The following is a 55,497-nucleotide window of genomic DNA, read 5'->3' on the forward strand; positions in this document are numbered from 1 at the left end:
ACCTCAAGAAGCTTGGCACAGAATAGCAATTCCATTTCCTACAGAAAACTGTAAAACATAGCTCTATATCTCTCCATGGTTTTGCTGTTTCTTAACCTAAGCAAGATACATCAGGTTTGTATTAAAACCCTGCGTTTGCCAAATGAGGAGGAAAAGGGTAACATTTAATTAAAGGTTAGCCTGTTTCAGAGAGGGCCAACTTTAAATATCAAGAAATTTAAATATACCAAGTCATTTGTGCATAGAGCAATTCAGGAACGTGTACGTAGAAACTGAGGTGAACACCTTGGCATGATGAAATCCTGATGTACATTTAAATAAGGTAAACTCTGACAGCCATGTCATTAATCTAATTGTGACAGCCATGCTAACCATCTCTTAAGACGGAGCTACATACACATAGAGACAGCCAACAAAAAGCAAGTCTGTCAGCATGGAACTCACATACAAGACATTAAAACCAAAGTTTCACGATTCCAGTTTTAAGAAAAACAACAGTGACCAAAATAAAATGTTTAAGTACAGTGTGGAGAAAGATCTGCAAAGGTTTTGATACTCCCTACACAGGTCCATTGTTTATCTGTGCTTTGGGAGTGTTTTCCATAACTGTGGCAGAAGAGGTGGTGCAAGCATTCCTTCGCTCGCAGCCCCGTCCTCGCCCCATGTCCTGCCCTATGCTAGCACTGGGTAGCTGGAATATCACTTTGTCCAGCTGAGAGTACAGATTTTCTTTTCTGGTCCTAGCTGCATTGCCACAGAAGCGCTACTGCTGGCACAAGAAGGGCAGTGGAAACAGACGTGTAGCAATAGTTCAGTCTTGATATAAATTGACCATGAAACTACATCCTGAGTTCATAAACAATTTAAAAAAATTCAGTAGGAAGTCTATGCTACCTCAGTGTAACAAGATGAGATTCCTAGCAGGGAATGAATTGCAGTGAAAACCGTTCCCCAATTTGGTTAAATCACCCTGACGATTCCAATTCTTGAACTAAGCAACATGGCTCAGATCTAACCTATACAGTTGAGACAGTATCAGTTTTGTGACAGTTTAATTGACATTCAAGTCAGCATCGTAAGTAGGTGTTAAAATGATTAGCTTTGGCACCTGCGTGAACTGTCAAGGTCAGTGCTACCATTACTCATCTGCTGTTTAATATTCTTCAGGCATCTTGCTAGTAGGAGACAACCTAGGATTACCCCAATCCAGCACAGTTTCATGACAAGTAGATGGAATTTCTCTCTCCGATTCTCACTTCTGATGGAAGATTAAAACAAGTGACGGCCACGCATCAAGGCCTGTACCACCTGCTGACCAGGCAAGAGCAGCTACCAGAAAGGCCCCGGCTCCACGACTCACCACATGCACCAGGACTCTGCCGATACAACGGGTTTACAAGGCCTTGCAAGTCTAGGACCCCGCTTAACGTAATTCAGTTTAGCTAATCCAACGTTGGTTCTAGGACATTTTAGAAAGCCTCTGTCTTGAGCACATTTCAATGCTGAATTAGTGAGAATTGTTTGAAAGGTCTATAAAGCAGAACAGGTAATTTTCCCAGAATGATCAGTGAAACATTTAATCTGACTGTAACAAAACTCACAGAAACTGAAGCCAGTGAAGCCGTCAAATGTAGAAGGAAAACAAAATTGCATGGCATACGAAGTGAAGTAGCTTTACAAATATCATTTCCTTTTAAAAAAACAAGCAAATTGGGACCATCCTAGTTGAACATGTATTTAAAAATACATCTTTTAACATCACAGAATTTTCATTTTTGTCACACAGGAATAGTTTTCCATGAGGGAAATAAATAGCACACAATACTTCAAAAAAAAAATTGCTGCCTTGCCCCTGAGGTGCTAATGTTTTTAGCAATTAACAAAAAGTTTCTGGTGCAAGAAGGAGATGCACAAAGGTGCAAAAGTGCCTTTTCCTTTTTCTTTTCAGAGCAGTGAAAAGTACAGCTTGCCTCTTTTCTAGGATGCATTATATACTTAATATTTTGTAATCAAACTCTGTATCTAAAATGGCAGTGTTTATGCATTCATAATAGATTCAGTGCTCTGACCTCATCAAAATGCTGCACATAGGTGGTAGGGAGAAAGGCCTGAAACGGGCTTTCTTTTGCTACCCTCAAACCTAGTTACAGCACCTGCAGCAATAGCAGAATTATTTTCTTCCTAACCTTTAGGAGACTTCATAGGAAGAGGCTTCAAAATACATCATTTGTCACTGAGACACTTTAAGTGATTATGGTTTGAAGTATGGCTTTTCACACCACAGTTTTGCTTCTGATTCTCAAAGTTTAAAACTCAAAGTTTCCACAGTCCAGTTCAACGTTTTGCTGTTTCCAAAACTAAACTTTAGTCTCTATGAAAAAGGACAGAACTTTATCTGCCTAGTCCTAAACTGAGTTTAGCTTTTTGCACTAATACGCCATGTATTAAATACGCTTGTTAATTAGGTGCCTGTGAAGCTATAACTTAACATTATTATAGTTTTGCACTCTACAACAAAATTAGACATTTTAAGCATTTATTCATAGGTAGGTAAGGAACTGGTTCTTTAAGCAAAAATTGCTATAAATTTATAAATACAAATAGTGCTTATGTTTTCTTCATTCATGCTTGAACAGATTACAAACTGAATACAATGAAGTTACGTTTTAAGCACCCCACATAGACAAGAGGGATAAAAGAAAAGTTTGCTGGTATATACTATACTTAGTTCCAAGACACTATAAGTTACTTTTTCACTGTTCAGTGTTCCCTAACTCTGCATTAGTTTTAAGGCTATATATACAAATATGTATATTTCAAAGTTAGGGAAAGACAAATATAGCAAAATGCATTGTACTACATTTTCCTATCAAAAAGTAATTATACACCACGTCTTGATTCTGTTTAACCGCAGTAAATGTTACAATCTACTTGTTTTACTGATTTTCCTTTTGGGGAATCTGCCTACTAAATGAGTAAACTACATATTTAATACAATATTCTCAACCAAAAAGACAATACAAGGTGCACAAAACAGCAGTTTTGCAAACACGACTGACTTGAAAACTTAATTTTGCATGTTCAATGGGAGAAAGCTAGGCTTAAATCAAATTAGTTTATTATCTTATAAAATTTTAAATTAGAATTTTAAACAACGAACAGTTAAATATTGTCAACATGCTATATCTCAAATCACAAGTACTGTTTAACCACTAGTCTCTCATTCTAAGTAAGTGGGTCAATTAAAAACACACACCATAAAATGTTAAAGATTGTCAGGCTTTGACAAATGTATTTTTATCAAACAGTAGGCAAATTCAAACCAATGCACATCTTCAGTGGGGAGAAAAAAAGCCTGAAAAAACCCACACGTAAAAAATAGGGTAACGTTAATCCCACTTCATCCTCTAGCATATGGCTATGTCTTGGGCAGTAATTAAAATTCTTCCCATTTTAAAAATGGGCTACCAATTAATAAAAATATTCTTCCACATGTAAAATATCATTTACAATGGCACTGACATTTCAAAAGGCAGGAAAAAAGGAATTACACATTTATGGATAAATTTCTTGTTTGTTAAACCAAGCTTTATTGATAAAATGGAATTCAGAGTATTTTACTTGGAACAGCAGCAGACCCAGCCAATCAGTATTGTAAAAATGCTGCAGACTCCTACTGTATGTAGAAAGCTGCCTGTTCGTGCTCAGTGATTAGTAGTTTCAGGTAAGGGTTAATGAAAAAAGAGGTGCAAAGAATCAAGGCATTCTAATCCCAAGGTTCATACGCGTATGAACACGATACTATTAATAGGGCATGATTCAACTCCCACTGAAGTCAAAATCGGAACTCCCTTTAACTCAATGTGAGAGCAGGAGTGCCTCCAAGAAAATGAGATATGTTTGTTGAAGAAAGTGCACTACTCTTTGCTGTTCTTCCTTTGCCGAGCAAATTCACACACTGATTCCTGGCAAGTTGCCCACAAGTTCAGCTTTCGTATAAAACGAGAAGTTATCTTTACAGTTTTGTGCACCTCTTGAGCACCTAGCTGGCTAGGCTGCTGCTCCTTGCAATCCAAAACCACAACATGAATTTAAAGGGTATATATATATTGTTGCATCACACAAGCCAAACATTTCTTCTAACCTTTATAGTGATTTAAAGCAATTCATAATTAAATATGAGCATTTTGTACAAAGACAATTGCACTTTACAAAAACAAAATCATACAACATAAATTGCTGGAGTCTGATTTACAACATGAATTATGGTTTGAAATCACGTTTACAGAAGTCTGTTTTACAAAAAAGATCAGTTCCTGGGCTAGATGTCGTACTGCTGTAGTTTTCTGCTGTAGTCACTCTCACCAACACATCATATTCCCTTCTTTAATTAATATTGAGGATGGATGTTAAGAAGGGTCACTGAGGTTGGGCTGCACTTTCATTTGAAGGATGAAACATGAACTCCACAGCTAGATGAGCAGTTTTACCACATATCATCAGTTGAGGCAGAATCCTTAAAGAAAAAAGAAGGAACCCTTTAAAGTCTGGAGTGCCCATAGTTACAGCAGTTTCTGGATAATCCAGACTGAAAAGGGAAAAAAAAACTTAAATCATTTTAGGAGCTTGTTTTCTCTCCCCTTTCAGAAACAGCAGAAATAACATTCACAAACATCTAAAAAACCATACATTTAATTAATGAAGCACTAAGGTAAAAAAAGGTTTCAAAATCTGACCAAATGTTTTCTAAAATGCTTACCAATCCTCATAACAACATCCCAGGAACAATATTTAAAAGCACTCCCAGAATAGTTAGAAGTAATACAAAAGGGATACACTTATTACACAGGTCTGTCAAAACAGCAGGATGTGCCTCATACTTTTTATCATTACCATCCTTTGTGAATTCAGTCCTTCCTCACTGCATAGGAAGACAGTCATCAACAGACACCTTATTATAATTCAGATGAATTCTACTACTTATAATTTAAGTTTAAACAGAGGAGTGTAGTTTTGGTAACTGCAGGAAACCCTGACTTTTGATTGTAATAAAGCTGCAAGAAGAAATCACAAAAATTCCCTAACATAAAACTTAAAATAGAAACATGTCATACTCTAAGTCATAACTGTATGGCTACACTGCGTGGCATTACATCCATGCATCCAATATCTGAGTATCCCTAAAATTTGGCCTATTTAGGTCCAAAGGCAATAATGGATCTTGTATAGCTGAAAAATGAAATCACACTGAAAGCTGTTTCACTGACTCCTGCTATCAGTTAAAAAAAATCCTAGTACAAATCAAATAGTTAAGTTCTAGTGGTTTTTAATCCATTTACCTTTGTGTCCATTTCTTGTTCTCTCACTTAGATAAAGCTGAATATAGAACAATCTAACAGCCTCATTTCCATCACGTTGGGTACGTACGTTAACACCACAGCTAAGAAGTGTGACCACAGCTCAGTAGCTGAAGCAGAAGTTAAGTCAGCAGCACAGGCAGCAGAGCAAGCTGCTACATACAGCAATCTGTGGTTGTTCCAGCATGACATGTTACCTTCCCCTAATAACTAAGAGACATGATGGGCTTTAACAACAGTCTCTGCTGGTGCTTCCATAACGACACTTCCCCATCGTTACTGAGACTGCAGGAGGTAGAAATATTACTCTTCTTTGGAAGCACTGCCTTACTGATTCCTTTCAAAGGAAAGAGGCTAATTAAGTCTCTAGCAATGCCACATATGACAATTTTTTAGCATTAACTTTCTGCACCCTTCATTCAAACTTGCACACAGAATTCATTACAAACCCAAAAGAACAGTTGGCATGGAGGTGTAGTAAAAAAGCCAAGATCACTAAAATTACTCTTTGCAAGAGTACCACCTCCAGATTTTCCTTCAAGACCAGAAGTAGCAAAGGAGAACCATTATATGAAAGACTAAAACGGCTATGTTTGTTCCAATTGCAAGGATGAAGAATAAAAACAGCAGTGAGCAAAAATGCAGGAGCTGCATGCCAGCTATTCACTATGCAAATTTCTGAATCCAACTTGACAACATCACCACAAAACAAAGTTTACTGTACATTCATAGAGCAGTAACTTACTACAGAATGTATTTTGAATATAAAGCATCCTCCTTCAGCCAGTATTAAGGAACTGTTATGCTAAAGGTATCGTGACGACGGCCAAACAAACAGAAGCACTCGGTTGTAAAGCCAGTGCACAACTTCACGTTTGGAGGCATTTTACTTTATGTCACATGTAAGCACATAAGTAATTTTTGCTGAAAGGTAAATCATGAAATAAATACTACTTTATGAAGTAAAGCACTTTCAGTGACTGAACGTTATTCCCAATAATCTAAATGCAACTGAGATCACTGTTCATATTTTAGAGTTGTTCCCTCCATCACCCTGACATTGGTTCCTAACTGATCACTGACATACAAGAACCTAAACCATATGCTTGCTATAAGTCTTAGTAAGAGAGTGCTTCCCACAGCATTTGGAAAACGTATATATCCTTAGAACAGAGAGTTATAAATCCAGGCAGGATTCACATCACAAAATTCCAGAAAACCAGCAAGTCAACTAGGCTGAAGTTCTGAGACTACCATCAGCAGAAACCATCAGAAAACAACCATAAAACAAAGCCCAAAGAGAAAGAGCACAAGAAGGTTATCACTTTTGGGGGGAAGGGGTTTTCTAACCAAGAAACAGCAAACTTAAAAAAAACAAACAAAACAACAAAAACCAGCTGAAATTACTGGGGTCAGAGGAAAGAATGCAGGGGAAAAGATACTTACAGTATCATCATTCCTGTAGGGGTTCAGTCTGTTATAAACAGCTTCAATCACACTCCGTCTAGAGGGAACAAGAAATTAAAGAAACAACAAGATTTTAAGGCTCTGCCTTTTTAAATCAAAATCCCCAAGCAAAACTGCAATTTCAAATGCAAACTTTTAAATGTTTCAAATTCTCAGGACCAAGTTTACTGCAAGTTACCGTTAAGCGTCATTAAACATAGCTATCATAGTCCTTTAAAGCCTTTATGAAAAACAAGGCTGGATAGCACTCTGCATTAAGCACAAGAAGAGCACAGACATTCAGATGAGGCCGCAGTGCTGTTTGGTGGTATGTCTCTGAGGCTTTGGAAGCGGGCATCTGAGTACGTGATAGGAGTTGAATGCCATGGCGTTTGTGTGCCCAATGAATACTGCAGTAGCACCTTCAGATATTATGACGCCTCCAGAGGGTTTCAAGAAGAGGATTTCTTGAAAACTGATACACAAAAAAATAAGGGAGGCTGATGGAAGACGAAGCCTCTGCCTTGCCCAGCACATAAGGAATAAATTTTGGAGGGGGAGCCGGAAAGAAAGAAGGGAGCAAAAGGGAAGAGTCACAGACGGGACTTGAAAAGCAATTTTCTTCCAGATAGCCTATTTGCAGAACCAAGTATGACAAAGCAGCAAACTACAACTGTGATAGAAAACAAACCTCAAAAACGCTTCTTAAATGCTCATGAATACATGCAGAGGAATCACAAAGGAATGTTTTAGAAGAAAAAAGCAGATGACAGGCTTTATAATCATCCTGCAACAATGAAAAGTCAAGAACTATCAGGCAGCAGTATAAACATCACAGTGAATCTAGTGAATGATTATACAGCACAGAAGAAGAGGTTGAATTTAAAGCAATAAAACAAGCAATTACACACAAAGTATATCGCACGTATGAACTGGAAAGCTGTTCTCATCTTTCAGCAACAGGTATCTTTGATCCTAAATAAAGCCAAGTTTTTGAAAAGCATTGTTTTCCTTCCAAATTGTCATTACTGCTTTGAGTTACGCTAACATCCAATTAAATCCATACTTTTGTCAATCTCTATTCAAGCTAGCATCACTAAAGCACATAATCACACGGAAGTCAATTGCTTCAGTGACCTCCGCACTTCCCCGCAACCATGATGCTAGAGCCAGCCAAAGGAGCTCGAGATAAACAATTTGAGTCAGTTATTCATGAAAGATGGCACACATCGATACTTCAAGATGACTGCAACACATCCTAAATAGGTGTTACTATTATATATAAAACAGCAATCTCTTTTACTAGTTAATATAAGAACAATTTTGTAGAAGTCATCCTTACAACTCAGTCATCATTTACTCACTTACGTGCCCACAGACCATGTTTTGGCGTAATAATACAAAATTATACTCTGAAGTATTAGAAATAGACTGTCCACAGCACATGTGCTCAATCTGCACGGTACAGGTTCATGAATAATCTTTTGAACCAAAAAGCACTTGGTGGGCAAACGAGCTAAGTACATCTCTCCCTTAAGTGCTGAACATCTATTTATGAGACACAGCACCAGCCCTGAACTCAAGGACAAAGCCAGCCTATTTAAAGTTTTAAATATAACACTCTACTTAACTTCAATAGACTTCTATAGAGTTTTTGTATTTGTCACAAGCAGAGAGATGCATAAGCAAACTTTCAAGCAATGACAATAGTGCCTCAGCTGCAAACAAGAAAAACTGCCAAGCAAAACATTATATGCATGTCTTCCTGAAGTGCAGAACCATATCTCCAAGTAGCTACTAAAGTCAGTGCATTATTTTTGCATCTTCAGACACACAACCTCCCTCCCAGAAAACCCAGTTAATTACAAAAAAACAAGAGACACTCAGGCCACCCTTAAAAAAGACCCATCCCCAAATTACATTTTTACTTTCAATTTTAGTAGTGATCAACAAGTTAACTCTGTTTTATACTGTCCCTTCTCATTCAGAGCAATTCAATAATCAGAATTGGAGAACAGATCATCTTTTGTACTGTATCCTTTCTTCCCTCCCCCCACTTTTAAGAGTGGCCTTAATGTTAAGTTTAAATTTAAATAAAATAAAATAAAAAACAACACATTTACATTGATGTGAACTCACTTGCTTGCCAATTCACCCCCTGGTGGGAGGTTTGGGATGCTCTCAGTTGCTAACGTACGCATCACATGGACTAAGTCTGGTACTCCTTCACCCTGCTTCTTTATGATCTCTGGGAATCAGAAGTACTTTTTTTGTAAGTGCAGTCCAAATTTAACTTAAAAAGATTGAAACACTCAGTTTTATAAAAAGGCAGCTTAACTTCTGTTAATATAAGAAATCATTGACAGACCAGACTCAACATGGTAAACGTTAACTTTGGTTCAGTGAGAAAAAGAACCTGTGATGGTTTTGAGACAAGATATCCTGCTGTTAACATGCATAATGGTTTTAGAAATACACAGCTACCTAATACACGTGGAAACAATTTCTTTAATGGCTTTCCTATTGTATCATTATTTTATCGTCCCAACAAAATGCAATGGGCATGAGGCAAATATTAACATCAGCTTTATCACTGCAATAGAAGGTAAAAGATTATCGCCATCATACAAAACACAGTATTTTCAAGAAACGAAAGTTCATACACATGAAAAATAACTCCCGTGGCTGTATGTGTATAAGCCAGTACTTGTACCTTACCGCATGACCACAACATGCAAACGTTAGGAACTATTATGTACAAATTAAAAGCCAGGGACATCAGAGTTAAGAGACAGCTCCATCCTTCACTCAACTTGGGGAATGTGTGACTACTGGGCAGTTATTTAAAGCTGATCCACTCCAACTTCTGGCTGAAAAGGCTCTGTTCTGTAGCCACAGTCACATTTGTTAGGGAATTAGTTCCTTAATTTTATTCTTAGACCTGTTTTTGTTTTTTGTTTTTAAAGCAGTAAGCACACAATTTTATTTGAACTCTCAAGAGATTTCACTGTACCACTCCTGGAAAGATTCTCTTTAAGTAGGGATTTTATGAAATTTTAAAATGTTTAAAAAAAAAAAAAATTAAGTTTTAAAAAATTTTTAAAAAATTTTAAAAAACTTTTAAAAAATGCATCTCATCAGGTCTTCTGTAAACAAGAGCTCAGAAATGAGATGAATTAAGACTTGGCACTGTTGATCTTCAAGTGAATACTGCAGCCCACATACAATGAGCACGTGTGCATATATACACGTGTATATACACACACATACAAATACACACACTATTCTTCATGTCAGAAAGTACTTATACAACTTGAAGTGGTTGGAACTCATCAGTACCACTTCTGAAATAAACACTTTAGCATTCAGTTTTTACCCTAAATGATAATTCCAGATAGCATACCAACTTTCCATTTTATAATTTAATTAATGAGGTATGGCAAATTGAATCTTTTAAAATGAACAGTTTTACTTTTTAGTAAAAAAAAAAAAAAGTGAATTTTTGTGCATGCAATTGCTTTTCATGGCTGTGTGTGTTTACAAAACCAATCAGGTCTATTTGCAGTCAGCTGTGTAAATTATTTGCAATGTACACTGGAAATACTGTCTAGTCCTCAACCAGCGTCAGACACTGCAACACAAAGCTTTAACCTGGTCAATTCAAAACCTACATTTTAAATGTTTAACACCACACACCACAGGTACCTTAAAAACTTGCAGTTCCCTCAAAAATCTATGGCCAAAATTCATTTTACCATCTAACATTTAGTAAATAATCTAACACTCATAAATCTGAATAAGAAGCAAGATCTCAGATTTGGTTTGCCAAGTTCCTTTATTGTGCAATTTTGAACATCTAGTATATTCTACATTGTGCTAGAGCTAGAGTTCTGCTGTACAAAAATAAGGATTTTATATTTTACCTATACTACACAGTTTCACAACCTGTAACTGCAGTACATTTAACATACAGTCTCCACTAAATGAATACATTTATATTTTGAGAAAACTAAAGATACAGACTGAATGAACACTGATGACACAACAAATGGAGTCGGTCTGCTAGCTGTGTTTAATTTATTGGAATACCTTCTTTCAGTACATCTTACAAGCCCCCCTCCCTCTTCAATTTAGTTTTAAACCTTCTACACATTTTCATGGCATCATGTACTGGAAAAATGTACTTACAACCCTAAAATAAAGGATTTTAAACATATCTGCTTACTTCATATTCTGAAATAGAATTCCACACAAAGTTTAAGAAAAAGCCAAAGTTTCAATGTTGTGTAAATATGGGAGGGAACACGTAACAGCTAACTGAAATTTATTTATCTCTACATAGATATAAATATTGCAAAGACTATCTATTACTGTATGCTTATATGTAGTAAACTGAGAACAGAAAAAGAACCGTAGACAAGTGTCTTTTTAGAGCCAACACGTCAATAACTCACATATTAGTGCAAATAATAGCAATTCATTTTGGAATGACTAATTAGGATGTAAACTACCAGGAAGTTTACATGACATTTTAGGAGAAACACTGATTTATCGCAAGTAATGGCACAATGATGCTTCTCCACACTTGCTTCTTCTTCTATTATTATCTGTTGTAGCTATCTGGACCACAAACACATCAAGAATTGATAAAAGGAGAGTCCAAGGTGACACAGTGAGTAGAAAGCTCTCATTTTTTTAAAAACTGAATCAACTCTCCTTGTTCAAAGAATGCTTTGGGCTGGAATGGACCTCAAAGATCATCTAGTTACAACACCCTCTTGTTCAAGAGGCCCACCAGTAATAAGCCCTGTTCAGTCTTAAAACTTGCACTACTACTTCACAGTATAAAGATATGTTCTAGGCCGAGGGAATAAAAGCACAACCAGGAAAAATGCACATTGGTAAGCATCAAATCTCATTACCTGTTAGGACTACACTGAGTACCAAAGTGCAGAAGAACACATTATATGCATTTTTCACCAGGTTTCTGCTTTAATGAATTTGAATTTTGATATTACAAATTAGTAAGAGAATTCTAAAAGTAGTCTTTGTATTTTCTAGATCCTTCAGCTACAGGTTAGGCTTTTAAAGTCAAGATGCTTTAAGTGTGGCAGTGCTTATGTTAAGAGGAAGAATATTTACTATAGTGTTGAAAACCTCAGAGGCTGTAGCAGTCTTCCCCTACTTGCCAATTCCACATAATCCATTTCCACCAAGAAACAATATAACTGCACAAGAATTATCAAGTTAAACATAACAAAATTAATCGACAACTATACTTGAAGTTCTGCTTTATTTCAGCCTCTCAACTTCCCTCACATGTAAGAGCTAAAATGACAAGTTCTGCCTACAGCTGATATAGATTACCGTGGGGTTGAGTAGTGTTTACTACATGTTCATTAATTTACATATCTTTGTGCAACAATAGACAAAAGACTGAGGACAACTCTAAAAAGAAGTAAAGACCCTTGAGGGGAAGTACAATGCATTTCCTCAAGTAGTTCAGATAACATGTCATTAAATTAGTTTTAAAGTGCTTTATAACTACATACAGAATCCTTCTGCCTCTATTCAAGTATGACACTTCACTCATTCCTGAAATGTTATATTTGTATAAATGGAAAGAATTGGCAATCAATTTCATTGTATGTACCATAATCACATGCAGTTCCAGTGTTAGGTTCTTCATTTACTGAGGAGTCTGTACAAAAGTGTTAACTTCCCCCACTGTTAATATTCTTAAGGGTACAATGGGGTCAGCTGAAATGCAGCCTAAACTTGAAGCTATCTTCATATTCCATGTCATGGGTTTGCCTGAAGTAAGACAAAATAGCTAAGGTATGAAGGTAATAAGGTAAGGTAATTAGGAGAGTTAACATGCTATAAATTAACAGGTGAATTTACAGCATACTTGCTCTTCACCAGTTCTGTGAGTGGGCCTATACAGTAAGCTCTTCAAATGTCTGCTGTTCACTGCTCTGAAATGGAGAAAGCCATCTGACACTCAACTCATGCAGTGCTACCATACGTGTGGATACTCCTGCTATGCTGTCAAAAAGATTCACACTATAGCTTACTGTGCACCAACTTTTCCTGTTAGGGAGAAGTTATATAAAACACAGAAATGCTCTGTCTGGACATTTATTCGGGGGCAGAATAGCTGTAGTTTGCCAAGACTCAGGAACAAGGCCCTCGAAAAAGGCAGTACTTCCTGAAGGAGCACCTACAAGGTAGCAAGTGCTTTAAACTGCACGTTAATTTGTCTGAACCCAGAATTCCCACATGAACAAGCCCTCTGTGAAACTTCGGAAGTTACACTTTGCATTACCTTCACACAAGTTAAGGAGGAAAAAAGTGCACAATATATTCCTGTGGCATACTAATCACTGATACCATGTTTTTAAGTACTCTGTGTATTGTGCCGCATGTGCTATTAAGGATTCTTACAGTATATGTACATAACTAGACTGGTAACATACAGGTCTAGAGGAGTCCACTTCAAAAATAGACTTAACCTATGCAAACAATGCATACGGTTGTGTCTTACATTTCAGAAACAAAATCCAAGCTGTGATCATCTTTAAATATCAAAAGGCACTGTAAATCCAGTTTTAATGAGAAATCTCTTAAATGAAACTGATTTTAAATGCCATTTTTAGTTAGGTGAGCCAAAACACCTAAGACTTGCAGTTTCAGCTGAAAGTTTAAGAACTCCAGAAATACATCTTTGATAATAATTTCAAAATTTTGTTTAAAGATGTGCTCCCAGACTGTGCTCATCAGGAATGCTTAAAGATTAGCTTTAACAAACTTCTGACATACTTTCAAGTAAGTATGCATGTTACCAGGTGCCTTTAAGATGACAGTAATTAAGCTGTAACCCTACCACAATTGTGTAATAAAATATTTTTCTGGCTAATTTGCAGACAGAGCTACACAGAAAAGTGGCACTCAAATTACCACCTTCGTAGACACTTTACAAGATATTCTGACTATTTCGTTTAACTCCATGTAACAGGACGAGGGATTTACTGGTCTGAAGTTAGTGCTGTCAATGGACTCATGAAGAACACTGAGCACAAATGAATCCTCTCTGACACCCTGAACAATTTTCATGGCTACAGTCTGCTGCACTTTCATAGCAGAATTTTGTCAGGATATACAGCAGGACTGTAAGAGTGCCTTTTTCAGAGATGTACACTAGATGGCCAATGGCACTTGAAAGTCTACTAAAAAGCCTGTATACAATTAGTTGTTGGAAAGGGAAAGGGGTCAGGGGGTCTGTTTAGAAACAAAGTTACTTATTTTTTTTTAAATGATCCACCTTCTACTCTGCTTTCCAGGTACTTGTCCAACTCTGCCTCCCTTTTCACCGCCTCTGGTGATACCTTTGGTGCATTCGGAAAACAGATCAATATCACACTCATGTTGTCTCGACTTCCCTGGTGGAAAAGAAAAAACGATTTGAGAATGCATACATACCAGACTAAATCCACATCAAAGCATTTTACACACAAGAATTCACCAATCGTGGTACTAGAATGCAATTTTTGCTCCCACAGATTATCATCACCATTATCCTTATTTTTTTTTCCCTCCCAGAATTCCAGAAATCTACTTTTTGTAGTTTGTTCAGTAAAAACTACCTTTTAAGTCATTATATTCTTTTCCACTTCTGGGTCTGAAGACTATCTGGAGCCAATTAGACAGCCTGTTGTCTTTTTAAAAATGACATTACTAGTAAGTGATGTGCAATTACAAGGCTGTGTTCCCTCTTGTTTTAAGGAAACACTGATCATTCTGAGAAAACAGTTGAAATATTAAATCAGTAAGCAAAACCTGTACTGCTTAAAAACAGTACATAAGAAGTTGTTGAATTCAGACAGTGCTTCCACCTAAAAACACTGCTATTGATTTTTTTTTTCCCTTTTCTAAAAAGACAAATTAGAGGTTAGAGTATCTGTTAAAAGACCAGCTGGAAGGGGCTCTGGCCTTTACAAAAGCATTCTTTGAAATGGAAATGTTTAAAAATTAAACGCAACTCTAATACTCAAATATATTAGAATACAGACACCTGCTTAGGAAAGTAACCGTTTAGTTTGCTTTCAGTATCCCTGAGTTCTTGTCTACAAACACGCATCTATACGCTTAGCAGTTAATGCAAATTAAATGCAAATAAGATCAAGAACAAGCAGAAATGTTTTAAAAAGTATATATGGGTGTATGAAGAGGTGCTGACAACTGGCTACTGCAAAGTCTACAGCACCCACAAGCCAGTGTTCATTCCCTTGTTTTCAAGGCTACCAGAAAAACTGTAAACAAAACTATATGCATTATTAATCTTCCAAAGTGTTGGAAAGTGATTCCTTTTTTCCAAATGGGAAACAATGACCTTTGTAGCCACGTGGCAAGAGCCGAGATGCTCTCTTGCTTCTTTAGTATCAAAAATGTTGGGCATATTACATTATGACTTACAGCGTGCCTTTGGAAAATTAAGTAATAAGCCATGAAACTAAGTATTTCAAATCTCTTAACTGCACCATCCTACAGCTTGTTAACACAAGGCGGAAGTCATTGTACACAAAATTGCATAGATTTGTTAAACAAAACAGTCCTATCTTTTCCTGCGTTAGCTTCACAGCTGTATGACACAACACTGAATGAGAAGTACAGTAATTAAACCAGAACAAAAGCTGACTTTGGAAGTCAGAACTTCATATAATTGAGAGAAAACTTTAAATTGTAAAATAAGAAGTCAGGGTTCAATCATTCTGCATTTACCTTGATGTAATTACGGCAGTAAAGTTACCATATGCCCATGAGAGGAAGGGAAAAGCAGGAAGAGAAAGAATATCTTCTAGTCTGATGAAAGAGTTAAGGTTTTGTAAGGTATGTTGTGAAATAGAAAAGGACAGTTATTGTCCTTGGCTTGCCCATACGCTCCCATTAGCTTCTCATTTCCCAGGTATCACAACATATCTGTACATGATTTTCAACTCTTCATCAAAGATGCCCCTACTGTTACTGTCGCATGCTTGTTTCCCCTCTATCACCATTTTTATAGGGATCATAGTAATTACTTTCAAGGTCATGTTAACATAGAACATACTTATCAACTGAAATCAAAACTTATTATTCTTAACTCATTCATAAACATCTAATAGTGAAAACACAAACTTTTCCTCTCAAGTCTTGCTACCTTGTACAAGCAGGTGTCAACTATCTCATTGCAAACTTTCTCAAGGTCATCAGTGACTTCAAGTCTGGATCTTACAAAGTCACACAGCTCTTCATTTCCCATAACATCCCAGATACCATCGCAAGCCAGGATGATGAATTGATCATCTTCTTCTGATCTCTCAATTTCATAAACTTCAGGCTCGGGTGAGACTAGCTGTTCTGTAGGACCTTTCCCATGGACACATTTGTAATCAAAGTCTCCAAGCGCCCTTGAAACAGCGAGGGAACCATTCACACGCTGAATCATTACAGAGCCACCTGCATTCTGTATACGCTCTTTCTCCAGTGGATTACTCGGTTTGTGATCCTGCGTGAAGAAGTGAACCTTCCTGTTTCTACAAAGTAAACCTCTCGAGTCTCCACAGTTGATGAAGTATGTGTGTTGGGGAGAAATCATGACACCCACAGCTGTTGACCCACTTCTGTCTGCACCATGTTTCTTCTCGGAGATGACTCTCATGTGTTCATCAATTTGCAGAAAACCTGTTCTGATGCCGCTCTTTACACTTTCCACAGACGGGGGCCCATCTGGCCCTTTAAAATCCTGGTTGCTTGTGATGTGATCTAATAAATGCTCACAGCAGTACTTGGCAACCTGGGATCCAGCGTGCCCATCATATACAGCAAAAAATGACCATCCATCAAGTCCATTTGGCAAACCAATCACAGCTGTATGTGCATCCTCCATTTCAACTCGCCAGCCTTGCATACTACTCAGACCGTAACGAAGCCCATTCCCTTGCCCTTGGGCATTATGCTTCTCCATCTTTGGCTTGTCTAAAAATGCTCCCATGATGACTTGCCTTCAGTTCTGAAAAGAAAGAAAAAAGGATTAAGGTATTATTGAACATAAGTAGTAAATAAACTAATGGAAACTATTAAATAATAGAAAGTGCAAGTAATGCTAAGATGGCAAAAACACAAAGCCTAATTTTCTCTACAGTCAAATTTGCATCGCTTTCATCTCATTTAAACAACGACATTGCTACAAGCTGAACTGTACTTTTTATTTTTTTTTAAAGTATTTTCAGCTGTTATACTTGAAGAACTTTATTCCACCATCATGCATTGTTTTGACAAAAGTCTCTAGTATCTGTATATAAAAAATGAGTTTGATATAAAATGAGATTGGCACACATCTGAATAGTAATGTTCCCTGCAATTACTGGGCCAAGGAAAGAGTTCAATGTTTCCGGGCCAGTGACATTCCCTAGACCCCTACTGCCCGGCCATGAAGTACTGCTCACCTTCTGCTTTTGTGATGGTGGTGGGTTAACAAAAGGAAAATGATTAGGTTTTCCTTTGGGGGTAGAGGGGGGAGATTTGTTTGTTTGTTTTTTAAGCAGGTAAAGCGATCTGGAGAGTCGAGATGAATGCCAGAGCCTGCATAAAAAAGTGACAAGACTGGATAACTAGGAGCAAGACACAGAAGGAACAGAGCAGCTGTCCCTTTAGGCAGCAGCAAGCCATTAGCATGGCTCAGCCATCTTGTGAAAGCTCATCCTTAGATTTTCAGTTAAATTACACAGCAAGCTTCTCAGATGTCTGTGCTGCAGATTTACTTAAAACCTTAATGTATTCATGCTTCAGTGAAAGACAACTACCCCTGACAAGTTTAAAGAAACCTGTTCAGAAATAAAAATCACACGTTGTAAATTCATGCTGCTTTTTTTTTTTTTTCAAGCCAGCCCAATATATTGCACACCCAATCCTTCTCCACCTCAAATCACTGGGATGTGATGCAGCAAATATTCATGCTTAAGAAATGAAGAATTACATTTGCAAACTGACTGGTTTATCCTCATGGCTCTCACACCCTACCCATCCAACCCACCCTTCTAATCCACATCAGTTTATTTGAGCATTCATTATTAAAAAAAAAAAAAGAATCACACAAAATAGGTCGCACATTTTACATACTTGCAAATTCAGCAGGCACAAAAGAATGTGCAAATCACTGTTATACAATACTACGTAAGGGAATAACACAAGCTTTTCTATTGGAAGACGGCAGACAAAAAACAACCGAGATGAATCTCAAAATAAGATTTTACCCGAGGCCCTAGCTAAGCTGGTGTACTAGGAAAGAAGTTAGTTTACCAGGGATTTTAGGAGGTTTTACCATCTATGTGGAATATGTTACATCAGCTCGCTAAGTGATAACATCACTTTTTGCTTGCATGTTACTCCAGCACATCCCCAGCTAGAAATGAAACCGTGTATGCAACAAAGCCTTCCAGCATGTCTCCTCCAATCCATTGTCACCCTTTCTGAAACATCTGTACGTGTTAAAATAAACAGGCAAGAAGTGTTTATATTTGATCTCACCATGACAGGGATCCAAATGCGAGGCACACGCGCTGGTTATACGCTTTTGCTCACATGCTTTGCTAACAAAAACAAAAGCCACGCATATTTCAGCTGCATGGAGAGAGATGTCAGCAGCAGTACACCTCTGCTTCCTCTCACGCCAGCCCCTGCTCTTCGGTTCTGGCTCTTCTCAAGGGGGCACGAAATAACCATGCCCATGCAAACTCAAACTAGGCAGCAAAGTATGGTGCACGCCGCTCTCGTATCCTAAGCACATGCATGAGGTTCACGTTACTGCAGTTGCTAGGAAAAAATACGACTTAGATGTTTTTATCTTGACATACAGCTCTAATGAAGTCAGAGTGATCAAAATAATTACAGAATGCTGCCATAGATCAAACGGGGAATTATTTCACGGAACAGACTTCTTATTCACCCCTCGTCAGCAGGAGAGTTTAAACTAATGTATAGCACTTTCTTATTGTTGAAGAGATCACAAAACAGAATTCAATTGTCTCACCTGAATTTAGAGCTCAAAAAGCAGAAAGAGCCCTGGCAAATGCCACATTTTGCAAAGTATTTTTTTTTACTACTGTGTTTAAAAAACAACCAACTAAAAGCACTAAGAAGAAGACATAGTTAAACCAACCACAAATTTGAGGCAGGAAAAGCAGTTTTCCTTCAAGTCTCTCACATTACTAGGTACCCAATACTCAGAGTTGTGCTCTGGAAGCTGTTCATCCCCCTCAGTAGTTCATCACCTAAGCCACGATTAAAAAAACTCAATGAATCTGCTCTCCATTTAAAATCAAGCTGCCTTATCCCTTCCCAGGAGGCAAAACGAAAGCTGTTGCTATTCTTCTAAATTAAGCCTCGGAGGTGAGATGTTGACACATGATTCTTCGAGGGTGTGAGCTACCCACCAGAGATGTGAATACAACCAGAGAGCAGGATAACCACAATGTGGTCACACATACCTTTTACTTAGGAAATTATTCAGAGCCCATGGCATGAAGTATTCACCTTCTGGAAACTGCAGCAACAGACCGCAGTCACCTTCCTCGCAATGCTCTAGCTAGTCGTACTTCCACCATAACACCACTCTACACCTGGAGGCGTGCAAGGCCAGGTTCTCAAAATCCTTTCTGTATCCAAAGGGAAAGCATAGTTTACTCGCAAGTAGGACGAATGTGCCAAGCCTTCGACTCTTCCACAATTTCGGTTCATGTTCAGAAAAGTGGGTTTTAGTAATGACCAGTTTGTGAATTCTTAGGAAACACAGGCTACCTGCTACTTCCCCCTTATGCAGTCTTAAAGTTACCTTTTTTTTCTTTAAGTTTTAAAGGAGCAGAAAAAACACACAGACTGACATAAGAAAGCTATGAGGCCTCCCTACTAAAAAAAAAAAATCTTAAACCTGCTCTCGAGTCCCTATCTAGAGGCATCTTTCACACATCACTGCCTACCTAACTCACCAGCACTTCATCCGTTCTTTCACGAGGAGCTGTGAGCGCTATGCTGCTTAAGCCAGGATGACACCTTTAGTTAAGCATATATAACCACATATGCAAATCAGGCTGACCTACAGCAGTGCAAGCAACCAAGTTACAGCAGGACTTCGTTAAGTAACACCACTAAAGACAGAGAAGTCAGGCCCAGAAGAGTCTGCATGCACCCAGACTCCAAGCACGGCTTGGCTCACCCCTCTTCTACAGTTCTTTAGTCACCTGCAGCCATCTGGTCATCTTTGGCACTGGGATACCCAACCTGGATGCCTCCACTGTCAAGATGCTCGAGCAATGTATGAACAACCAACAGAGGCAGACAGCATTCCTATCCCTACTAAAGCCGAAGTCAGAGAAAATGCCCTTGAATCTGGAAGCTTACCGGTGCATCTATTGGTGAATGTAAACCTCCCGTTGTTTTTTCCTTAGAGGAGGACGAATCTGTACAGTACGACAACAGCAGTGCCCTGTAGGAACATCGGAGGTGCAAGATTTTCTTCAGAAGGGTAACCAGAAGACCATCAGGCACTGCAACTGTCACAGCGACCAGTCAAACAAACTACAGTTTTAACCGAGGCTGACTCTTGGTTCACCATCTCAGTGCCTATGCCTTCCATTAGTTACTCCTGAAAGAAAGAGCTTTCTGCAGTCAAAGTTCCTGGGTTTTGGCTCCCAAGAATAAAAAATTAGAAGCCTCTCTAATTATTTTTTTTTATTTTATTAAATATTTTTTTAATTAAAAGAAGTGAGACTGAACATTCTGCATAAATATGCATACCCAGGGATGCATCTACGCATCTACGAGTGCATCTGAAGCATGACTTCAGAAACGCTGACTCCGTAGAGGTCAAGCTGAAGGAGAACCTCTACAGCAAGTGCATGAAAAACTCAAGTCGCAGTTTGCAGACAGAAAAGCGAGAGTACTGTACAGGCCTAGAAAAATCAACACAAGTAACAAGATCTGGGATAAAACACAAGGGTGCCAAAATTCAAAGGACTGCAGCATTAGAAACAAAACTGAAATAATGAATGGAGCATGCCAAAGAGTCAGTAGCTAAAACCCTTGAAAATAGATGCAATTGGAGAACTGAGTGGCAAAGAAAAGGAGGGTAATTAGTATACCAGACCATGGACAACCACGGACAACCGCAGATACACCAGTGGAATGCATGAAATCCCTTTGCCCCTTTATTTGTCCCTCAAATTATACTATCCAGCCAGTGCAACTGTATTAACTCCTGGTACACAAGAAAATAAATTTCTACGTATGCTTTTTCATTTGCTTGAAGGCTCATATGAACACGTCTTAAATTGTTCACAAAGGATAATCAACGTAAATCCATATACCCCTGCAAAAACCTTATGTATTTTTCCAAGATCTCAGACTATGAACCGAGCATTTTGTCCAAGAAAAGCCACCACCCCCCATCTGAAGCTCGTACTTTAACAATATATAATTTAATAATCCTTTTAAAACAATGCTCGAATTGTACTCATTCCGCTAGGATAAGCTGCTTATATGAGGCGCACTGCAGCCGTAGCTATTTGTCCAACCTAAGCTGAGAAGTGTCCCCATACTACAGTTTCCTGGAACAATTCTCCGAGTGACATTATGCCCTGTATGCTGTAATGAGCACGCATAAAGCAAGATTACAAGCTTTACTTGAACTACAGGACACAGAAGAAGTCAGCAGCAGTATGTATAATTTGGTGAACAGAAAAGGGGCATCCAAAGCCTTCAGCTCCAACCTGATCCATGGCACTTTCCCCCTCGTGCCTTGGATGCAGTAACCAGTCAGGATATAATTGTGCAGGCACGGAAACATTTCTCAAGTTAGCTCCTGCTGAATGAAAATCTGCGTCCATACTGGAAGCCCCAAATCAATTAACATTAACAAATAACATGTCAGAGATCGTCCCAGGGATCAGAAGAATGACTAAAATAAAACAGAACACGCGGACAAGGAGACATAATTACACCACAGTCATGGGCTGAATGAAGTCATGAAAAAGCTTCTTGCCAATGAAACTATTTCAAAACTATCGGAGGCTATATGACTGAGTCCTGGCATTCGTGGCTCAACATCAATAAAGTACTGAAAATTAGAGCTGACGTTTCTGAATGTGTACTTTCAAATGTAGGAATAGATGGCCAATAAAGAGACACGTGAATTGGCCCCAAAAAAGAAGTAGGACAAGAAATAAAATGCAGAAATTGGGCTATTTTAATAAACCATTTCACTGAGCTTTTATCTATTTAAAGATAGCTCCGCTTTGGGTTAAAATCCCCTGTTCTTGCTAGGGGCTGACAGCCTTTCTGAATGCCTCCTCATATTAAACAGCAAAATATTTTATCCCACTTGTTTTCCTACATCGATGTATTTGTTGTTTGCATTGGGCTGATGACAGGACTTCGCAGAGGATTGGTAAAGCCTCCAAAAGTTTTCTGGAACACAGAAGGCAACCATTCCCAAGCTAGCACCCTGCCTCCAGCAACACGTTTCACCTTTTTCTGCTGTTATCTACCTTTTCTCCAGACAACCAAACCTGTTCCAAGGTTAAACGAGGAGCTGTTATTCTGAGCATGCATGTACGCTGGCTGAGGTCCAAACTTTCTCGAAAGATGTTCGTAATCTGATTTTCCAAAAAAGAAAGTCCTGAACATGGAAAAAGATAACTCATCTAACAAATTGTTCCTGCAGAGATTTAGAAAGAGGGTGATATAGCTTCAATATTTCTTTATGGAGTTCTTTTGCTCTGTGGTCAGTTACTGAAGAAAATAACTTCTTCCCAGAATCACTAGGACCACTGTTGGGAATAGAAGAATCACTAAATTGATTTTGAGAGGAGATACAACTTGCATCCACAAGTACCAGTCGCTCATCAAGATCCTAACAAGACCGGTACCCTCAGAAAAAAAAAAAAAAAAAGGTAATATTTCTTGGCCCTGAGAAATTTCTTGATTATTTCTGAATATTTGTACTTCAAAGTAGAGGTGGGAGAGTGTAAGAAAAAAGCACTACGCAGCAGTATCAAAGTACAAGCAGCCCAATCACTAGGAAAAAAATCTCTGAAAATCAATGAGCTAGCTGCGCATAGTCATACGCTGCTGTGTGAGCAGTAGGAACAGAATGAAAACCCCAAGGTCCTTGCTTGAAAAAATTAATAATCAAAAAACATACCCGCGCTGGTGTTTAGCTGCAGCCCCTTTCTGGTTATATAACATTTTCCAAAGATTTCTTATTTAAAATGTGTTGGAAGATAAACAAAAGACACCCATTTTAGACACCAAGATTAAACAAACGCTTTGTTAAGAGTACACAAACTCCTGCAGACTCCAGCCAAAATTCAAAGCCCCATTGAGGAAAGCACTGTAGAAAGGAACTCTGAGATCCGAGGAAGCTACAGTCTTTGCAGACAGAAGTTGGGAGAAAGAAAGGCCTTGCTTCATTTTATGTTTCAATAAACGAGACGCAGTAAGATTCAAAATTTCTCAAAGATCAAGGCAAGCAAGTAAAAATAAGGGTTCCCATCAAATCACGCACATTTATCAGAAAGAGCATATAGTGATGTGCAGTTACTCCAACAGAACCAGGTACAACAATACAGTTTCACCAGAATAAAAAGACTTGTACAGGGAAAGGGGGAGAAAAAGACAGCATGCAGAAAATTGGAATTATGCTGTCATAGAAGTTGAACTGCAATTTTTCCCCTATTTGCAATACCAACAGAGTATTGCCACTAGCACTGTAATATTACCCCATTCCTAGACACAGTGGCCCTAATATCCAATTCTGGAGTACAAATAAGCCTCAAAAAGTCCAAGAACTGAACAGACCTGATCAAATGCTTCAAGCAACAGCTAAATAAAACTGTTCTTTAAACTTCATTCTTCTGACCTCTCATTCACAGCTTGAAGTCTCAGCATCTTTGTTCCCTGCTAGTATTACCAACCAAACACTATTTGCCATTTACAGAAAGATATTCTGAAGATTCATCGAGGAATGTTTTCTTTAGTGGAAGAACTGCACTATTTCACTGCTATTTCTGAGTCAGAAAGAAAAACAAAACAAAACGGCATTTGCTTTTTATCAACTTCAGCTAACCCCACTCAGAAGAATCAGGCAGAATTTGCGTCCAGCCCTTGCCACCGCTACCTTAAAGAGGAAAATGAAATTCTTGGTAACAGACCTCGAGCCCAGAATGGCTTATTAGGACCAGGACTGCTCAGGTTCTTCAAAGGCCACCGCAGTAAAGTCAAGCGACTGCAGATTCCCCCTCCCAGCACCCCACAGCGTTTTAGCTAAAGTGTTAAAATAAACGAGGAAAAATATGCTGCATGGAAAGAGGTCCTGATGGGATTAGTCGCTGAGACTACAAAAACAAAGTGAGGCTTGAATAACAGCAATTAAAAAAAACAACCGAACATCAAATGCATTAATTGAACCATTCCTGATATATAGGAGAAAAAAAAAAGAAACACTACAAAACTACACACACACACCTGTGATGAAACAGTTTCCTACTCAGGAAACTGCCACTTTTTTTTTTTTAAAACAGTTAATGTAATCGAGAATTGTCACCTGTGGTAATACAGATGTAGCTGTGGACAAGTCCTTACAGCACCATACCACCTTTCTGCAATCAATGCTCTTGCGGTGTTTAACTGATACCCTCAGCACAAAGGCTGTTGTGCTATTACTGTTCTATACAACCCAAAGAAAATCAAACATGTGGAATCATCACCCCATCTCCTTCCGAATTTTCAGTCTTTATGTCTCAAGCTGTACGCAGCCAGTACACGCCCAATGATTAGAAGATATTTCCATGAGGGTCACAAAATCTCCTGCTTAGCCAAGCATTATTATGAAATTATTTAATATAAGATACATAAGCAATTTTCCAGACTCTTCATTTTACGAGAAAATATTTGCGGTTCTCATCACAGCAACGTTACCACGATTCTGGTGAGGATATAGGAAAAGCAGCACTCGAGACTTCAAACCTGCTGACTACACATGAGAATCAAATGGGAATAAAATAGGAAATGTTCTGAAGCGCACAGCTGTAACCTGGCTTTGCTTGCAAGGAAATTACATCAAAACTATGCCAGAAGCACATTAAGACCTGGAAGTCAAATCCTCGAAGCTTAGGAAAAGCTGGAGTTTGTTCATTTGTACACGCCAAGAGCTTTTATTTACAAAGTCATGTTGCCCTCACATCCCCAGCATTCCTATCTTGTTAAAAAAAAAAAAAAAAGGATAGAGAATGACTGCTGGAGTAAAAGTAGATTTTTTTTCCCCCATCAAGACAATTTAAAAATAGACAAAAAGAATCCAAGAGGAAAAAATAAACCTGCTGTAGTCCTTGCAGAAGGCTTTGAGGGTCCAACCAACTACCAGGCTCACCTCTGGTACCACCAGCGCAGCCAGAGCTATGGAGTTGCCTTTGATGGACAAGACAGTGAGGTGATGCTCTTCTGAGTCCAAACCTGAGCTTGTTGCAACTCTAAATATCCTGGTCACCAAACTAGGATGTTGTGGAATTCACCTGTTTTTCAAAGTTTAAGCAGTGTGAAAACCAGCAGTTCCTGAGCTTAAGGGGTCTCACTTTGCAGCCCCAGAACGGTTCCCTACAGACAGAAGGAATACAAGATCTGTACGAAGGGTCTTCTGTCCAAATACTTAATATATTTGATTAGGGGAACCAGAAAATTATTTATTGATAGAAACTGATTCTTTCTTCATGAAATGTTCCTTCAGCCTAATACTTAACTGCTTACCTGCCCACATTTCTCTGCATTCTGCACCCCTTCCTAAAGACTGGGTTTATGTAACTTAGACAACTGGTGAATTCCTTATAATCATCTCCAAACACAAACAGCTTAGGCACAGATTACACGGTTCTCATGGCTACTGCATTTTAGGGTATTTCCTTAATCTAAAACCAGCAGAGGGTTGTGCACAAATAGCCACGATACGCGGCCAAGAAGGATACGGATTGGCATTCAAACTCCAGACCCAAAGTACAGACAGCAGTTAAAATGAATTGCACGCATAGCTACAGAAAATCCTTCAAGTCACAGTTGAGACCCAAACATGAAAGCACATTTCATCCTCTGGGTCACAATCCAGCAAGGCATGTAAGTATGAGGGTTACATCATGCATCTGCGTAGTCCCACATAATTCAGCTGCACATCGCCTATGCGCATAAGGACATTTAAGTGCTTTGCTTTATTTAAACTGTAGCTACCAGAGCACAAGGCACATTACACTTAAGTTTCTTGGCTTTACAAACTATTTTCTTGGAAGATTTAAGGTATTTTAATCAATTCAAATATTCTTACCTGAACTGAGAACTAAGGTGTTAGCAACAAAGAGATTAATGTACTTCTCTAGGTGTAAACTTGTAGCATTTCTCTAAATTTCAACACTGCAATCTGATTACTCAGCTTTGTTTTTCCTTTGCATCCCTCTGAGATGCTCTTCTGCTAGTATACTGCTCCAAAGTTTACACTCTAAACAGTGGAAGCGTACTTTGTTGGTATTATTTATAGATGAAGGAAGTGTTTATTCTGTTGGTTTGGTCACATACGAACACCTTTTTAGACGAGCTGTTAAAAAATCTGAGCAACTGTTTGATATATTTATAAACACGCTGTTCTGGAGACTCCAGCAGCAAGCTGAAATATCCATTAGTTAATTTTACTGGTATGTGAAAACAACAACAAAAAAAATTAAATGAGCACCCAGTAAAACAAAGGCCTGTTCAGTTTAAACACACAAAGAGAAATGCAAAAAGAAGAAACTTGACAGACATCTTTAACTTAGTAGGTGGTTTAACACGGAGCACAGTTTGGTAGGTAGAAATTCAGAAAAGCAGCCCTTATAGCATTGCCTTAACACCTACAGCACTCAGCTGGATCCTACCTCGATCCAGGAACAAGAATCAGTCTGTTCCCTCAGTATGGCATCTCGCTTTTTTTTCTTCTGCCCTGATTACAATTTCCTTGGACTAGATGTTCTTGCAAGCCTTAAGATTTAAATGATTTACTCTAGAAACATAATAAATCTAAAATTGTTCCTTCGCAGACAGATAGGAAAAAGAGCAATGTAAAAAAAAAAAAAAAACAGAGATAATGCTATCACCACTCTGATCCATGCTACATCATGGTTCAAATAGATGAAGCCTTCTGAAACAACTGTTTTATACACTGGCTCTTAAACTATATTTTATATATGTTCCCTGGATCTTAAGAACACTGCTTTTATTCAGGCATTACCTGTTTTTGATGTAAACTTTAGTTTGCAATTTGTCTTGCTTTCAACGAAGAGCATCACAGTTAACTCTATTTAAGTTTTAGAGAAGTTTATTTCTTATCCTGATAGTTTTAACTGAAATTTGGATCATTAGACTAAAGCTAAAGGTATCAGTTAAGATTTCAACAGCAAAGTACTATCCAGAAACAGCTGAATTTTCAAAAAGAATAAACGTGACTATAGGTTACATCATTTAAAAAGAGCTACAGATGATACAGATACACCAATGTTTAAAAAAAAAAGTAAAAGCGACCTATGGTTTAAGAGAAGAGAGGAGAACAATTACAACCACGTGCCACAGTATGAAGAAATGTTGCATGGCTCAGGTGTAGCTCTGCTAAAGCCACTACTGTCTTGACTTCAAACATCATTAAAGTCTTTAAAATGAGTTGAGGTCTGCAGAGACAAACTGAATAGTTATTTTACAGCACTTCCCATTCTAAAACTTGCTTATCTGTAAATAACTTGCAATTACGTAAAAATATTTTGACATTAGCATAGGCTTCAACAGGTGAAAATGAAGCCAATATTAATGTCAATATTTTAGTAAGAAATATACCGTTGATAAATGACTTATATGTAGGTCATCCCGTGACAGCAGCTGCTTTATATTCCCAGTTCCACTAAAAACGGAAAAGTGCAATAAGATCTTATTGACAGCTGCATTCAAAAACATACCAGTTACATAAGTTTGCAAATTATACTGTGCCAAAGTTAAATATCTGAGCTTTTTAACGATAGTTCTTAAAATGCTCTCTCAGCAAGAATGACTCAACTGCACCGTATAAGCTGCTCTCCAGATAAGAAGCAACCAGCTCGATTTTATAGAAAAGACTTTTTTGTGTTCTGCTTTAATTCAAATTGCACCAAGTGAGTTCTGCTTGTTTGGACCTGCAAGCTTCACCAGTCCCTTGGCATTTCCAGCCCTGCTCCTCAGCTCCAACAAAGTATCTCGAGCTCACCTAGACGCAGCGAAGCACTCGGAAAACAGGTATAGTTTTCTGCTGTACCTCAAGGGGAATATTTACCAGACAACCACCAACCGAAGGACTAAACCTTTTAACCAGAGCTAGGCCTTGACTAACACGCTAGAAAAACGTGGCTCTACCAGAAAAGAGTGAGAGTAGAGACCAGCTCTTTCCAGTACGAGCTACATTTATCAGGAGGTTTTATCAGATGAATATGGCTGAGGAAAACATTAATAACTGGCACAAGGCATCAGCAAGGCTTTTACTTTTACAGCAGTCCCCTACACGAGATGTAGGCCCAGAAATACGGGCCTGGAGGGGAAAGCTTTAGGAGCAGCTCTCCCTATCCCTGTGAGAAATGCTGCTGTACCTACCAAAATTGTTCTTCAAAACCTTTCCTTTGCTCAGACAGGGAAAATGTAAAACTTCCCTGACCCATGTTTTCCCCACCCCTTCCCTCTGTCTCTGATCTTATTCATAGAAAACCCACGAATAGTATTAAAAGCAAAGCTGTCAGAGAAGAAATGTGGGTAGAACTTGCTCAATTCCTGTTAATTTGGCAATTCGCATAGGGTCCTGAGTAACAGCGGTTGTCTTTAATTTCACTAGTGCCTCACTAATCCTTTGCCAGCCACCTAAGCAGCGAAGCAGTGCGTGTACAGGCTCACCAAAGCGTTACAGAGTTAGAACCAGGACTTCATGGAGTGACTCTACTTATTTTGACGTTATCCATTGCAATCCATGGAAAACGTGTCACCTACCACTGAGGAAGAGAGCCTTAAACCTACAGCTCTCAGGATCTCTTTTAAGTCTGCCTTCTGCCTGAAAGAATTAAAAATCAAAACTTCCTTCGTATGCCATGCACAGCCCTAAGGTTACCACGCAGGTCATCTGAACCACCAATGTTTTCTCCCTTGACAAAAGGTACAGCTCAACGACAAAGTAGTTCCTCACAAGCACTGGTTAGTTTTGCAACAACAGAGTTTTGCCGCACGCACGGCGCATCCCTGAAACGTTTTAATTGTATGAAATGAAAACAAATATATATCGAACGGATGTCTGTGAAATCTATCCTGAAACGACTGACCCGCAGCCAGCCCTAGAGCTGTGTGGCTACCACAACCCAAGCTAACGTAATAAAAGGGTTAGATGGGAACTACGACACGTAGCACGCGAGCCCAATTATCTCGTACATCGCCGGGCAACTTTTCCATCGAGGACACCGTCCTGTTACCTCCGCTTTTACCGCCGTGGCCGTGACAGATTACAGCTCACCAGCAACCTTTGCTCACGCCGTTCCCAAAGCCTCGCTCCAACTTTAACCGCCCCGAAAGGCGTCGGCGAGGCCGAGCTGCGGGGCAATGCCAGCGCTCGGGGCGTGCTGGGTGCTCCGACCCGCACGGGGTGGGTGCTTTATAAATAGATGCGCGGTGCTGGTGCTGCTGGTGTGGTGTGGGTGTTTTTTCCTCGCGCTCCCAGCGGCGTGCCCCACGGCTCGGGCGGCGATGGGCGAGGAAGCTGTTTATAACCTTCGGTAAATGAACTCTGGAGCAGGGAGGGGACGGAGGGGAGCTGCTGCTGCTACCTCAGCTCGCCTTCCTCCTCCTCCTCCTCATGTCCCCCCCCCGGGGACCCCCACAGCCCTGGGGACCCCTCACAGCCCTGGGGGGGTCCCCATACCCTCGGGGGTCCCCTCACAGCCCCGGAGCCCCCTCACAGCCCCTGTCTCTCACCACCCCCCCCCGTCACCACTTACCCCGCTCCGGGCCGCGGCGGAGACGGCACCGGCGGCTCCCCGAGGTGCGCGGCGGGGAGGCCGGGCGAGGAGGAGGAGGAGGAGGAGACGGAGAAGGAGGAGGAGGAGGAAGGGGCCCGGCCTCGCCTCACTTCATTCGCAGGCGGCGGCTGCCGAGGGCGGCTCGGTGCGCAGGGGGAGCGCAGCGCTCATGGCGGCCCCGCTGCCCCCGGCCCCTCCCGCTCGGCTCCCCCCCGGCCCCGGCCCCGTGCCCGCGCCCACCCGCCCCCCGCCGCTCTCGCGCACGCGCGCCGCCTCCCCCCTCCCCTCTGCGCATGCGCCGCCGCTGCGCCCGTTCACCCCCCCCCCCCACCTCCCCGCAACGGACGCCGCCGCTGCCGCCGCGCGCGCGCGCACGCTTCAGGGGAAAAGGGGGGGGAGGCGGGAGCGCGCACGCGGGGCGCCCGGATGTTCGGGGGGGGGGGGGGAGGTATTACATCACCCCGCGCCGGGCCCAGCGCGCATGTGCGAGCTCGGGGGGAAGACGTCATCAGAGCCCTGAGGGGAGTGGGGAGGAGCGGGCGGGAGGCGCTGCGTTGGGGGGCGGTGATGGCGGCCGCTGGGCTCCCTCAGGGAGCGGGCACCGGCTCCTAGAGGGGTTCCTTGAGGAGGAGACGGGCTGAGGGGGCAGCCCTGAGGAGATGAAAGCCCTCCTGAGGGGAGGGGAGGGGAGGGGAGGGGAGGGGAGGGGAGGCTGCCCTGGGGGAGGGAAGGCTGCCCTGAGGGAGGGAAGGCTGCCCTGAGGGAGGGAAGGCTGCCCTGAGGGAGGGAAGGCTGCCCTGAGGGAGGGAGGGGAGGCTGCCCCTCCTGAGGGGAGGGGAGGGGAGGGGAGGCTGCCCCCCCTGAGGGGAGCGGCCCTGAGGGGAGGCCGGGCCGCCCACCCTGAGGGAAGGGGAGGCCGCCCGCTCTGAGGGAAGCCCCCTTACCCGTTGCCCCCACCCGGCTAAACCGATCCCCTGCGCCTCCCCCCCGCTACAAGCCGGCAAAAAGAGCCCTGGATCCCCATTAGCAAGCGGCCGGCGCGTTTCATAACCCCGCGGTGTTCAGCTCCCCTCAGCACGCTGCGGGGCCGGCCCGCCCGCTCCCCCGGCCCTACCTCCTCCGCGGGCGCCTCTCCCCGGCCCTGTCCCATCTTCTGCCTCCGGCGAGGAGTCAGCCGTGGGCTCCCGGCGCCCGGGAGCAGCTGCCGGCCCTGCCGCCGTCCTAGCGAGCCATGCGGAGGAGAGGGGAGCTGGATGCGGCGGGGGGGGGCTGCTGGGATCCTGGCTGGCTCTGCGGGGAACGCCGTGTGCGGCTAATTCCAGCGAGCCGCGGTTAAACCCCGGGCTGAGGATTTTAAGAGGTGGAGTGGATGTGGGAAGGACTACTTGGAAGGGGAGGGTTAGGGATGCGGGCTGGTTTTTTGAGCCCGTGGAGAAGGAATGGCTGAAGTGGGCGCTTAGCTGAAGAGGGCGCTTAGCTGAAGAATCAGGAAGGTTGACTAGATGGTTTCCATATTTGACAGTAACCGGAGCGCACAGCCATATGTGAAGGTTTTTCTACACTGAATGTTTGGAAAGCCCTCAAATTGCCGGTTAGCTTCCTCTGGCCATTGTAGGTAACAATCAGTGTAGCTTCAACCAGCCTGTGCCAGCTACCGAGGGCAGTTAATTGAGGGCTCTTGGGCAGATAAGACCTACAAAAACAGAAAAGCCTCACCCAGAGAGGGCTGGAAAAGCTGTAACAACTGTAACAAAACCTCATGGTTGTAGGGTTTTCTGTAACAGATAAACTTACTGTGTCTCAGCGTGATACAAAATCTCCAGTTTCCATTGCTGACTGTGAGGGAATGGTACGTTTGGACCTGATCTTACTCTATTCATCCTAATCATGTTAGCACGAGCATGAATGCCGCTCGGCAGTGCTCAGTGTTGTTTGAACTATTTCAGGCCTTTAAGTTGCAGTAAAATGCACCATGAGTCGTTAAACAAACCTTTAGGGAAGCTTAACTGCAATATCCCAAAAATATATTGGAGGTGGGAGTAGAATATATGAAGCCTATTCCTCAAGGGGAGATTTTTGGAAGGTCACAGAGAAATTCCCATAACCTTCATCAATGCTATTTGGAATTTTCTGTTGGTATTCAAAGGCAATTAGTTATAAATTTTTGATGCAGTTCAGATTTGAAAAACTGCATTTTTCTTTTTTTTTTTTTTTCTCAACACTTCTACAATATAGTCAGGGTAAAGGTTACACAAAATTTTTCCAGAATATACGTGCTGATGTACATATACAGTCATGCTTCTTGAAGCTCTGCACTTAAACATAAATTTAATAATGTTCACCCTCGTTTTACACTTTAATAAATCTCTCCTAACACTTTGAATTATATGCAGTTGCAGATGTTATTGGATTCTATTTGGTGTTACCTGTACCTGCATTTTTGCATTAAAAAAAGTAAGTGAACAAAAACCTGGCCTAGCTTTTTAGTGATGCCCTAGATTTAAGGCACAGGAATGGAATGACAGCAGAGTTTGCTCCTGCCATCTTCTGTTTATGTTTTTCTTGGGAAATTGGATGGAGTCAAATTATGACAGTGTTTTCTTAAAGTGTAACTTTTACTTAGTTTGCTAGTTTTGCCTGGCCGGTTATACAAGCAATGGCAATCAATAGTTACAAGAAATTCAACCATCACATTTAAGTAAGATGAAACAGAGTTGTGTGTAACGTATTTCCATGCATATTTGTAGCTGATAAGACTACATCTCCCAGCATACAACTCTTCATTTTCCCTTTAGTAAGACTTCAAGACTGGGTACAGATGACTGGGACCTGTAGTCACTGAAAACATTGGATCCACAGTCAAGGAGACAGTAACAAGAATCGTTGTGAAACTCCTTCAGCACTGCATCATCGGGTATGCCTGGATTATTGAGAAGAATCACGTTTCATTGTTGGGAACAAGGAATTTTGATTAGCTTAGGAAAGCATATTTAAAATGACATGCTGCTCCAATGTATATTTTAGATAATATTTTTCTGCTTCAGGTTACAGCTTTTAAAAACTATTTAGATGGATGTTTTTACCAAGAATATTTTAAAATATCTCTCTAAATAATAGATATTATCCAACTATGCACACTTGATTACTGCAGGCAGGAAGATGATTTTGTCCAGTGTATTCCCTAAAACTGCCAACTGAGAAAATTCTACACTTTGATCAAGGAGGCTGTTCTCTGTGACGTCATTTCATAAAAACCAGAGTAGAGCACTGCAGTTGCTACTGGGACCATGTGCTGATGTAACGGCCTTTTGGGATCCATTCCCATTGTAATGGGCGTATTATGTAGGAGGCTGCCGTAGTCTGCAGGTTGGTATTGCCACTGTTCCTTTTAATTCTTTTAGTTTTAATGACAGTTGGAGTTCTGGTTAAACTTTTTGTATTACAAAAACATGAGTTATCAGAAGTTTTTACGTTCTTTAGAGAGGGGACAGCTAGTGCAAATATTTATTGTCGTGTTGCATGATTTCAATTTCTTGATCCCCCAAGTGAAAAAGCTGCACTTCTTTCGGTGTCTCACATTGTGGTTTGTCCAACGGGTTGGGAAAAGGAGAGAGCCTTATTTTTTCAGCTTCCCTTAATTATCTTCACTCTTTCTCCTTCTGTCTGCCACAAATATTTGGCATAGATGGGAGATAATATATCTGAAGTTACTTTGCAGCCTAAACAGCTGGTAGACTGTAGATTTATATTTTATTTAGAATAGGTTTTGTATCACTTAGTAATACTCATTTAAATAATAGAGGTGTAGTCAAGCTGTTGTCCAGGCTGCCTTGAATCAGCGGCAGGAGGCAGGCACCTTCAGACAGCTCTGCTGCTGTGCTTACACTGGTGTCTGCAGCCGGCTGAGCGAGCTGCCTGCTGGAGGTGACATTTCCTCTCCTGCAGTTTCTCTGACTACAGAAGAAGCTGAGATGACAACCTAGACTAAGTGCTTAACTTTTAGATGGCTCGAATGAATTAATTAGCCATGGTGCTCGGAGGTGATCTAATACAAATCTTCATGCTAATATGCCTAGCCTGTAATACTGTGATCTCGAACTTGCCGGATCTTCATACTTGGCTTGTGAAGTACCCATGCCCTGCCCCATCTCTTCTCCACTGGGCTCTACCTATTTTTAGAATCCGAAAGCCAGCTAGACGACTATGCTGCAGGCTTTACATCTTCTGAGAACTATTGCTGCAACACCCTGGCGTGATGACATCTGTAGGTATCTGTTCAGGCAGCTGTGCCATTGGGAACTCCATAAAATCCCAGTGCTGTAGCTATGATTAATAATCACATGATGTTTAAATCATCAAAAGCGCACACCTAGAGTGTATCCTGTATCCAGACTGAATTTATCTGAAAGATGTCAGAAAGACTTTGAACTTCTGAAGAACGTGGTATGCAAAAATCCTGCATTCTCAAAGTGCAGCAGTTCTGATATAATTTGCTTTCTGCTGGAGTCTTGAGAAGGGCTAAACAAACTGCCACACTTTGCCTGAAGATTTATGCTCTCTTGATAGTTTCTAAAAACGTTCAAAGAGCAAGGACGTTTTGTAAAGACAAATACTAGTACTTTGCAATCTACAAAATCATTAAGGCATCACAACGTTGTTTTCTGATTGTAGCTTAACAGGAAAAAAAAAACAATTCTCAGTGATGAGTTTTATTTTTCTGGTGGGCATTTACTGATGAAAGTAACGTGCAGTTCAGGAAAATCAGCAAAAGCAAAGCAGAGTAACTGTCAATAGAGGGAAAACGCTTTAATATTAAAAATTAATATAAAGTTTTATTCTAGAATATTGTTACTATTTTTGTCCCCCTTTTTCTCCAACTCTTCATATTCTATTTGTAAATTTCTTATTTGTCAGTATTCATTAGGCATCACCCTTACACTTACACTCCAAATTCAAATGAAAAAGCGTATTTTGAATCTTTCCTATTCCATTTCAGCCATCAGCCAGTGGCTCCCAGCCAGTAAGGCAGGCCTGGGCCACCAAGTCTTGTTGGACTGTGCTGGCTAGGGTTATTATTGTGCTGCTATGGGATGTGGTTGGCTTTCCCAAACAGAGCTTGGCTATGAAAGGCTTGGGAGCTATGGCCTTGTGCAGGAAACCTCTGCGATAGAGATTTGGTCTTCATAGATAGAGATTTTGGTCTTATTTGATTGCTCTATACAACAATTTCCAGATTTAATACTAGCATTGGACACTACAGTGGCAGCTGACTAAACACATGAGATTCAGAAGTTCAGTAACACTCCCTCTATTTTCCTTCGCTCAGAAGAAAATCTTGCTGGAGATGCCAGACTGACAGCTGTGACTCTGAATCTTTGTCCTTTGCTCTTACAAGTTCTCAATGTGCAACGCATTTTCTGTACTTCCTAAATAATGCATTTTTGTTATGTTATGTAAAGGCCAGTTTTAAGTGAAGAAACAAGTCATTTAATTAGGGAAGCAAGTTTCATTTTCAGTACAAGCAGCACTGTGCTCTGTTGTCAATAAGAAAGTCATTTCAGAAATGGATTTTTTTGTATGTGAAATACAGGAAAGGCATCACATGTCCCAGTTTCTCCCAAAGTCCAAAGCTTACACAAAAGAAGATGACAAAAAATCAGGCAGCTCAGGAGGATAAATGCAGTTAGTCAGGAAGGTTCTCAGAGCAAATCACCTTTGTTACACATGGCTCCGTCTACCTATAGCAAAATATCGCTGAAGAGCTGGTGGTAAGCAAAGCCTGCTTTTCATGTGAAATAGGGAAATTAGAAAATAATGTCAGTACAGTCTACAAATATTTTAAGAAAATGAAAAATTAGGAAAAAAAAACACATTTGTATATGGTTTTATTTTTCCCTCCCATTTCAACCTTATCTGCCTTGGTGGTTGAAGCGGAAAAATCTCAACAGAAAAGCAGTGTGTCATGAGCCTGCTCAACTAACAGTGACAAAAAAGATGTGTTTGGTGTCAGAAGAGGTGCTGGCATGGCAGACCAGCGTATGCCAATCCATTTTGTTGCCTGTGCTATCTACCAGATTCGTGATTGTATGATGGAAATGGTCTCACTGGGATCATCTGCATTACTCTTCAACACAGAAACTGTGAAACAACTTAAAGCAACAGTAGTCAAAACCTGAAGTTGATTTTAAGTGTCCTGAAAGCTTGGCCTAATTCACACATGACACGACTCCAACACAGACACCTTTCTCCAGTTCTTTCCAATCTGAAGGGGCTGCACTTTAGTGAATCTTCATCTGCCAGTGGTGAATATCTACAAAGTTTTGTCTTCAGTTGCTGAAAGTTTAATTTTCTTAATGTTTTTTTCTTTTTTTTTTTCCTGTAAGACAAGCTATGAAGTACAGAACAATCAGAATATTTTATCAACTTGGCTTTAGACTATTTCATTCAGTGGATAGTTTTTCTATTTTAAAAATGTGAGGGTGTATGTAAGTTGCTGTTTTCATTTTCCATTAGTAGTCCGTGCATGAAGGCCTGTATCTTCACTGAAGTCAGTGACAAAGCTTCCATTGACCTCAGTGTTGCAGGATCAAACCCTTCGTCATTAGCATGTTGTAAAAACGGCTGTTGTCCCAGCCAATTTTAGTGGGCTTCCTACAATTGTCAGTTGTTCAACCTAAAAATTAGCTTAGCAATCACAGCTGAAAGTGCATGTCAGACTGTTGATGTGGAAGAATACTTCATACTGAGTCATTGGAAATCTTACGATGCTCTTAGACTTTTCTAATTATTAACATTCAAGCATAGACTCTGAAAATCAATGAAGATGGGAACTTCCAGATGTGGAGGAGAATCGTATTCCATAAACTCCATTTTTTCTGCTACTCGTCCTTTTCTTCTTTCAGTAGCCATATCTAGTTGCCTTCTTTGTACAACCAAACACAGCTTGCTTTTTGCTACATTTATTCACACAAATCTGTTCATTCAGTTGTCTCCTTTAACAAGCCTGTTAGCTGAGACACAGTTGAGGAGATCAGTTTTTATGTGCATCAGTTAGTCACATTAAGCTGGAGATTATTTAAAACCAACATGTCAGAATCAAATAGCCAAGGTCTGGAGATATTGACATCTGAACGTTGCTTAGTATTTTGCAAAGTAGGTTTACGTAGTACCAAAGATTCTGCAGAATCCAAGATTGAAAGGAAAATATGCTTCTGAAGCTGGATTTTGCCACTTATGCCCTTTTTAGCTGACAGCATAACTAAGGTTTAAATTTAGTTCGATTACGTAGATGCTGATGTGGTACAATTGTACGAAGTAAGACACTGTTTCATGTTCGCTCGTATAAGGGACGTAATAAAAATGGATGTGAGATCAAAGCTAGATGTGACGGTTTTCTTAGGAAAGCCAAACAACTTCTAGTAATTTCAATTTTTAGCATTTTTAAGTCAACCCCTACCCCCGTCGTGTGTTTCTCCAGGGATGGAGCAGAAAAAAATATTAGCAAAGCAATAGGGGTGATTATTAAAAAAGCACCTCCATGTTGTACAGTTCAAGCTCAGTTTCAGGAGAAGGAACCTATCAGGGAAGGAAGATCTCATAAGGCAGGACACATTAGCTTATGTTCTTTTGTAAAAACATTTAATGTCTACTGCAAATAATGTGGTGCAGTTTCATATCAGAGTGTAACTCAAGACATGAATGACTAAACAGAATGGTATCCTTTCTTCTCAGGAGATTTCCGTTGGTCCAATGGTCTTGGCGTCCAACTGCTTCTTAAGAGATCTGGCAATGTGATTTCTTTTAGGTGTTTGAAATATGTTTGTTTTCTTGCTTGTCGTTCATTGTAGTGGATCATCTATGAATTTGTTTAGATAAATATCTGTTTGTACTATATTTGTGTGTGTGTAAAGTCCTACACTATATTTTTATAAACATATATATTATTAATCCTTTGTAGGAATAATCAAAATAATTGGCTAGTATCCGACATTTATCATGTTGCATTCTAATTCCTCCCTTGGGTTGTTTTACTCTGTCTTATGCTCAAAATAAATAATATAATCTCTTGTAAGAGATGAGATAAAGAAGATGAAAAAAGCTTGCCTTGCAAAGATGAGAAAAATGATGAGGTAAAAAGGGAAAGCATTGGTGATGCTAATTCATGGCAGTCAGCTGAATACTAGATGAGAGTCATTAGCTCACTCTACAGAGGTCACAAGTTTGCCCTTCTATGACATGAATTTCAATTAATATAGACGCTGTCTCAACGTGAAAGCAGCAGTCGACCTGAGCTGAACCCAACTTAGGTGAGAGGCTCATTACCAATAACAGTTAGCAAATAGGAATATTCCTGCAAGTGCAAACTGAAAAGCAGTGACATACCTTCAGAGCACTGAGCAAACACTTCAATCTGCTACTCATTCTCTAGGTAAAATCTGTGAACACTCAAAGATAGTGGTTGTGGAATGCTTCAAGCTCATCTAGCTGCTACTGAGTAACCCAAAGAAAAAAAACAAAAACAATACCCTGATGCTGTCTTCAAAAATAAAATTTAGGATCTTTTCTGAATGCAAATCTTCAAAGTGTTGAAGTTGATCCAGTGCCTTTCTAGTTAATATAGATTATTAATAAAGATTCCCACTAACTTCAGTGAGTCTGGATTGAATTTAAATTTCTTACTTGCTTGGGGAAGCATTAGTAGTGTCAAAATGATTTTCATCACTTTAAAATGGATTAACAATACAGTAGTCATCATAAAATCATAGAATAATATTGTCTGGAAGGGACTTCTGGAGGTCATCTAGTCCAACCTCTGGCTCAAAGCAGGTCCTACATGATGGGGTTGCTGAACTCTTTGTTCATCTGAGTTTAGAATATCTCTGAGGCTGGAAATTTCACCTCTCTGGGCATGTTTCAGTGTTTCCAATCAGAATTTCATGTGTTTTGAGTTGTGTCTATTGTCTCTTTGCTTATCACGAGGTACTCCTGAGAAGAGCCTGTCTCTGTCTTCTCTATATCCTGTCAGGCACTTGAAGACAGCAATAAAATCTGCCCTTATCTTTCTCTTCTTACAGCTGAACAAAGCCAGCTCTCTGAGTCTGTCTTCGTCATGGTGGCCATCCACTGCACTTTCTCCAGCATGATGAAGAATTACTTACCCAGGAAGGATATCAGGAGGCTGCTGACTTGACTTCTATTTAGGTTAGTATCTTGCTCATTGCTGTGACATCTAAAATGCTTGTTAACATCATTAAAAAACTCAGCTATGCAAAATAAGATGTTATCATCTTTTGCAACTCTGCTGATCCTCTCTGGGTTGACACGTGTGCTGTCATATACAGAAAACTGACAGATCTGCAACAGAGCACCAGGTTCCTTGCACTGAAGCTTAATGTCAAGTAAAAGTTGAATTCAGAAAGTGGAATAGGTGAACCTCTCCTAGCGCCAGCATGTCCTACCCTTCAGTAGGTTAAGAAAGCACTGCGCTCTAATTTACTTCTCTGATGTCCAGGGATTTTCTCAGATGAATAATGATGTCAGCTCTCTGTTTTATTGTGTAGCTGGAATGGAAGCTATTTTACCCACTATATTCTCTTAGCTATTTACCCCCTTAAAATATGTATGATCTATGCAGGACTACTATCTATGATTTTTGCTAACTAAGATACACAGAGAAAGAGAGTCCATGGTAGTGTATGCTTCTAGAGCTCCCTACACAACGCTGTCATTAAAATGCCAGTCACAGGTTTCTGCTACGAGCCAGGTCAGACTGTGAACAGCTTCTTAGGCCATGTTCACTTTTGGACTTTTTGCCCGATAAATTCCACAGGTTCACATGCTTGATTATGCAATTATTTTCTTGAATTCATTAGAACACTTCACACACACTGAGTTTACAGCCCTAAAGCTGGTCTTCCTTGTAATTTATATCCTGGTAGTAAAAGGTTTAGAAACACAAAAATTTGGATTTTTTTTTCTCTGAAAACCCATTGTTGTGGATGAAGATTCTAATATTTTGTGTTTTGCTTTGGGAAGACCAGCAGAGGGTGCCTGAGTTAGAGAGCAAATCCCATTCCCAGATTTGTACTGAAACTGTTGACAATATGAAAGTAAAAAAAAAAAAAAAAAGAGAAGTAAATTTTAATTTAGAGCTCTTCTGAAACCAAAGAAGAATATATTAATGAAAATAAAGGGAAACTAGATCACCAGGCAAATTACACTATTAAGAGACTGTAAAAAAAAAAAAAAAGTGTTACTAAGAATTAAGAAAAATTCATACTTTTGATTAGGAAAGGAATTTCAGTTATCTGATCTGTCATTGGCTACTAAAGGACAGGTTCCCTGAAATATCTTTTCATGGGATTTGGGAGACTTTCACAGGTTCTAGCTTTAATGCAGGAAGCTACTCTGTAAGTGACCTCTGTGTAAGGAGATAGAGGAAGAGTGCAGGATTCAGAGCAGGCTCCTACTTCATGCTCCCTGGCCACCCCCAAAACGGAGTTTGTTTCTGCTATCGCAGTCTGCTCAGGGAGACTAAGCTCTGCAGAATCAGCCTTTTGGACACCACCTTAATTTCCTCTTGCTGTCCCTCACTTAATATTAAATGTTCCAAGAGAGAAAGTTTTCACTAGTTCCCTGCGTTAGTAGTCTTTTCAGTACTAGTGCAATGAGAGAGCCCAGACAGAAAGAAGTCTTTCTAGATTGATTAGAACAGATTTAAGTTGAATAAATATTGCTTTATATATCTATGTGTATATTTGAAAAATTCTAAATGTGGAAAATGGGGCCCATATCTTTCCATTGACTTTGGTGATGCTGGAACCCAGCCTAGGATGATAGAAACAGAACAGGGATCTACGAATCAGAATGTAAATATTGAAGATAATGCCTTCCTCTTCACCAACACAAAAGATTTGTCCCATATCAAGAAAAGAAAAAAAAAAGAGCTGTTTTTTAAAAAAGAAAAACATGAAATGCTTACTTTCCCTCACTTACCTGGATATGATATATTCAGATAACTTGTTGTGTTCTAACCTTTAGGTATATCCTAACCTTTACCTATACCTAGTTCTCTCAGGAAAAGTCATTCGTATATTTGTATCTTGACTTCTAATATTTTCTTTGAATAATTGGGATGAATTGCATAGCAGTAATGTCACACAAACAAAACAGCATTAACATCAGATGTAGTTTAACCTGAACATGTTCTGTATTTTTGGTATTTACATAAACACAGACAATTTAGTCACAACCCTTAATGTAAACCAAAGAAAGTATGTTATGAAAAGTAAATGGATAATACAGCTTAAGGACTCTGGGCTCCATTACTTTCCCATCATACTAAACAAGTCTTACCTTCATATAAATGGCACACGTCTTGGAGAAAAGTTTGGAGTTTTTCTGGATTTCTCTTTTTATTATTTCTCTGCATAAATGTGCTTTTAATGTCAATAAACAGGAAGAAAATTCAGATTAGTGTGGTCTAAAGGAGCAGAACTGATGCAATCAGTTCTCATCTTAAACTTTTGAATAAAATTCACTATTATGTGATGAACCTGCATAACATATCTGGAATACTGAAGTCACGTTCAAATATCCAGTTAGGGCATTGATGGAAACCTGATGTGCAGGAACTGTTTAGAAGCAAACGGTCTTTTTAGCCTTTTAATGTAGGTGTCAGTAAAAGCACGCCAAGCAATTTGAAAACAAAAGCCAAGTTGTTTATAATCTACTTGAAAAGTCATGGATGTGAAATCTGGAAGAAGGACAGGGCCAAGTATAGCTGCAGGCAGCTGGGATCACTGCAGAGTTTTATAGCTTCAAACCAAATGTCACAATGGTGAGAGGGTAGAAAATGTCTCTAGCTTCTTATATTGAGAAAGACCTTCCCAAAGGATGCCACAAAAAGTGAGTGAACAACAACTAGAGGTCATCTACTTCTGTCTGTAGATGCTTCCTATATTTGTCCTGGCTGCCACTGTGTATATTACAATTTTGTATTTTTCTATGATGATCTGTTGTTGTCAGATATTTTGTTTGCTACCTATATTTTTTTTTCTAGTGGAGGAAGCAATGAGGTATAGGGCGAAGAGAGAAGAAAAGAATGATTTATAGTTTCACCATTTTAACATAGGGTTTGCTTAAATAGATGGTTGCAAAGACTTGTGTAATCATCTTTGCTATGCCTCTGCTAGTAAGTTGAACAGCCTGTTGACTTTCTGGTTCTGAGGCCTTCAGGCTGGACCTGGTTTGTGTCTGTAGCTGATGCCCCTCAGACAAACCCCACATTGTTTGGGAGAGTGTGTGTGGGCAAGCCATACCATGAACCGTGACAACAGTTTAAAAGCATGGATGGTCACGTGCCAGTGCATAACTCTATGCCTTAGCCCTGTTTGACCAACTAGTATAGATGTCGCTTAGTCTGGCCAAAAAAAGTGATTTCTGTGGTTTACCTATTGTTGCTTGGGAACAGGTTGTACTAAACTGTAATGCAGTGGCCAACAAAGCAGTATCAACAGTTTTAATTATTGTTTTTTAAAATAGATAGAAGATACAGCAGTTCAGCATGTCCTATTTAGAATTCGTTTACATTTATAGACTCCAGGTTTTGAACGGGTGCAGGTTCACACACAAAATCTTAACTAAACAGAATGAAATGAAATGGATGGAAGGAATAAGTCAAATTAAGGAGAGATTTGAAGTAAGAAAAGATGGGTATTATTACCTTCAAGTCTCTGGCCAGAGTAGGAAGGCAGGGAGAAGGGGCTATACGTGAAAAACATGAAGATTGAACAACATGCTAAAAGCTGAAATGAGAAGAGATTAGGGTAGCTAGGAATGCAAAGACTTAAATGCACAAAGAAACAGAGACCTGAACTCAAGAAGCTAATTCTGGGGCATAAAGGAGAGAGCTTGTGCTCTTTGTATGCAGTAGGAAAAAAAATCCCAGACATACTGAGAGCAGAATTGTACCTCAAATCGGTGTCAGAACAAAATGATTCCTCTCATTTAAAAGGTTTGAATAGATGTCCTTTACACAGGGTATATTGTTAAGTTTTCAGTAAATTTTATTACAAAAGAGAGTACTTTTTTTTTTTAAATAACTTACAGTCGAAACAGATATAAAACAGAAACTGTGGAAAACGTGGATATATCCACTGTCTGACCAGACAGATTTATGTAAGAAATATTTTCAGCACTCAGTTACATTTACATGGGGTGGTGTCAGCCTTGATGTGCATTTGTTAGTCTCCTCTTACAGCAACACTAAACCTATGGCAGAAGTAGTATTCTGATACAGATAGCACGGAGTCAAAACTGGCCTTAATTCACTTGCACTCATTTTATGATGGGCTCTCCCTAAAATTTTGTTTTCCTAAACAAAAGAAAGAGCTTGTCTCTGTAGAAGTTGTTTGGTTTGCTCACACTGGAAGAAGAAATACTGGAAAAGGAAATACAGTGCTACTCTGTTTTTTGTTGCTCATTGAAATGTTACCGTACCTACATAAATAATAATATGAAGCAAGAGCATTTTTCAAATTTATGTTTTACACAGACGCTGAAATAATCTCAGCTAATTGCACTGGAGCTTTATTTACTATAACACGGATCAAAGAAATTGCATCACAGTACTGTGGAAAATATTCACACCCATGCTCACAGTATTATTACCGGGGCTGGCACCAAGTCATCTGAGGCCCCCTTGTGAACAATCAAAGAGGAAGCACTTCACCCATAAATCTGTGAAAAGTTTACCCATTTTATACTGGAGTTCTCTTGGCAATGTTGTGTTGTCAGACCTGCTGGAACCTGGTTCATTCAGACTTAACAAAGAAAGTGATTTTAGACATTAGAAAGAAATGAGAGACCAACGAGCTATGTAGGAAAAGCTTGACTGGCAAAAAATTGGCAACGCCTCACACAACTAACAATGTATATAGCTGTCAGACAGAAAGTGTACAGAAAAGGCTTAAGCACAGTAACCCATAGGCCGTGCACATCTTTTGTATGCATTGTTGGCTGTAATTCATGCTTAAAGCAACCAAACTACTCTTACCTGTTATAGTATATGGTATGCTATGTATACAGGGGAAGGTGTCCCTGCCTGTGGCAGGGGGTTGGAACTAGATGATCTTTAAGGTCCCTTCCCTTCCAGCCCAAACCATTATATGATTCTAGTATTTGTTAATGACTGGTTCTGCCTTAGTTTTGCCACTTCCAAGTCTATAATCGTGAAGACTGTGATCTACCTATCATGAAACATAGAAGAATGCCGTTAATGAAACCAGTAGAGAACTTGCTCTAAGTGTTTAAACAGAATAGAATGGGGACACTTAGATCTTCAGAATTTGAGACCACTTTTATTTATGTAATTACATATGGATTAAAAGACCTAAGACTAGGCAGGGTTTATAAAAATTCTGTTTGTTTGTTTTCCCCCGTTTAATAAGCCAATCGTTACTCAATGGAAATAATTTTTCATAGTCTTGCTCTGTGATCATGGCAGTGCCTATAGTATTGAACATATACAGCTGATATATCATAAGACAGTTAGAAAGCTCTGCAAGTCTTTTACAGTGAACCTAGAAAAAATATAAAGTATCACAGTTATTAATACTTTGGTAGTAGGCCAAAATTATTTATTTGTTTCAGAAATATAACCAAGTTATAACTATGTCTTCTTGTAACTGTAGAACTTGTCTAGATCACCTGAACCTAAGGAAGATGTATAATTCACTACTGCAAAACTAATTCTTAAAAGTAAACAGCTTACTCAGATTATTGTCACAGGCCTATCTTCAGAAAAATAAATAAATAAAGCATATACTTTACAGATCATGTCCCACTGAGCCCAAAGACATGTAAGTGCATGCATATTGTTTAAAACATAGTTAAGCAGTTCACTGAGTAAGGATGGGTTGAGACAGATGCTGAAATGCCTTGCCAACTATGGTTTAAATAATACCCATCCATACCTTCCTATAACGTGATGTTTGCAACGTGAACATCATGTTTTTTTAAGCTATCACAGGAGGATTTATGAGAGACTGGCACGTCATTTACTCATTTCTTTTGTGCAGCTGAAACTTGTACATTTTATGCACTATTTATACACAAGCTGTATCATCTCCAGCACTGAAAACACAACATCCATCTTACTTCAGCTGATGTCGGTGGGAACCCTGAAGAAAGATGAATGTCCATCTAAGCTTGCAATGGGACAAGGAAACAGATACACGGATTGGAAGAAGGTCAGTACCTACAGCATGAATAAACCATTTCATTAACAGTATAAAGGATCAAAACCAAGATGATAAAATCAGTTTGAGAACAGATGTAGAGTAAGGTGCAAAACAACAGGATCCTGGGCAGGATGAGAACAAGGACTTGTCATCCTCCCCAGTATCTAGAGAAAAGCCTATCCAGTCCTACCTGGGTGTGTTGACTTGGCACTATGAAAGAAACCCATATACACCCTGATGATACATTCTGATAGGTCTGATATACATGTGTTTATAAGCTTATATCTGATAGGTCTATGCATTGCATAAATTTGCTCTAAAATAGGATGAATTTATGATGCTATTCCTGAAATTCATTCCACTCACCTTTGGCTTTGGGTTACAATATGGTTATTGGAAATACTACTAGAATATGAAATTATTACAGTTCACATGCCTTAAAAGTTCTAGCGTGGTGGGCAGATAACTGTAAGATAAATCTCCACTTAATCTTTTTTTAGTGTTGAATTCATATCATTCTGATTTTACTTCTTACTCTTTTTGTTCCTGATGGTTGTAATGCCATAAAAATTGTCACACAGAAAAAGCTATGCAAATACTTAAATAAAGCCCTACCAAAACAGGTCTAATTGGAATCAGAAAGCTGAAGAGCACTACTGGAGTTCCAGATTTTCAGTCTACTGTCACATTTTTCTTCTCCATTTAGCAGCATGAATAATATTGCACATTTATTATTCATTTACAGAGGTCACCCGAGTTTATATCTTTGCACTTGTGCACAAGGTCTTCTTAGTACTGCATGATTGCAGAATAAAAATACAGAAACAGTAATCTAGTCAAACGTATTTCTCTCTTATTGCTTTGGGGACAAAAGGCAGCTTATTTTGCTTTTAATTATATCAGGTGCCAATATAATTTGTGTATCTTTCAAGAATAATGCATGTTATCATATTATGTTCAGAGTTTAATTGATCTGTTATCTGCTGCCACAGAGTCAACAAAGGGAGCCTCACCAAGGTTCACACGAGAGCATGGAGCAAGACTGAGACCTCTCATACTGGTAACTATTTCCCATTTTGTTTTCGGAGCTTTACAGTTCAGCTTCTCTTTGGCTCTTGCTCTTCACTACCGCAGTTCAGTACTTTATATAAATATCAGAACATGTTTACTGGACTCCGAAGTGTCATCTGCATAAATCACTGAATAAAGTGCAACGGACCTGTCAGGCATTCTGTTGATGTTCAGGTTGACTTTGGTAGATTGACTCTTTAATCCTCAACTAGACTTTTAAAGACTTAGCAGTAATGGCCTCTTCAGAAAGTGAAAATTAGTTTCTCACGTGGAAACTAAGCTCAGGCTTAAAAAATACTTTTGGTTTTCCTTGGGAACTTAGATGTTGATCAAATCTAAGGGCTTTGTTATGTTGTGATCCTCTAAGAGATGTTTCATTTTGCTTTGGTACTTTGTCAAACAGCTCTTCTCTAAGCAGTTGCTGTCTCTCAAGCAACAAAAAGAGTGTATGTTACTGTCAACACTCAACGTTGTGCTTCCAGCAAGGAAAGCTACAGCACTGCTGGCCATCAAGGTGAGACTGGAAGCAGGGAGCCCTGGACTCCCATCAGTTTTTGCCTGTTGCTTTGGGGTTTAGAAGAAATCATCTCATAGTCTGGCATGATGCTGATGGTTTACAGCAAACACATGTAAATGCCACAGCCTGTGGTAGCTTTACTGCTTTTTAGCTGTTGGTGTCTCAGAAGAATTTTTTCAATAGGCTTGGGTGTGTATAATTAATATAATTTCTTAAGTATATTTATCATTCAGATAATTCATCTAATGAGATATTTAGTTTTTATAAGTTGGCAAACACCAAGAATGGGTATTACCTTGTGGAGGACCTTGTAACTTTCTTCAGTGCTCTTCTTCCCATGCTCAGTATGACACTGAGCAAGCACTTCATGTCTGTCTTCGTAATCTTGGGCATAGGCAGTAAAATCTCCACTGATGGTGACTGTGCAAGTGTACAAATGCACAAGATTAACAGGAGAAATCTGTTTTACTCAGTTTTGTTGTAAAAAGAGGGGTCAAAGTATGGTGTTATATCATGAATTCTCATTTTTCTCCAACCGTGGGATCCTGGGACCTTGTGAGCTTCTCCTACACATCCTTTCTCTGTTCAGCCTGAGCCACTGTACACCTGTCTCTTTCGGGATAACTGGGTGTTGTGGTTTAGCCCGGCTGGCAGCCAAACACCACACAGCCGTTCGCTCACCCTCCCCCCTCCCTCTCCGGGATGGGGGAGAGAAACGGGAAAGTGAAGCCTGTGAGTTGAGATAAAGACAGTTTATTAAGACAGGGAAAATAATAACAATAATAATAATAATAATAATAATAATAATAGTATTAATAGTAATAATGTGTACGAAATAAGTGATGCACAATGCAATTGCTCACCACCCGTTGACCAATGCCCAGCCTATCCCCGAGCAGCCGGCCCCCCACCCCGGCTAGCCACCCCTATATATTGTTCAGCATGACGTCAGATGGTATGGAATACCCCTTTGGCCAGTTTGGGTCAGCTGTCCTGGGTCTGTCCCCTCCCAGCTCCTGCTGCACCCCCAGCCTGCTCGCTAGCAGGACAGAGCGAGAAGCTGGAAAGTCCTTGGCTTGGTGTAAGCATTGCTCTACAACAATTAAAACATCAGCATGTTATCAGCGCTCTTCTCATCCTAATCCAAAACATAGCACCCTGCCAGCTACTAGGAGGAAAATTAACTCTGTCCTACCTGAAACCAGGACAGATATCCACCCCTTATTCCATACCATTTATGTCATGCTCAGGTTACACTCTTTCCAATACCTTCTAATTAGTCACCATTTTCATCTATGATATATAGCAACCATGGTAGTGATGACATACAGTGTTATATGATAATTAACATACTACAATTCAACTCATGGGCTATTCTCACCCAGTATTAGGTCCCCTTGAGGTACACACCGAACCTCCCCATTCTTTTGCATTACCCACCAAGTGCATCCAGGTCCCTGGGCAAAAGCAATCCCACGAATGGGCTTGCCTTTTCCTGAGGCAGGAGTAGCCCAGACTGTCTTACCCAGCATGTTTCTTACGTGCACTACAGGAACTTTATCCCCTTCTACAGTGCGTAACAGGTTTGATTGGGCAGGTCCAGCTCGGTTGGCAGATCCTCTAGTATTGACTAACCAGGTGGCCTTTGCCAAATGTGTTTCCCAATTTTTGAATGTCCCAGCACCCATCGCTTTCAGTGTAGTCTTTAACAGTCCATTGTATCGTTCAACTTTCCCGGAGGCTGGTGCATGATAAGGGATGTGATACACCCACTCAATACCATGTTCTTTGGCCCAAGTGTCTATAAGGTTGTTTCGGAAATGAGTCCCATTGTCTGACTCAATTCTTTCTGGGGTGCCATGTCGCCATAGGACTTGCTTTTCAAGGCCCAGGATAGTGTTCCGGGCGGTGGCATGGGGCACAGGATATGTTTCCAGCCATCCGGTGGTTGCTTCCACCATTGTAAGTACGTGGCGCTTGCCGTTGCGGGTTTGGGGGAGTGTGATGTAATCAATCTGCCAGGCCTCTCCATATTTGTATTTCAGCCATCGTCCTCCATACCAGAGAGGCTTTGACCGTTTGGCTTGTTTAATTGCAGCACATGTTTCACAATCATGAATAACCTGTGCTATAGTGTCCATGGTCAGGTCCACCCCTCGGTCACGAGCCCATCTGTATGTTGCATCTCTACCTTGATGGCCTGAGGTGTCATGGGCCCATCGGGCTATAAATAATTCACCTTTATGTTGCCAGTCCAGGTCCACCTGAGCCACTTCAATCTTAGCAGCCTGATCCACCTGCAGGTTGTTTTGATGTTCTTCAGTAGCCCGATTCTTGGGCACATGAGCATCTACATGGCGTACCTTTACAACCAGGTTCTCTACCCGGGCAGCAATATCTTGCCACAATGCAGCAGCCCAGATGGGTTTGCCCCGGCGTTCCCAGTTGTTCTGCTTCCATTGCTGTAGCCACCCCCACAGGGCATTTGCTACCATCCATGAATCAGTATAGAGATAGAGAACTGGCCACTTTTCTCGTTCAGCAATATCTAAGGCCAGCTGAACGGCTTTCACTTCTGCAAACTGACTCGATTCACCTTCTCCCTCAGCAGCTTCTGCAACTCGTCGTGTAGGACTCCATACAGCAGCTTTCCATCTCCGATGCTTTCCCACCATACGACAGGACCCATCAGTGAACAGGGCGTATTTCTTCTCATTTTCTGGTAGCTTGTTGTACAGTGGGGCTTCTTCAGCACGGACCACCTCCTCCTCTGATGATATCCCAAAGTACTTGCCTTCTGGCCAGTCCATAATCACTTCCAGGATTCCTGGGCAACTGGGGTTTCCTATTCGAGCCCGCTGAGTAATCAGTGCAACCCACTTGCTCCATGTAGCATCAGTTGCATGATGTGTAGAGGGGACCCTTCCTTTGAACATCCAACCCAGTACCGGCAGTCGGGGTGCCAGGAGGAGCTGCGCTTCAGTACCGACCACTTCCGAAGCAGATCGAACTCCCTCATATGCTGCCAATATCTCCTTTTCGGTTGGAGTATAGCGGGCCTCAGATCCTCTGTATCCCCGACTCCAAAACCCCAGGGGTCGACCTTGAGTTTCCCCAGGTTCTTTCTGCCAGAGGCTCCAGGTGGGACCATTCTCCCCGGCTGCGGTGTAGAGCACATTCTTTACATCTGGTCCTGTTCGGACTGGCCCAAGGGCTACTGCATGAACTATTTCCTGTTTAATTTGTTCAAAGGCTTGTCGTTGCTCAGGGCCCCATTCAAAAGCATTCTTCTTACGAGTTACTTGGTAGAGCGGGTTTACAATCAGACTGTAATTTGGAATATGCATTCTCCAAAACCCCACGACACCTAGGAAAGTTTGTGTTTCCTTTTTGCTAGTTGGTGGAGACATAGCTGTTATTTTGTTGATCACATCCATTGGGATTTGACGACGTCCATCTTGCCATTTTATTCCTAAAAACTGGATCTCTCGTGCAGGTCCTTTAACTTTATTTTGTTTTATGGCAAAACCGGCCTTCAGAAGGATTTGGACTATTTTCTTCCCTTTCTCGAAAACTTCCTCTGCCGTGTCACCCCACACAATGATGTCATCGATGTACTGCAGGTGTTCAGGAGCCTCCCCCTGCTCCAGCGCAGACTGGATCAGTCCATGGCAAATGGTAGGGCTATGTTTCCACCCCTGGGGCAGCCGATTCCAAGTATATTGGACTCCCCTCCAAGTGAAAGCAAACTGTGGCCTGCACTCTGCTGCTAGAGGGATGGAGAAAAATGCATTAGCAATATCAATTGTGGCATACCACTTGGCTGCCTTTGATTCCAGTTCGTACTGGAGTTCTAGCATGTCCGGCACTGCAGCACTCAGTGGTGGCGTGACTTCGTTCAGGCCACGATAGTCCACTGTTAGTCTCCACTCACCATTAGACTTTCGCACTGGCCATATGGGACTATTAAAAGGTGAATGGGTCTTGCTGATCACTCCTTGGCTCTCCAGTTGACGAATTAGCTCGTGGATGGGAATCAGGGAGTCTCGGTTGGTGCGATATTGCTGCCGGTGCACAGTTGTGGTAGCGATTGGCACTTGCTGTTCTTCAACCCTCAGCAGCCCCACAACAGAAGGGTCCTCTGAGAGACCGGGCAAGGCAGACAACTGTTTAATGTCCTCTGTCTCTAAGGCAGCTATGCCAAAAGCCCAGCGGAACCCTTTTGGGTCCTTGAAATATCCTCTTCTAAGATAGTCTATGCCAAGGATGCACGGAGCATCCGGGCCAGTCACAATACGGTGCTTTTGCCACTCATTTCCGGTTAGACTCACTTCAGCCTCCAATACAGTTAACTGCTGGGATCCCCCTGTCACGCCATAAATACAGATGGGCTCTGGCCCTTTACAGCTTGATGGCATTAGAGTACATTGTGCACCGGTGTCTACTAGAGCCTTATACTTCTGTGCGTCAGACGTGCCAGGCCATCGAATCCACACAGTCCAATAAACTCGGTTGTCCCTTTCCTCCCCCTGGCTGGAGGCAGGGCCCCTCTAGTCCTGGTCAGAATCTTCGTTTCTGTGTTTAAAAGACTGCCTGCTAGAAGTTGGAGCAGCAAACTTTTCAGAGAACCCCTTTCTCCCAATTGTTTTCTTTTGCAGCTCATGTACCCGTGCCTCTAGGGTCTCAGTAGATTTTCCATCCCATTTTCTCATGTCCTCTCCATGGTCACGTAGGTAGAACCACAGGGTGGCGCGGGGTGTGTACCCACCATATTGTCTTCTTTGCACGGATGCGCGTTTACCCCTAATAGCCGAGACGCTGGTTCGTACAGGTGGGGAAGAAAATACACTCTCTTTAAGTTGGTGGACCTCTTCAAAAAGTTTCTCCAAAGTATTCTCTTTTAGTTGGTGGCCACTGGTTTGTTCAGGTGGGGGGGAAGATAAATTCTCTTTAAGTTGGTGGAACTCTTCAGAGAGTTTCTCCACAGCCGAGACGCAGGCCTGTAGGGAAGAGGAGAGATTTCCTTCGTACTCCCGGAGTTGTTTAGCCATGTCACCCACTGTGGGATCTTCACCGTCTTTCCAGGTTATTATTGACAATGTGCTGGCCCATGTTGATGGTGCATTCTGTACAAACTTCCGCCATATGGGTCGAGTACACTGGACTTCATCTGGATCTGTGGATGTTTGTGCGTCGTCTAGGTCCTTATAAATTACTTCCCGTACGGCTAATTCCCTCAGGTACTGGATTCCCTTCTCCATGGTGGTCCACTTGACTGGTAGACATACAAGTTCTTCCTTGTAGGGATACCTTCCCTTCACAGCTAACAGGAGACGCCTCCAGAGGCTGTGAGATCGTGCTCCATCTCCAATTGCTTTGTCAATGCTTGCATCTCTAGCAAGGGATCCCAACCGCTTGGCTTCCCTGCCCTCTAATTCCACACAATTGGCTCCAGTGTCCCAGCACCGGAGCAGCCAGGTGACAAGCTGTTCACCTATACAGCGACCAAAATCTTTTCGCACATCTTGTAGCTCACGCTGGTATAGGGTTCGGGTAGTTACTGTTGATTTTCTGATATCCTCATCCTCATCTTCATCCTCCTGCACACTTGATGGCCCAGCCTCGTCTTCTCCACGCCCAGACTTAGCAGAAGACTTTCTGCGTTCTAAACGACCTGACTCTCTATACCATTTTTTCACCTTTTCTACAGGGGCAACTTGCACTGCTACAGCTCGCCTCTCCGACCCAGCCACAGGGTCTGCCACAGGGGTTGGAATACCCTCTGCAGGGGCAACTTGCACTGCTACAGTTCGTTTCTCCGACCCAGCCACAGGGTCTGCCACAGGGGTTGGAGTACCCTCTGCAGGGGCAACTTGCACTGCTACAGTTCGTTTCTCTGACCCAGCCACAGGAGTGGGAACGGCTGCGGGAGCTGGAACGGCTGTGGGTGCCAGGACGGCTGCGGGAGCTGGAGCTGGAACGGCTACGGGAGCTGGAACGGCTGCGGGAGCTGGAGCTGGAACGGCTGCAGGAGCTGGAACGGCTGCAGGAGCCGGAACCGGGACGGCTGCGGGAGCTGGAGCTGGAACGGCTGTGGGAGCTGGAGCTGGAACGGCCGCAGGGTCTGTCACTAGGTTGATAGTAGCATCAATTGCAGCTCGATAGGCACAGGCCAGACCCCAGCACGCCACAGTGATTTGTGTCACTTCGGAACTGCCGGAGTCATGACACCTTTTTTTCAAGCATTCTACCAGTTTTTTAGGATTTTGCAGTTGTTCAGGGGTGAATGTCCAAAACACTGGAGGTGCCCACTGCCCTAGAAACCTGCCCATATCCTCCCACACTCCCTGCCACTCGCAAATATCCCGCCTCAAGACAGATCTCCGGATGAGATTCCTAATTAGTTGTTTAACCTTAAACAAAACCTGAAGCACATTCAGGAGACATAACAACAAGAACATGCTGGTCTGAGTATCCCAAGGATATTCAACATCTTGGAGAGCTACCGTAACTAGCTCAGGGGATAAGAGGGTGGTGAAGGAGGAAGGGAGAGTGAACAGGTAGGAGAAAATATCTTCCCCTGTCCCCTCCACAGATTGACTCCCTGATGAAAAAAGGCAATAGGTGTAATTGCTAATAGTTTCTGAGATATGGTTTCCGAAGTATAGAGTCGACGACAGTGCTGAGTACAAATACCAGGTTAGAGTCATGACCAGATATCTCATCATTTCATAAGCCATCGTTACACCACACAGTACCATAACAATCTTAAACCAGGGCCCGGAGAGGATAAACAGCACGACAGGGAGCACATACAGAAAGTAACTTGCTATAAAACTCAATTTGGGAAACAGGTACAGCAGACTTGAGATTAAGGCAATCAACATTGTGACTAGCAACTATTAAGCAGGTCGAATACTTATACCAATTTTAGTTTAACACACTCGGGTCAAATCTGTCGATATCTCAACCCTTCGAGCCCCACGTTGGGCGCCAAATGGACTGTTGTGGTTTAGCCCAGCTGGCAGCCAAACACCACACAGCCGTTCGCTCACCCTCCCCCCTCCCTCTCCGGGATGGGGGAGAGAAACGGGAAAGTGAAGCCTGTGAGTTGAGATAAAGACAGTTTATTAAGACAGGAAAAATAATAACAATAATAATAATAATAGTATTAATAGTAATAATGTGTACGAAATAAGTGATGCACAATGCAATTGCTCACCACCCGTTGACCGATGCCCAGCCTATCCCCGAGCAGCTGCCCCCCCACCCCGGCTAGCCACCCCTATATATTGTTCAGCATGACGTCAGATGGTATGGAATACCCCTTTGGCCAGTTTGGGTCAGCTGTCCTGGGTCTGTCCCCTCCCAGCTCCTGCTGCACCCCCAGCCTGCTCGCTAGCAGGACAGAGTGAGAAGCTGAAAAGTCCTTGGCTTGGTGTAAGCACTGCTCTACAACAATTAAAACATCAGCATGTTATCAGCGCTCTTCTCATCCTAATCCAAAACATAGCACCCTGCCAGCTACTAGGAGGAAAATTAACTCTGTCCTACCTGAAACCAGGACACTGGGAAAACTCCACTGGGAATATATTGTGCAGGTGCAGCGTGTATCATCTTCCCATTTTATACTTCCTATTCCAGTATGTTGTGACACAAAGCTTCACAATCCCATGCACACCACCTGCACTTAGCACAAGGAGAAAAAAGCCCCAGAATATTTTTACCAGAGAATATAAAGATCTGGCAGGTGCAGACAGATGAATTTTGCAATGAGCAAATTTGTTCATCATGTCCTGATTTTCCACAGAGAAGGAAGCAAAACATATATATTTTTTACTTGTTAGTTTTTTTTACTTAATTACTTGTTAGTTATTTGTTTCATGTGGCATTAAGGTTCCACTATGCTATATGTTGCACTAACTCTAAATAGTTCTCAACTCAGTAACACATGAGAAAGCAGAAATACAATAAAGAGCTGTCATCACGACATGCAACTGTCTTTATATGGCAGTCAAAGTTCCTGAGTTACTCTGGGTTCCCCTTTTATATCTGCCTGGTGCTGTAAAAGACTTTGAAACACAAAGGTTACATGTGTTACAACCTCTGCAGGTAAGCACTAGCAAATCTATGGTGAAGAGCAGCAGATGAGAGCGAGGTACGGTTCCAAAATGCCAGTCTCTGGCCCTTGTGGCTGTCCCACACCACTTGATTCAGAGCCCAGCATTTAAAACCAAGGTTTGAAGTGTTGGTCAAAGCGAGAGTAGGCGTTTGCCTCCAGTCTACACAGTGGGAGGCTCAGTCAAGAGGAGGATTGCTGCACAAACCTGGATGGGGAAGACCTCAATGCTGCACTTTGAGCTATAGTTGGTCTATTCTCCCATGTGCCTGGTGACAGGACTACGGGGAATGGGCTAAAGTTGTGCCAGGGGAGGTTTAGGTTGGATATTAGGAAGAACTTTACCAAAATGGTTGTTAGGCATTGGAATAGGCTGCCCAGGGAAGTGGTTAAGTCACCATCCCTGGAGGTCTTTAAAAGACGTTTAGATGTAGAGCTTAGTGATATGGTTTAGTGGAGGACTTGTTAGTGTCAGGTCAGAGGTTGGACTAGGTGATCTTGGAGGTCTCTTCCAACCTAGATGATTCTGTGAGCTGCAGAAGGGCACTGGCATCCACCGGGGAGCCTGAGGGGAAGAGGTGTCCCCCTGAGGCTCTCCTCATGGTGGGCACTGGGTTTTGATCTC

The 55,497-nt window shown here is 41.1% G+C and overlaps 1 protein-coding gene and 1 long non-coding RNA gene across 4 annotated transcripts; one reads left to right on the top strand and one right to left on the bottom strand.

The window, feature by feature from the left end:
• Positions 1-2,519: 2,519 nt before the first annotated feature.
• On the bottom strand, positions 2,520-31,373 carry PPM1A (protein phosphatase, Mg2+/Mn2+ dependent 1A). Of its 3 annotated transcripts, none has more exons than XM_035551457.2 (6): positions 31,038-31,373; positions 16,003-16,854; positions 14,128-14,245; positions 8,943-9,051; positions 6,804-6,861; positions 2,520-4,516 (listed from the first exon to the last, which is right to left on the bottom strand). In XM_035551457.2, the coding sequence occupies exons 2-6, from the start codon at positions 16,834-16,836 to the stop codon at positions 4,487-4,489; spliced, it is 1,149 nt and encodes a 382-aa protein (XP_035407350.1). In that variant the 5' UTR covers positions 16,837-16,854; positions 31,038-31,373; the 3' UTR covers positions 2,520-4,486. The 3 variants fall into 3 exon arrangements, with proteins under 3 accessions (XP_035407350.1, XP_035407352.1, XP_050567321.1); XM_035551459.2 differs by lacking the exon at positions 31,038-31,373 and adding an exon at positions 29,903-30,143; XM_050711364.1 differs by lacking the exon at positions 31,038-31,373 and adding an exon at positions 20,241-20,320.
• A 1,709-nt stretch (positions 31,374-33,082) lies between these two features.
• Positions 33,083-39,154, top strand: LOC118250397 (uncharacterized). Its single transcript, XR_004779448.2, has 3 exons — positions 33,083-33,289; positions 37,655-37,727; positions 38,998-39,154. It is a non-coding gene; the product is annotated as an uncharacterized LOC118250397 (long non-coding RNA).
• The last annotated feature ends 16,343 nt before the right edge of the window (positions 39,155-55,497 follow it).

Source organism: Cygnus atratus, chromosome 5 (genome assembly GCF_013377495.2).
Source record: "Cygnus atratus isolate AKBS03 ecotype Queensland, Australia chromosome 5, CAtr_DNAZoo_HiC_assembly, whole genome shotgun sequence".
Classification (NCBI taxonomy): Eukaryota; Metazoa; Chordata; class Aves; order Anseriformes; family Anatidae; genus Cygnus; species Cygnus atratus.

Coding starts and splice junctions, on each gene's coding strand:
- PPM1A (XM_035551457.2), bottom strand. CDS start 16,836: ATGGGAGCATTTTTAGACAAGCCAAAGATGGAGAAGCATAATGCCCAA. Junction 14,246..16,002: donor TTGACACCTGCTTGTACAAG/GTAGCAAGACTT, acceptor CTTTTCCACCAG/GGAAGTCGAGACAACATGAG. Junction 6,862..8,942: donor GGGGGTGAATTGGCAAGCAA/GTGAGTTCACAT, acceptor TGTTCCCTCTAG/ACGGAGTGTGATTGAAGCTG.